We start from the raw sequence: 72,089 nt of genomic DNA on the forward strand, positions 1-72,089 counted from the left end.
TTTAGAAACTTGGCCTGGATCTTGTGACTTCTAGTGATGCTGAGACCCTAAGTAAAATGTGTGTGAACTCATCAAACTAGAGTGACCCTTGTAACTCTGTGATGAGCTGGGATCCTTAGGAATTCATCAGAGATGTTCTAAAGGAATCCTTCTGCAATGAGGAACTTCTGTGAACTTTAACTACAAGTAACAAGGACTTGACAGGTTCATTTCACCTTGTGTTCAGGTGTTGGGTGTATATTACGTATAATAATGTTCAGAACAAGACTTGGGGGAAGTCAGCAGGATACTGAACACAGACAGATCCATCTCACCATCTGGCTGTTTAGATAACAGCATATTGTTGAAACTCTGAAATGCTCATTCATCTCACATTCTCTTTTGGCAGCTTTTCTATTAAAATGGAAGGTCTGCAGAGGCATTACAGAGAAGAAATTTCCCATGAATCCAAAATACTTACCATTTTACAGGAAACATTTATTGGCCCCAATCTCACCCACTAATTCACTTTGCAAACGAGGAAACTGAATCCTAAGGAGATTAAGGGACTACACAAAGGTCACACAACGAACAAACTGAGGTTCAAGATGGTTAATATATGCTTTGAGGAAGAATAAGGATGGTTGAACCACTGACGAGCATGTTCTAATAGCAAAGTGAGCGCAAAATAAATATTTCATGAGTGGATTTAACACAGAAATAAAACCTGGTTTGACTGATTTGTTTCTCCCACTGAATAAATCAATTGTCATGTCACATAGCCGAACCAAGACTCCCGTCAGTGACATCACAACTGTATGCAGTTAGGTGGCTGTTTCCAAAAGAATAGCAAGATGTTTATCGGGCAGCCTCCTGTGTCTCAGCATTACTCAGAAGGTGAATTACGGATGGTATGTCAAGGGAGACGTTGTGGTAATTGCTGAAATCTTGAAGGTGTTAAGACTGACTAACTGTCCCCATGTTCTGCTGTGGCACCCGCTGACACTGATGAAATCTATAGAAGTAGGGCACATTTCCATAACATGAATATTCAGAGTTTGTGATGCAAGAATTATTATTAAACCACTGGGAAGGAACACATTCTCATTATTTGATTGAATACTAAATGCTGTCTTTTAAAAATAATTCAGTATGAATACTTTGATAATGAGGAAAGAGAGATGCTTGGGGAAAAAATCCTCATACATTTTATATATTATATAATCAGGAAATGAAATTATGTTTAAGCTATATAAGACATCCAGAGGAACTGTGTTTGAATCATTAAGTATATTCCACCAAACTCTGTCCTGCATATATTGAAGTATAATATGATAGAATTATAGCTAGAACTTGATTCAAATGATTTGAATAAAAATATAGTGTCTAAGGTCCAGTGAGATGGTTTAGCCCATAAAGGTGTTTCTTGCTGAGCCAGATGACCTCAGTGAGATCCCTGTGACTCACATTGTAGAAGGAGAGAATCAACTCTTGCAATTATTCCATGACCTCCACATTATAGCATGCACCTTCTCATATAATACATACATACATAACAAATAAATGTAATAAAGTTCTGTGTGTGACAAAGCATTTGAGACAAGATTTTTCTGTGTGTAGCCTTCTGGAACTCTCTCTGTAGTCCAGGCTAGCCTCAAACTCACAGAGGTCCTGCCTCTCCCTCCTGAGTGCTGGGCTTAAAGGCGTGTACCACCACCCCCAGGCCTGACAAAGCATTCTTAAACACACATATATTTCCCTGACAATACGTAAAACACCTACTACAAATAATAGTATTGTTATGATACTGGACACATTTGCCATAATTCTGAGTCAAGACAGCATTTATTTATTTATTTATTTATTTATACTGAAAAGAATTTTTCATATAATAAACTTTGATCATGTTTTCTCCTCCCCCAATTCCTGTCAGATCCCTAGCTTCCCTCCCCACCCCATTTTTTCCCCTCTCTCTTTTAAAAACAAGCATGAACAAAACAAGCAAAACAAAACAAAATCACCTAAGAGCCACACACATACCCAGAATCACACCACAGAACACACCAAAGGAAACCAGAATGAACAAGCAAAAGTGTCCAATAAGTAAGACAAAAAGCACCCAACAAAACAAAACAAGACAGAAGTCTGCAAAGATACAATTGAGTTCTTTTTGTGTTGGTCAACTACTTCTGGACAATGGGGCTTGCTCTGGAGTGTGCTTAACATGCTCAGTGAGACCCCAGAGAAGAAAACTCATCTTTCCTTTGCCAGCAGGTATCAATTGCACATAGCTTGTTGGTTAGGGTTGGGAGCCTGAGCTCTATAAATGACATATGAAACTTCTCAAGAGCTTTTGCACATCTAAGAAACCAGAACCACAGATAAATTCCCATCATGTATGAAGTATATTCAGTTCTTCATAGCAAGATTTCAAGTAGAAAATATAGAAAAGAAATTAATTTTTTTTAATAGTCAAAATAAATTGAAAGTGTGGGTACAACTCGGCCCTTTCCTGTGTTGTGTTCAATCTCCTGTACTTCAAAACAACAATAATAGCAATGACATCAAAGCATGAGAAATGGGAGTCACTCATATAAGCATTGTTCTAAAGAAATATGATCTTGGCCGGGCGGTGGTGGCGCATGCCTTTAATCCCAGCACTCGGGAGGCAGAGCCAGGCGAATCTCTGTGAGTTCGAGGCCAGCCTGAGCTACCAAGTGAGTTCCAGGAAAGGCGCAAAGCTACACAGAGAAACCCTGTCTCGAAAAACCAAAAAAAAAAAAAAAAGAAATATGATCTTATGCTGAGTTTTACCTCTGGCCAGAGGTGGCTAAGCATTTTGGCAGAAGGCTAGTAGATTTGTGGAAGGCAGTGTGTGGTATTAGCTGTGGTGGTGAGGGTAGTAAATAATGTTTCGCTGATTAAAATAAAATATCTTATACCACTCCTTAACTGGGCAGAGCCAAGGACAGAAACTAAAATAAGCAAGTGGTTTCAGTTAGCTTTTTGTTGCAGTGACAAAATGCCCAAGGGAAGCTAACTTAACAGCAGAAAGGTTTACTGTGGGCCACAGTTTCAGAGGTCTTAGTCACTGCTTGGTCTGGTTGCTCAGGGTCGTGTGGAGTAGGAGTTCATCATGCACACTTCATGGTAGCCAGGGAGCAAACAAAGAGAAGGTAGGAGTCATTGTGTTCCCAATGAAATACTTCCTGGAAACAGGTTTCAACACTTTAAGTTTTTACCACCTCCTAAGAGTGTCATTATCTGAAGACCAAGACTTCAACAAATGAGCTGTTGGGCACCTTTAATAATCAAATCATAACACAAATCTCACTCATAAAAATTGTTCTCTTTCTGTTGCCCAGTAGAAGAGTTGGGGTTTGGGTAGGTCATGGGTGTGAACACCTACTGCTTGAGGCACTGTGATGGAGAGTCTAGAAAATGGCATTGAACGTGACTTTTAGGCAACTATATCACTGTGAAAGGTTGGGTGCAGAGTATTTTTGAGACCAAGAAGACACTACCATGCCCACTGGAAAAGAAAATCCACAAAAAGGCAAGGGAAGGAACTGGAGCATGGAATGCCCAGTAATGTGGCCCAAATGGGAAGGCATGTAGACAGCAGGACCAGTGAGGGAGGCAGCAGCTGCTGGTACTGCAGGCCATTCTAGGATGGCTTCCCAAAGGCCAGAGATGTGCCAACAGCAGTCTGATGACAACTTTTATATTGTCCTAGGGCAGGTTGGTGTGTCCCCTGGTATCCTGCCTCATAGCTGTTGTTCCAGCACACATCATAGCCTCGTCTTTGGTTCTGGAGGTTCCTGGGACTGTCCTGGGAGGCGAAGAGCCCTTTCTCTGTTCCAATTGGCTTCACCAGGACATCATGGGAACTGTTTCAAAAGAGATTCTGTGCTAACTGCTGTTAGTCACATTTCTTATGTTTCAATTCCATTCAGGCAGAATTTAGGATGTATTTCTTTCTACCTAACCAAAGGACAGAATTTTTTTATTGAAAATAATTTTTTATAGTATGTTCTGATTATGGTTTCCCCTCCCTCCTCTCCTCCCAGATCCTCCCTACCTCCCATTCATCCAACTCTATGACTTTTTTCTCTCTCTGGAAGACAAACAGGACAATAGTTAAACAAATAACACCCCCCATCCCCCCAAAAAACAACAAATAAAACAGAGGGAAAAAGACACAAAGAAAAGTCAGGAGGAACATACACATGGAGAGACACATCCACATGCACACACACAAAACCCATAAAAGCACAAAATCAGAACCCATAATAGATAGGCAAAAGAAAAGTAAGGTAAAACATGCCCAAACAAAGCATTGTGAGACAAAACATCTCCAAAAATACAGTTGAGTCACTGTGTATCGGCCATCTGCTCCTGGGCACGCAGCCTCCCTTAAGTGTGGGTTGTATGCCCAGTGAGATTCCATTGGAGAAAACTGATTTTTCCTTTGGGAGCAGTTGTCAATTGGAGATAGCTTCTGGAATCTGGATGAAGGCTTGTATCCAGTTCCCTTCTCAGCACTGGAACCTCATCTGGCTTGATCCTGTGCAGGCCCTGTGCATGCTGCTAGAGTCTGTGTGAGTGAGTTCATGTGAGCATCTGTCCTGTTATGTTTGGAAGGCACTATTTCCTTGGTGTCTTTCATGCCCTCTCACTCTTAAAATCTTTCCTCCTTTTCTTCCACATTGTTTTCTGAGCCCTTAGGGGAAGGGTTTGATGGCATTCTATTTAGGATTGTGTTCCAAGGTCTCTCACTCTCTGCACATTGTCTGGTCATGGATTTCTGTGTTAGTTCACATCTACTGCAAGAAGAAACTTCTCTGATGATGGCTGAGTGAGACCCTGATCGATGGCTATAGTGGAATGCAAAGGACAGAAATCCTAATTTCAGATTTCACTGGATTATCATTTATACTAATAAATGATAATCTATTGATAATCATTATGTTAATCAATAATGACATCTATTGTAGGTTTAAAAAGTGATCATCCAGAGAATTTATTTCTCGTGCTCTACTGTAGACACCCTTACCAAAGACATCATGTCCAGAGTGTTTTCTTGTTTTATAGCATATAGAACTTTTTCTGCCTTGTGTAAAAATAAAAAAAAAAACCCTCCAAAGTTGTTGTGTGCTTTTGGTACATAACAATGTACCAAATGCAACGAAAAATTTATAGGACTTTGCACTATTGTTTTGTAAATGATGCCAAGCCAAAAAAAAAAAAAAAAAAGAAAAATGTACTGGAGTGGTTTATTGGCTACATCTAGCATTGAAAATATACCTCATTAATCTAGGGCTGGAAAATGTCAGAGATGCATCTAACTCTATTTTCCTAGGTGACCACTCTTTAAACTGTTAGGGAAAGTATGAAGGAAGATCAGGAGTTGGCTGCCACAAGACCGAAAAAAAAAAAAAAAAAAGGCTTCTGTTTTCTGTTATGTACTGCCGAGGAAATGCTAAATTTCAAAACGGACAGCGAGAAGAGTGGCGGGCTCTTCTATGGTTACTTAACATCTCCCTTAAGCTTCGTACATGTCCTGCCGCTTACTCCCATTCATCTTATGTTGGATTGCTCATTCTAAATGTTCAAAGTCCACCTAGAAAAAGAATAGTTTTAATGGGATGATTTTTCACGGGGAGTTCTTGGGTCTGTTCTGGACAGCGAGGTACCTATCATGCTTTTGAATATATTCCCAGTGACTGTGGTATAAACTGCTTTTCAGATATGTCCTTGGACTGTCCCAGGAGACAGTGTCCAGATGAATTAGATTATAGGTCCCAGTGAGCTCTTAGTTTTGTGTCTTACTTCTTGACTTCATTGGCTCATTCCACAGAAATTTATTTTCTCATATTTTAAGAAGTGGGAAGTCCCAAATCAAGGTACCTATAACTTTAACTCTTTTGAGAAATTCATACAGCTATACAATGCAATATGATCAAATCTACCCCTCCCACGTTAATGTCTTTTTTTTTTTAGCTCACTGCCCATATGCGCATGAGAATGAGGCCATCTCTTTGATTCATGAGAAACCTACCAGTGGACACATACCCACAGAGTGACTTTCCCACCCAAGCAACTACCCATTGTCAATAACTCATTTTGCTGTAGTCTGACTTCCTGATTTGCTAATGGCTGTCTTCTGGCTTCTCTTTGCCTATCATGTTCTCTATATGCAATTACTCTCTGTGTCTTCACCTCTTTTAATAAGGACACTGTTTCTCTTGGACTAAGGACCCATCCTTTGGATCTCATTTAACCTTTATCACTTTATTAAAAGCTCTGTCTCAAAAACAAAACAAAACAACCCTAAAAGCTCTGTCTTTAAGTACAGTCATGCCGCAAGCTTGCCTTTCAATAGCTGATTTTTTTTTCTTTCCCCCTTGGCTCTGCTTTGTTGACCTCAGAGCACCTTTGAACACAGTTTCAAAAATAAAACAAGCCGGGCGGTGGTGGCGCACGCCTTTAATCCCAGCACTCGGGAGGCAGAGGCAGGTGGATCTTTGTGAGTTCGAGGCCAGCCTGGTCTACAGAGCGAGATCCAGGAAAAGGCGCAAAGCTACACAGAGAAACTCTGTCTCAAAAAACCAAAATAAAATAAAATAAAATAAAAAATAAAAATAAAACAAACCACATACACAGCAGGAACTGGATCCAGTCTAGTTCTGCTTGGCTCCAATAAAATTCTAGCCACAGTATTTATGCAAAACATCAGTCTCTCTCTCCTCTGTGTGTGTGTGTGTGTGTGTGTGTGTGTGTGTGTGTGTGTGTGTGTGTGGTGTGTGTGTGTGTGGAGGGGTGAGGTAAACTGGTCCTGAGTCAAGGTCCCCAGCTGTCAGAGAATGAGTCGGAGATGGTGCAGCCTGGATATGCCTCCTTGTAAGTTCAAGCACTCACCATTTTGCTGTGGGTGATCATCAAGGTGAGTTTCTTGTCACTTAGCTCCCACATAAGAGTTGTCTCCAGTCTATCCCACTGCTGCATATGGACAAGTTTACCTCCGTCCACGGTCATGAGCAACTTCCTGTTATCTGCAGCTGTCTCACTGCACTCCACTCCAGCTGAAAGCTGACCTCTTTGTTCTTGAATACGCTGTGCATCTTTAAGATGATAGTGTCCCTGTTTTTGACAATTGTGGTAGGATTGGTCATGCTACATACCTACTTGGTGGCAAAGCTCTTATCAAGAGACTTGCTGAAGTCATGAAAATTCTTGCTGTCCACTAGTTTCCAGGTGCCAGTGAAAGCATCTGCTATGGTGTTGTGAGAGAGGAAGCTTGTAGGCACTCCAATGGTCACATCTCATGATGAGCATGGGCCACCTCAGAAGTTGAAATTTAGAAGATACAATTCAGTCCGTGACATTTCTCTTGAACCATTGGTTAATAGAGTCACCAATAGAAATGTAACACTAGTGAAAAGTAAGCCTCTTATTTATTTATTTATTTGTTTATATTTATTTGTTTATCCATTATTTATTATATAAGGCAAAGATGTTTCAGGGTTGCTTGTTAGTACATCACTCCAATCTTTAACATAAGTAATTATGGCTATAATTTTTCTGAATTGAGCAGCAACCCATCACCCTTCTTAAAGAGATAGGACATCGTTAGTTAGATCTTGCATTCTTGTATACCTCCATGCAATTGGACATGCCAGCTCTGTCTCGAAACAGTGCCTGAGAATGAGGATACTCTGATAAAAGCTATTAGCAAAAATTGCAATGATACTTCACACACAACTATTTCTTAAAAATCTGCTGTGCCAATTTCAGGAATAAGAGATAATTAAGCAAACAGACAAATTTACTTAAGCAAATATAGAGTTTGTTTCATTGTATTTTAACAAAGTGCTAATAAAATATAAAATATTATGTTTCATTTTTTCTTTTTGGTTTTGGTTACAGAAACATCAATTTTCTTTTCCTATGAAGTCAAGTGCCTTTGGAATTTCAGTAATAGTTACTACATGGGCATACACAGGGAACAGAGAGCAGAGCCCCAGCTGGTATACCTGAAATTGTATCAGCTCTTTGCAGACATACTTGAGTATCATCATCATAGTGATAGCCGGAGACTTGAGAAGGAGCCTGGAAATAAGATTATTTGAAGAACAGGTAGTAAGCTAAGTTCAATGAAAGCAGTCAAGTTGTCAGGTCAGTGAGCTGAGGAATGGATGGGAATGGAGGGGCCAGTTCTGGGGCTATGTGAATCTATTCTCAAATTTTTGTCTCTGAGGAAGAGTTGCAAGAGAAGATATTTAAGAATTAAGAGGAATTGTAAGGATAAAGTGTGATTTATGTCTGGAACAGGAGAAGCCAATATGCTTCTGACAAGTGAGGGTAGGAGAACACAAGGAGCAGATGAGGACAGCTAAGAAAACATACAGCTGAGTCCTTGGATACCTGGAGCAGAGGAAAAGACCGTTCCTAGGCAAAGGAAGACATCTCTTCTCCCACTGCAGGAGGAAAGGATGACAAGGTGGTGGAGGTGGACGGGGGGGATAGAACAGTATAGGACTCTATTGCTTATAGCTTAGTACTTATTAGTTCTGTTTATTACTTATTTTTTATTGATCCTTTAGGGAATTTTGGGGTTACACTTCCTTGCCTTCATGAAGTGGCCATGAGATTTGCTGCAGTCTTTAAACTATGAACAAAATTCACACTTACAGAGTCAATAGATGACTTGACATATTATTCCTCCTTTTCCCAGAGTGGTTAGTAGCATTCTGAATAGTTTCTACTTAATTAGCCAGTATGTGGAAAGAGGACCAGTATGTGGACAGAGCAGAACCAGGTGATCTGGAGAATGAAGGAAAAGTCAACGTTGACTTTTTCTGAACCACTGAGCTACTGCACATTTCCAGCCTGCACTGCTGGGTATTTGATGAGTGCAAAGTCTTCAAATCAATCCCAAACTTTCTCAGCACTCAGACTCTCACTGACAGTCTCTCCTCTCTGGTCAGCTTGTCTCCAAGGATCTTGATCTGTCTGCTTACAAACCATCCAGTGTCTCACTGTGAGAAAGAGGGCACCAGTAGTGCCGGACAACTACTGACACTCCCCATGTCAGTTACTTTTCTTGTTGTTATGATAAAATATTAAAAAAAAAAAACCTTTGTGGGGAGGCGGTGGTGCATGTCCCAGCACTTGGGAGGCAGAGCCAGGCAGATCTCTTTGAGTTCAAGGCCAGCCTGGTCTAAAGAGTGAGATCCAGGACAGGTACCAAAACTACCTGGAGAAATCCTGTCTCAAAAAACCAAACCAAAACAAACCAAAACAAACCAACCAAACAAACAAACAAACAAAAAAAACCCAAAAAACAAAAAACCCAAAAACAAAACAAAAAAAACCCCACAAAACCCAAAACCTTAAGGAAGGACTGGCTTATTTGGCTCAGAGTTTATCACGGTAGGGAAGGCATATGGTGGGAGCATGAAGCAACTGACCACATTGCATCCATAGTCAAGAAGCAGAGAAATGATTGCTGGCGATCCATTTTATAGTTTGAGACTGGAATACTGCAGCCTACATTCAGGAAAGGTTTTCCTTCCTTAGATAAACCTCTCTGGAAATGGCCTCACATACACACAGAGGTATGTCTCAGGCAATTCCATATGTGGTCAAGTTGACAGTGAGATTAACTACCAAACCTCACCATGCCGTTTCCCGTAAACTTACGATTTTCTTCTAACAGAATCATTGAACTGAAAATACCACAAATGAAGTGCTTAAGATTTTATTTGAGGCATACTTTTTGTCTTCATTTTGTTTTCCTATTGCTGACTAAGGTTTCCTTTTGCACAACAACTAGGTCTTGAGGTACATGTCCATGTCATTAGTGTACAGTGTTCTCAGCATGAATGGGAAGTCCATGTGAATCAGACAAGTCGTGATTTTTGTTTCATGTCTTTCTCCCCTGATTATGACTCTAGCCATAGTCACAGACATTAGTTCTGAGCTGGCCACCCTCTGTGCTGACACAGCCTGTGTCTTCAGTGTGAATTGAGCATCATTGGCTTTTTGACTCAGTGTGTCTCTGGATTCATGATGAGGATCCCTGGAGATGCCCTTGTCATTTCCATGCAGGAAGAGAACTAATGTTCCAGATAAGCAGCATTGAGATTCATTCTAAATAGTTCCTTGACAATCCTGACAGAATCTAGCATCTGTTCTCTGTCGTGCTAGTCATCTCACTAAAGCATTCTTAAGAAAAAAAGAAAGATTTCACAAAATTGAACCATATCTTGCAGAAATACTCACTAATTTTAAATGTAGATATACATGAAATTTTGTATATGAATAAACCCGTGTGGCCCCCACTGAGATGAAAATACAGGAGATCTTGAGCACCTAAGAAGGCTAGTTTGTGCTCACTCTGCTCTTGAACTGTCATAAATAGCTTCACACTGCAGATGTCACTTGAAACTTGATTTCTTGTACTCAGCACTATAATGGAGAGTGTATGCAGATCATTGCAAATGTTAGTGGTGGCTTCTTTCTTTTCCTGTGTGCAGTAGTCTGTGTTCAGTCATTCACACAGTGTTCCCATATTGGCCTTCCTGGTTTTCCCATTCACTGTTGCTGCCTTTTCATCCTCTACTGCCATTCAAAACTTACTACCTGCCTCTATTTCTTCTTTAGTCCCTCCCTCTCCCTTCCTCAGGGCCTCAAGCTCCAGTGCTATTGCTGTGAGTTTGAAGGTAGGCGCTCTCTTGTTATTGGTGCTCATTTCTTGATAACTTGACCATTGAAAGCAGTTTCCTCATGGAGGGATTTAAGTCCCCTCATCACAAAACTTGAGAAATTCTTCATAGTGTTCTCAGTTTAAATTCTGAAAATTATATAACCAATTTAAGAGAGATTGTCTAGGGAAGACAATGCCCAACAAAGAGAAATAAATGGTAGAATTTCATGCATGAGACAATGCAGGTGAAAAGTCATGGTTTTAGTTGGAGAATTGCTTCATGCCCTGAAATCTCACAACTTGAGTGGTTGTCTATCTTGTGGCTTTTCTTCAACCAAGATGGACTTATCTGATACAAAGGAGTACCTGGATAGAAAAATCAACACTTACATGTAAAGGGACTTCTAGAAAGAGGCAAGGATTTTGAATAGAAAGCAGTATATAATGTATAGGCTATAGGTCTATATCTCCCTCAGGACAGCTGAAACTCTGCCATTTCTAAGATAATTTCTGTGGCAAAATGTGTCTAAAATGGAACAAATTATATGAGGATATCTGCTGATGGAAGTCATCAGTGATGGCTGAACATACTTTCCCCTTCAGTCTATGGTATTTATTTCACACTATATCAGTGTGGAACGTTTTCTAAGTAACTACTATAAATTGCACAGCCATTATAGTAATTGATTTAATATTTCACTTGTGGATGTCACTAAGACTTGCCCTCACTCGATGACTTTGTTTCCATGGTAACTAGTGTGTTTTAAATGATAAGAAATGTGAAGAGTAGAAAGGATCAATTAGTGATATGTAACTCCAATTACATAAAATTTAGATTTTTATAGAATGAAGCAAAATCTCTCAAAAGGGAGCACAATATTCTAACAATATGGTTGGGTTTGAGCAAATAGTGCGTACACTAATTTTAAATAAATCTGCATGCTATTGTGCATAGTGTCTGACTACCCCAAACTTAAGGCTTTTATGCAAACGTGAAAATGCAGAAGAGCTAATCATGCAATCAGTCCTTACTTAATTATCTATTGTCTAAATCCCGCCTGCCTCCTTCTCTGATTTTCCATCTTTTCATTCTTTATTGGCATTTTTAACATAAGGAAGAGGAGGTAAATTAAAATGATTTTATTTTGCTTCTCAAGAGCTCTGCCTGTGAGAACACATTAATTACTTCATTTATCAAGGGTATATTGAGCACATTCCAAACACTGATGTTCAGTGCTGTTCCTCAATTAGGCAAAGCCCTTTCCTTCTGAGATGTCATGTATTCAGCGTTGCCTCTGCCTGGGAAGCTCTCTCCTAATCTACACGTGGATCACTCTACTTCTTTTATGTCTTTTCTCTTCTCTCAGCTTCAAAGTACAATCTTACTGCCGTCCTCTATAAAACAGTAACATTCACCCCCACAGAAATCCTATATGCCCTCTGCCTGGGCTGCTTTATATTCCACATTTCTTATAATGCCATCTAACATTCATTCCTTCCCTCACTCACTGTATATCTCCCCACTAACATAAAGTTAATGATGCCTAAATGCAGAGGATTTCTCTGTTGCTCTTCTCCTTCCATTGTTGTATGCCCAGCTTATAGAGCAGTTGTATGTAGTATTTAGTGGGGCATCATCACTGATTTTTTAAGGATGAAAGACACAGTGTTCCTCCTTTATTCTTGAAAGATTGTTACTAAAGAAACTTATAAACAAGACTATAATGAAAGACTATATTTTTTCTTTTATTGAAAATAGATTTTTTTCATACAGTATATTCTGATTATGTTTTCCCCTTCTTCTACTCCTTCCAGTTTCTCCCAACCTCCCATCACATCCGGATCCCTGCCCATTCTGTCTCCCACTACAAAAAAAACCAGGCATCTAAATAGTAATAATAAAATAAATTAAAAACAAATAAATAAAAACCAAACAAACCATAATATGAAAAGCAACCAATTAAGGAAAAGAACCAAAGAAAAAGCACAAGAAATGCATACAGATGCAGAGACACACACTTCACACATCCAGGAATCCCATCAAAACCCCAAACCAGAAACAAAATAAAACAAAACAAAAACAATACCCAAGTACCCTGACTTAACATTATGAAACAAAGAACCTCCAAAGATGCCATTGATTTTGTTTTGAGTCTGCTATCTACTGCTTGCAAATATGATAACATTGGAGAAAACTAAGTTTTCCTTTGTGAGCAGTTATCAATTGGAGATAACTTCTGGGTTAGGGATGTGGTCTTGTGTCCACCTTCACTCTCAGTGCTGGGTCCCCAACAGGTCCAGGCTTATACAGGCCCTGTGAACGCTGTTTAGGGTTGAATGTTCAGTGCCTCTCAGTCTCTGCATCTTGTCTGGCTATGTGTCTCTGAATTTGTCCTCATATGCTGCAGGAGGAAACTTCAGTGATGGTGGCTGAGCAAGGCCCTGATCGATGAGTACAGCACAATATCTTTAAGAGTCTTTTTATTGCTATGTTCTTTTAATAGAACAGTGGAATTTAGTTTTCCTCCTTGGTCCCTGACCTATCTAGTCTCATATTCTTGACCAACCATATTTATGTGGACATTTAGTTCTACATACTTCTTCTTTGTATGGCCCCCAGCAACATGGCATGGTGTTTTTTGGTGCATATTCTGGATCAGATTCCTAGGCTTTGATTCCCATTTCTCCATATCACTAACTCTTCTAGTGTTCCTTCTCATAAAATGTGACTATAGTAGTGCCTACTTAGTGGTTTGCTATGACTTAGCTTAATTCATCTAAAGCAGCAAGACCCATGTTTGGCATTCAGTAATGACAGAATAAGCAAGAAAATTCTGGAAAGATTTTAAACTTTTCTGGATAAAATACGTAACATCTGTTCATGTTGTCATCAAGAAGAGGGTAAATGTAGAACAATAATCTTTTCAAAGTTCTTTTATTCACACACACACACACACACACACACACACACACACACACCATGGTGTACATATACAGGTCAGAGAACAACTACAGGAATTGTTTTCTCCTTTCACACTGTGGGTTCTGAGGATTAAACTCAGGTCATCATGTTTAGTAGCAGTGTCTTTATCTGCTGAGCCATCTTGCCAGTGCAAAACAATAATATGATTGATAAACAAGAAATGATTTTAAGGCTGATGTCATTTCACTTAATAAAATTTCTATGAATTTATAGAGTTTGTTAAAAGGCATACTTAGTTTTTTAAAAAGTATACTGAAAGAGGAATTTTTACACAGGTTACCCATGTAAAGATTTCATATGTAACAACTCTGGATTAAAACAACAATAACAAAACCTTATCAACCTAAAGAATTCATCACAGAAATGACTTTTCTATAAGAGGACATATGAAATGATTGTCCTATAAGAGGACAATCCCAGAGTTGAACTATTACATTTGTGTGCAGTGCTTATGATTCTGCTTCATAAAGATTGGCTCACTGTACAATTCACTGAACTTCTGGTAACATTGAGTTGGAGCTCTGGTTATGGGGTCTCTTTTGTTTCACCCTATATATCTCAAGAACTAAAGAACAGATTGTGGGAAATGCCACTGGGCTAATTTTTCAGACAGAAACTAGTTTTGTCTTGTTCTTAAAGATAAAGTTACCTGTGAGTGAAACTAGGAATAAGGATATCAGTCTGGGAAATGGAAATAAACCCTGTTCTCTGGTATCTACCACGTTGTTCTATTTCTTTATAATTCAAGTTCAACACAGGGTCAGAGGCCAATATGTGTAAGTATGTTAATGTGTGTGTGTGTGTGTGTGTGTGTGTGTGTGTGTGTGTGTGTATGTGTTGTTCGGGGGGTTATCAAAAGCTTGGTTCATTTTGATAATTGAGAAATGGTATGTTCTATTACCTGCTCACAGACTTCTACCATTTCTGTTTCTTGCCAACATAGAAACTTTAGAGGCAAGTGTGTAGATTCATATTGTTTATAGATGCTATAAAGCATTCATAGAAGTAGCTGATCTAAAGTTTTTAGAACGGCAGCGCAATGTGTTTTGTATTCTTTACTATCATAAGCTGAGGGTGTGGCTCAATGCTTGCGTGGCATGCTCAAGGTCTTGGATTTGAGCATTAGAGTTTACAGAAAAAGAAACCACTATAATATGTAGGATGAGTTAATGTGCAATTACATTTAAGGTAGAGAGAGTTGTGATACACTTTGGTTTGTTTGTATTCCAGGATAGAGGGGGAGACATCGTTAACTCTATATCAGATTGTGTTACTGAGAGGGTACTGAGAATAGAGAGTGTTATGCAAAACACACAAGAAGAAGAAGCTTTGTCAGGATGCACACTTCAGTCTTCTCACTTCTCCAGCTTCTTTTCTTACTTGTGCTTATTTTGAAGACTGAAATACAGCTCAGACAGAGCAGAGTCTGAAATAGATTGGCTGGGGCTGAACAACACAAATCTACAATGTAATTAAGAGAAGGAATTTAAAAGCTAAATGTTCAGGTTCAAAGGACAACTACATTTCCTTTAGATTTCTGTACAGAGATTTGTCTGGAGCAAAGATTGTTGTTCAGTGTGTATAGAAAAGCAGACATAGCTAAATAAAGGAAGCACAATGGGGATTTAAAAACATGTTAGCCGGGCAGTGGTGGCGCACGCCTTTAGTCCCAGCACTTGGGAGGCAGAGCCAGGTGGATCTCTGTGAGTTCAAGGCCAGCCTGGGCTACCAAGTGAGTTCCAGGAAAGGCGCAAAGCTACACAGAGAAACCCTGTCTCGAAAAACCAAAAAAAAAAAAAAAAAACCAAAAAAAAACCAAACAAACATGTTTACTATTTGTACATATTAATTCCTAGAAGTAGGTTCTGGCCACAGGGATAAATCAAGGGAACATACATGTATTAATTTATTTCTTCTCATGGTTAACCATCACCTGGAATTTGTAAATAAGTTCTTCTTTTCACTCAGACCGTTGGCAGTATTCCAGGATAATTTCAGTTCTTTTCCCTAGGTTCATCTCTCTGTTCATTTTGGGGCATATTAAGGAGCTATGTGGAGATGGTGTCAGTCTGTGGTGATCAAGTTGAAAGAAGCCTTCTGACTGCCCACAAAGAGAGCAACAGCTAAGAGGGAGCCACAGGAGTTCACAGAGCCCCAGGTCTGAAAACACAGAGAGTTCACATGTATTTGTTGGGTCAGTCATGGAACTTTCAGTCTGTATCATGGCTAGTTCTTACTTGAGCTTTAAACTTCCTATCTAGACAATTGAAATCCCAAAGACAAACTCCAAGAAGGTGGTTTTCAGAGTAGCTTGTACAGAAGAGGATGATTAAAGCATTTTGAAAACTGAAAGCAACATGCATTTGTGGAAACTGTTCATGCCTCCAGTCTTCTACTCTGATGGAGTGCTTTCCAACTCATTCACATGCCAGGTTTTTCTAAGTATAAATGAGGACATACAATAAGCTGGTTGTCTTATTTTTCTCTAAAAATAGATTTTGTACATGCACAATTTTGTATTAATTTTTTTAGAGTTCATACAATGTGCTTTGACTATCACCTCTCTACTCACCCAACTCTTCCACAGTTCACCTCTCTTTCCCTACCCACCTTATTTTGTATCCTATTTTAATACTTCAAGACCAAGTTGTTCAAATCTTCCTAGATAGGTAGTCTTTCACTGGAGAGTGACTGACTTACCTGGGGTACACTCTTAATGAAAAACTGTCTTTTTCTCTCCCAGAAACTAATGGACACAATTGAATCTCATTACACATATTTTGGCCTCATTCCTTTTTCATTACTGTGTATACTCTATAATATGCATAATAATTCATATAGTTATCCCTATTAACACAATTCATATAATTTAAAATGTTACTGTTAGAAGCAAAGCCCAAATGAATGAGCATTTTTCTTTTTGAGGGGGTACTACTTCTCTGCAGAATATATTTCTAGGAGTTAAACTATTAGCTGAAAGATATAGTAAAGTATCATCAAAATATCTTCTAAAACACTATCCTACTTGCTCAGAAAATAGTGTCTAAAAACCATGTTCTTGTTATGCTTCTCACTGTATATTACAAAATAGAAAATGTTGTCAGAGTAGCAGGTAGTCATGGAATATTACTTTTTACAGTTATTTCTGTTACCTACTTTCGATGAACAAATATTCTTTGAATTACTAGTTTATAATTGTTTTTCTGTTTCTTTAGTCTGATACCTTTTTCTTATGGATATAAAGAAAGCACTCTTTCCTTCCTTCCTTCCTTCTTTCCTTTCTTCTTCTTCTTCTTCTTCTTCTTCTTCTTCTTCTTCTTCTTCTTCTTCTTCTTCTTCATTAAAATAAGACAGGGTCTCACTTTTGTTTGGAGTATTTATCAGAGAAGACTGATTAGACAGTGGTTTAAGCCAATGGAAAGTCTTTAGTAGCTGGCGACTACACTGGGTGTTCGGCGTTCTAGTGTAGCACTGAGTCTTTCTGAAAGTGAGCACGCATGCACACACACACACACACACACACACACACACCAAAACAAAACAAAAAATCCACCACCACCACCACCAACAACAACAACAAAAAACATGTTATGTGTTAACATACTTCAGTTAACAAAAACAGCCAGAAGTGGAACTACAGAAGCTAAAAAAAAAAAGTCAAGGTTGTACATTTGGAGACTTTCCAGAACTATGGACTTTGATGGATTAGGTCATTGCTTTAGTTTTGGCAGGTGGTACTGTCCACATGCTGAGTTTTATAGTCTGAATGGTATTCCATCATGGAATCAGTTGTGTTAAGGTCTGGTGCCTTGTTAGAACTTCGTAGTCCTGGCTGGCCTGAGACTCACTAGGTAGACAAGCATGACCTGGAAATCACAGAGCTCCACCTTCCTCTACCTCCTGAGTACTGGGATTAAAGTTGTCCTCCACCATGCCTGAGCAAAGCACATTTTAAAAATATTTTTATACACTAGGAAATAAGGGAGTATCTTTCCCCAAATATGCTGGAATAAAGGAAATCCAGCCTATAAGGTAATATTTATTTCCAGCATCATTGTCAATTTGAGGGAAACAATCCTTTGTGAAGAGTCCATAGAGTAAGGACCAGTGAGAATGTATGGGGACAGACAATTTGGCATTAGCAAGGCGATTTCTGCAAGCAGGTAAACAGCTAGCATCCAAAAACTGTGACAGTAAATTCTGAGGTGAGCAAAGAATGCTTCAGGGCTGGACCTCAAGGGAGAGTTTAATCTGAGGTTGTCAGAAAGGAAAAAGATGGAAAGACTGCAGCTTGTTTCTATTCCAATAATCTTATCAATGTTCATAGCCATCAAGCAAAGCAGAAAATTGGCCAAGCAAACCGAGGTGTGCAGATTATTTCTGGATGGGGAGCCTGCAGCATGCTCTTCTCTTGAATTCCTCTCACAACTCCAACTCTGTGCTCCTTGCTCTCAGGTTATTTGCACGTTTCACCCGGAGGAAGCATTGCTGTCAGCCCGGAGTCATAGTTGGTGCTTATAAACCAAGCATGTGGGAAGTGGAGACAGGAGCTCAAAATCATCTTCAGCTACACAGCAGGGTCAAGGCTGGTGTGGGATGCAAGAGACCCTGCTTCATAAAAACAAAACAAACAAATGAACGAAGGAGGAAGCTTGTCTGAGGTAAACAGCATATCCTGGAACACCCAGAGAGTTAGAAACAGAGCATGGGTAGATGTGGATTCTCATGTTTCTTCCTTCTAGAATGACCAAACATGGGCGTTTCCCAGGGTGGCCCCAATTTGTTCTTGTTCTCTTGTCCCCTTCTTCCTTCTCTCAGAGGCCTGGACCTAACCATTTGGGAACTGCACTCCCAGCTCTTCTGCCCCGCTGCTGCCCCGCTGCCACCCCTCTGTCCTTCCGCTGCCGCCCAGCTGCGCTTCTGGGCAGGTACACGGAGAAATTTTGTGTGGATTGGAATTCTCTCTCTCCAGGGAGACACAGGATCCAGCGAAGATGAGTAGTTTAAAGTCCCCAGGACAAAGTGACTAAGGAGTGAATGCTTAGAGCAGTGTCTCTTCCGTCCGTGTCTTCTTTGTTGGGGTTTGAGTCCAGAGCTTCATTTCACTAGCTACTTTAGTATTTCTATCGCAGAGACCTTGCTAGGAAAGAATTCTAGCCAATGACAATATTCAGTTATTTCAGAGGCCTTAAATCTCCAAAGCACCTTTACTATTCGAAATAAGACACAAGATAGGCCTTGCACATTGGAAACGAACTAAAGCTCTTACAAAGGTGCTGTGGGATGTTCTGTATGTCACATGTGTTGCTGATTTAGTCAATAAATAAAACACTGATTGGCCATTGGCTAGGCAGGAAGTGTAGGCGGGACAAGGAGGAGAATAAAGCTGGGAAGTGGAAGGCTGAGTCAGAGAGACACTGCCAGCCACCATGATGACAAAGAGTATATGAAGATGCCGGTAAGCCACGAGCTATGTGGCAAGGTATAGATTAATAGAAATGGGTTAATTTGTGATAGAAGAAGTAGATAACAAGAAGCCTGCCATGGCCATACAGTTTGTAAGCAATATAAGTCTCTGTTTACTTGGTCGGGTCTGAGTGGCTGTGGGACTGGCAGGTGAAAGAGATTTGTCCTGACTGTGGGCCAGGCAGGAAAACTTAAGCTACACAAAGGTGAAAATCAGGATATGGCTTTATGCTGGACAGCTTTATGCCAACTTGACACAAACTAAAAGTCATCTGAGAGGAGGGAATGTCAATGAGAAAATGCCTCTATAACATGGGGTTGTGTGCAAGCCTTTAGGGGATTTTCTTAATTGGTGACTGATGGGAGAACTCCCAGCTCATTGTGGGTGATGTTATCCCTGTGCTGGTAGTCCTGGGTTCTATAAGAAATCAGGCTGAGCAAGGCATGAGGAGAGACACATAAGCAGCACCCCTCCATGACCTCTCTGCTGCCTTGTCATAGGCCAAAACTTTATTTATCAACTAATCAGAGCAACACATATTCACAGCATACAGAAAGACATTCCCCCACCAAATGTCAGCAATACTCAGCCTCCTGGAAGCCTTTATCCTTCCTCCCTGAGACAATTCATCCTTCCTTCACTAACCTACATTGCCCATTCTGGTTTTTCCTTCTGCCTGGCGTGCTGTTCCCTCAGGTCTGTAAATGGGTAGTTGCTTTTCATTTTCCAGATCTTAGAGGGTGTGCTGGGGAGAACTTCTGGCAATACCCTTGTTAATATTTAGAAATTATGTGTGCATAATTATATGTATTTTTGACTTGAACAATTTGAACCTTTAGTGAAACTGAATTGTTTAGTTAAACAATTCTTCCCATGAGTGACTTTGAAGCTTTTTTTTTTCTGGACAGCTTTTCTACCAATAACTTATAAAGTTTCACTCCATTATGTAAAGATGATTATTCAAGACTGCTGTGTTTGAACTGGAATGACATGAGAACTGAAGACCTAAACTCCCATCTCCTACCTTTTTTTCCACTCCCTAGAGTAATATTCCATAGAAACCAGTATCAGTTAAAATCTATAAATACACTCAATCAATTCTGAATTAGAAAGATGACAACACAAAGATGCAATTTTCTGAAATCTTGAAAATAAGAGATATTCATTGCCTTTTCTTATAATGTCATTGCTGTGAGTTCGTCTATAATCGCATGCCACACATCTCTTTGAGATCAGGAAATGGGCACTTTTAGGCTTCTGGCACCTAGCACTTGGCCTTACACAGATGAAAGATCCTGTACATGGCTTCTGACTTAAGTTCACAGAGGCAGCCAAATGTTTATCTTTGGCTTTAAGCTCTTCAGTGGCCTTTGTAAAAGCTCCACATTATAACCTCGTTTCTCTGTTTAGTACAATTCGACAATCCAAGCATGATATCTTTATGGCACATCTGCTGAATAGCAAGAAGTACCAGGTGTCATCCTGTGTAATGGGTGCTATATTTAATCTTTGGCAAAGAAACGAAGCAAAACCAACTAACCAACAAGCAAGCAAGCAAACAAACAAGCAAACAAACAAAAACCTAAGCAAAGGTGAAGGTGACAGTCTCCCTACACTTATGTACAAGGAGAATGTAATTCAGAAAAGTTAATTAATTAGTACCTTGTTTAGTGAAAAGAGTAGGTGTTTAGTGTCTTTTCTGTTGCTATGACAAGTATTTTGACAACAAGCAACATAGAGGAAGAAAGTATTTACTTTAGCTGGCAGTTCCAAGCTACAGTCCAAGAGGAAAGTTGCAGTAGCAGATGTCTCAGACACAGTATCGTTTCATATGTACAGTCAAGAACAGAAAGTAAACACTGCATTCATGCAACCTGCTTGCTTGGAAGCTTTTTTTTTCCCCACTTTTACACAGTTCAGGACCCACACTAGGGAGTGGTATCATCCACAGTTGACCAAACAAGTTAATCCTCCACATATAAAACTTGATGTAGATATTTCTATTCCATTTCCTGATGACTTTTGGTTATGTCAAGTTGACAGCTAAAACTAACCAGCACAGTTCAATTGAAAACATGCTGTTTTGAATCTTAAATTCCCATTTTCTTTCAATTAATATGAAATCTTATGAAAATGAAGTTCCTGACCAGTACCACTGCATCCCAGAGGAATCTTCAAAGGATAACCTCAATATTTGCTGTATTTTGTTTTTAAAATATAGATTGTGTCATAATTAATAAGAAAACATTAAATTTTATTTCATTTAACTTCTGCTTCGACCTGAAAGAGAATGCTTCCCTGGAATCTGAAGTCACAAACATTGTAATAATTGAGAAGTGTCTCCATCCATAGGACAGTCAGTAACCTTGGTCTTCTGAAGCTGGGGACTGCCTATTTTTGCATACTGGTTACTGATGGTAAACAGAATGAAGTAAGTTGTGGGGAAGTTATGAAATCAAAACCATCTACTCTACTTCCCTGTATCACATCTCACGTTTTTTCATATTGTAAATTTGAGATGCAAAAAGCATTTTATATTTCTTAAGACAGTAATCTAGTAGATATTTAACCACTGGGAGAATATTAAAATGCTTATTATCAAGACAGGGATATGACAAAAGAAAATTGTTTTGATAAAGAGAAATAAAAGAAATTTAGGAGGAGGCATACTATAACTGGAGTTTTTCTATTAATATATATGGTTTAAAACATGTTTGGGATACTGCATAAATATTTACTGAAAATTAGCAGAATCAGAAATGAGCAGCAGAATGTTACAATAGACATCAAAGGAATCTAGGATATTATACAGGAATACTTCAAAAACCTGTTCTCTAATAAGTTGTAAAGTCCAAAAGAAATGCAAGAATTTCCATATTCAGTCAAACCACCACAGCTAAACCAAAATAGATCAATAACCTAAACAGACCCTGTAGTGTCTTGAATGAGAATGTCCCCAATAGGCTCAAATATTTGAATATTTGGGCCCCAGTTGGTAAAATTATTTGGAAAGGATGAGAAGTTGTGGCCTTGTTGGAAGAGATACATCATTGGCAATGAGCTTTGAGGTTTCAAAAGCCGGTTCCATTCCCACTTTGCTCTTTCTGTGTTGTGCTTGTGGATCAGGGTGTAAGCTTTTAGCTACTGCTCCGGTGGCATGTCTACCTGCCCCCTGCTGTGCTTCTCATCATGATGGTCATGGACTCTAACCCTCTGAAATTGTAAGTCACAAATTAAATGTTTCCTTTCTTAATTTGCCTTGGTCATGGTGTTTTATTATAATAGAAAAGTAACTAAGACCGACTCATAACAAATAAGGAGAGAAAAAATAGTAATAAAAGATCCTCTGACTATAAAAGAAAAAAGAGAGGAAGAAAGAAAGAAAGAAAGAAAGAAAGAAAGAAAGAAAGAAAGAAAGAAAGAAAGGAAGAAAGAAAGAAAGAAAGAAAGCCTAGTTCCAGATAGAGTCACGGACTTTCAAACAATGTTTGCACTCAATACTCCTAAATTATTTAACTATATAAAAATAGAAGGCAGTCTTCCAAACTCTATGAAGCAGTATTACTGTGATGCCCAAACCTGTGAGAGACACAACAAACTAAGAAAACTACAAGCTAAGATTATTAATGATCACAGATGTCAAAATCCTCAATAAAAAAAACTTATATACCAAATAAGGGCATATATCAAAAAGATTGTCCAGCTAGGAAGTGGTGGCACAAGCCTTTAATCCCAGCACTCAGGAGGCAGAGCCAGGTGGATTTCTGTGAGTTGGAGACCAGCCTGGTCTACAGAGCGAGATCCAGGACAGGCACCAAAACTACATAGGGAAACCCTGTGTTGAAAACAACAACAACAACAAAAAAGATTATCCACCAAGATAAGGTCAGCTTTATCTCAGAGGTCCAAGGATGGTGCAGCATACATAAATCAATGAAGAGTAAATCATGTGAATGTACTTAAAGACATATGACCATCTCAATAGATGCAGAAAAAAGCCCTTGGCAACATACAACTTTCATTCCTGATAAAATTACAAGAGAGAATAAGACTGGAAGGGAAATATGTCAATAATAACCAATAATAAAGGTTATATATAACAAACCCACAGCCAACGTCATTCTAAATGGAGAAAAGCTTAAAGCAATCTCATTAAAATTAGGACAACACAGGGCTGCCCACGACCCTCTACTTTCTTTCAAAATAGTACTTGAAGCAGAAGCAAAGCTAGAACAATAAGACAAAAAGAAATTAAAGGAATAAAATGAAAAGAGAAGTCAAATTATTCCTATTTGCAGATGCTATGAAATGATACACAAGCAATCAAACTCCAAAATTCCACCAGAAAATTTATAGAAGTGATGAATAATTTCAGCACAGTAGCAGGATAGAAAATCAATTTACACCCCCAATTAGAAGTTAAGTCCCTATTGCAAAAATAAATAGCCTTTCTACACATCACAACAATGCATTGAGAAAGAGATCATTGACACATACACATCCCCAAGAGCCTTAAAAAGTATCTATGACCAAGCCTAACCAAGAAGGCCAAAGACCTCTACAACAAAAACTTTAAATCTCTGAAGAAAGAGATTGAGGAAGAAAATGGAAATATCATCCATGCTTGTGGATTGGTAGAATTGATACTATGAAAATGGCCATTCTACCCAAAACAATTGATAGATTCAATTCAATTTTAGTCAATATACATATAACATTCTTCACAGAAATAGGAAAAATTCACATGGAGTTTGAAAGCCCAAGAATAAAGAAAGTAATCCTGAATAAGAAGAAAAATGCTGGTGTAGTTATCATTCTAGAGATGAACTCTCTTTTAGGTTTTCTAATTTCAAAAGTGGTCAGCCATGAACATATACAAGTATGAGCAAAGCTAATGCACTCAGTAGGTTATATGTATATGTGTGCATATATATGTATATACATTCATGTAACAACAATAACGAAGAGATTATGAATTTGGGAGGGGAGAGGGAGGAGTTAGGGAGGGGAGAGAAAGGAGTTTGAAAACAGAGGGTGGGATAGGAGGTAAGTAGGTAAAGTGGTTGTATATGAAATTCTTTAAAAACTATCAAAATATTGGAAAGGAAAGCATAGAGTAATATTGGTAGATTCATAGAACTGAAGGAATTTGAAATAAAAACAGCATAAACAAATTTTTCCATTTTTTAAATTGTAATTGAGTAGCATGTATTTCTAGGACTATATCATTTATACAACTGATCTATGAAAAGTATCTGTAGTTTCTAAGGCACTTAAAATATGCTTCCCTTGGTCTCTGAAAAAACTTATGATTGCCTGATTAGGAGTCATGGATAAGCTGTACTTGACTGGCATGCAGCTTGGAAGTAGGAACAACTATTAACCTTTGTCTTTTCATAAAAAAGCAAATGTCTCATTGAATGTGTGCTAATCTATCTTCAATTCACAACCAATTAACAGGGGACTTAATGTTAAATATGTCTCGCTTATGCTTTTGTCGTGAATTCATGCCAAGAGTTCAACAGAAAGCAGAGGATGCAAAGGAAGATCAGCCCATCAGGACTAGGGTGCCGCCATTATCTGTTCTTTCTGCTCTTGGGTTCTTCATCCTCCCTCTGAACCTTGACTGATAGGTTTAAAATATGTCCCCCACTATGCTGGCTTAGAACTGATTTGAACTAGGAGTTCTTCCTGTATTTTTGAGACTGCCTAAAGTCTTGTGTTCACTTTCATATCCATGTATCTTGTATTCATTCATCTTTTGCTTAATATTAAGATAAACAAAAAATTAAAAGAAAGAAACAAAAGAAAGTTGATTGTGAAGGGAGACAGTGTTCTTGTAGAGAGGACTACCAGGGGAGGGAGACAGGAAGAAAGCATACAGCACAGTTTTCAGGCTCTAAGTACAGATAACCAAGCCAAACATTACTGTCAGGAGGGAGTTTGGAGGTTAGCAGCATCTTGGAAAGGCAGGTAATGAAATCAGTTTAGACACACAGACTCTGACGGAAAAGGGAGACATTCAAGTGGCAACATGCATTTGGAAGCATGGGATTTAGCAGGACATGAGTTAGAGAAAGAAAATCACACAAAGAAATGAGATTGGACATACTGAGAGCAAAAGTCTGAGGGATGAATTTTAAAGAAAATCCTAGAGGGAGAAGGAAACAAAGAGGACCAAAAAAAAAAAAAAATAGAGAAAGAAGGTATTTTTAATACATTAACATTGAAACAAAACAATTTTGAAGAACTGATCAACATGGCTGTCACATAGCAGAAGAGAGAATTTCACAGAGGAATTGGTGTGGTGATATTGTGTTCCCCAATATACTGTGCATCCTAATAAATTTATCTGGGGTCAGAGAACAGAACAGCCACTAGATATTGAGGCCAGAAAATTGTGGCACACACACCTTTAATCTTAGCATTCCAAAGGCAGAGAACCTTCTGGATGTCTGTGAGTTCAAGGTCACACTGGAAACAGCCAGATATGGTGACTCACGCCTTTAATACCAGGAAGTGATGGCAGGAAGCAGAAAGGTATATAAGGCGTGAGGACCAAGAACTAGGCCTGATTAAGCTTTTAGGCTTTTGAGCAGCAGTTCAGCTGAGATTCATTTGGATGAGGATTTAGAGGCTTCCATTCTGAGGAAACAAGATCAGCTGAGGAACTGGCGAGGTGAGGTAGCTGTGGCTTGTTCTGCTTCTCTGATCTTCCAGCGTTCACCCCAATACCTGGCTCTGAGTTTGTTTTTATTAATAAGATTTGTGCTACAAATTGGTGAAACACAGAACAAAAAAAGTAAGTTAGCAATATTCCAGAAAGTTAGAATTATAATGAGGAGACATTAAATATATGTGGAACTGGAAAGATTTATCCCAACACCCATCAGCTAAATGACTATAAGTTTACCAGGCTTGGATGACTTTTTTGAAGATTATGACTTTAATATCAACTTATTGATGATACTGTTGCAACCATAGGTAATGCAAAATATTGGCATGCAATTAGCATGTAATTATGATAGTGGGTATATTATTGACCAATAGAAAAGCTTGCAGAATGTTTAAAATAACCTAAAGGAAACATGTGTTGGCTAAATCTTCATTGTCAATGTGACACATCTGGGAAGAAGCAACTTTGAAGAACTTCCCTCACGTGACTGGTCTGTGGGTAATTTCTTGATCACTAACTGATGTAGGAAGACCCACCCCAACAGAACGTTGGCCTGTTCTGTGTAAGAAGCCTGGTAGCAAGTCAGTAAACAGTGTTCCTCCACTGGTTTCTGCTTCAAGCTCTTGCCTTGAATATCTGCCTTTGCTTACCTCAATGATGGACTGTATCGTGTAAAGTAAAATAGACCCTTTCCTCTCCAAGCTGCTTTTGGGCATGGTATTTTATCACAGCAACAAAAAAGCAAAATAAGATGGCTAAATTTGTATTTGTTGAAAATACAATTTAACAGACAAGAGAGACCTCATGTTTTGAAGCGAAATAGTAGTAGCTGCATGCTGTGAGAGCTGCTGTGGGGATTGTTTGCTGCTTTCTACCACTTTCCTGGCCAGTCTGCATTCTGTTCATAGTCTGTAGAATATGAATGTTTCTAGTGTTTACTGACATACTGCAGGAGGAAGCTTCTCTGATGATGGTTGAATAAGGCACTCTTTTGTGATTATAGAAGTAAGTCATTAAGAGTCATTTTATCACTTTTTTTTAAAAGATCCATAGTATTTGATTTTATCCTATGTATCTGGACTATCTAGTCTCTTATTCTTGGTCACCCAGGCAGTGTTAGATATGGGTTCCATCTTGTGGACTGGGCCTTAAGTCAAATTAGACGTTGGTGGTGGATTATTCCTACAAGCTTTGTGCCACCATTATACTAGCATATCTTACTGGTAGGACACTGTTTTAGATCAAAGGTTTTGTGCCTGGGTTGGTGCTTATGTTTCTGCTTTGATAGCACGCAGAGTACCTGCCTGTACCAAATGTGAAAGCATGTAGTGGTGAAGGCTCCATGTAGTTACCAGATCAACTTCTTCAATGTTCATTGAGTTGTGTAAACATTATTTTCAGCAATGGGCCTTTCTATCAGTTTGTGGAGAGCATCCTAAAGTCTTGGCAGCAGCCTGGGTTATTGAGGATTCCCATGGGACTCCTTTGGCCAAAAAATCAATTAGATGTAACCCAATCCCAGACTGGAAGCTTCATTTGGTATCAAGAGATGACCTGCTGTGGCTGTCTTCCCCACTATTAGGCATTTTATTCAGATCATCTTCATAGATGCATATATTTTGGGAATCTTCTAATGTGTTAGATTTCTTTACTACCCCTTAAATGGCCTCTAATTTTAGCTGTCTCTCCCAGTATTCCTTTCTTTTCCCTCTCTTTCTCCCCACTTGATCTTCCCTTTCCAGCCTTCACTCATCCACAATCATCTGTTCTGTTCCCCCTTTGTAATGAGAGTTATCTGTACCCCCTGGTCCCTTACTCTGTCTAACCTCTGTGGTCCTATGGATTGTAGATTGGTCATCATTTCATCTTTTCAGTCCTCACAGGCCACTCCTGTCAGGGAACCAGGTAGAGTAACTGCAGATCTTCATCTTTCTGTTCTTCTAGATGCAGTTCCCCATCCTCCTTCCCGCTCTGCAGCATGGGAAGCCCATGGCAGCCTCCCCAATCCCAACTCTAATGGATCCCATAGATATTCCCCTCATAACCCTCCTCCCTCCACTCATTGCTTCAGCACAGACCCCAACTGCTACAGTCACTGCCTGCTAGCCCAAAGGCCGCTCCTGCCTGGGAAGCAGGTAAGCTAACTGAAGGTCTTCACTTCCCCTTCTGCTCCTCCAGATACAATCCTCCAGTCTCATTCCAGCTCTGTAGCAGAAAACCTGCTTCAGTCTCCCAGTCCCCTCTAACCCCATCTCCACTGGATCATGAAGACCATCTCCTCCAACCTTCAGTCACCCATCTCATTCTTTTTCTTTATTTTTTTTTGTTGCAACTTTTAAAAAAGCACTTTCTCTAAAGTATGGTATCATTGAAAAGTACATACTAGGATCTAGTGTTGAAATGGAGAGTTCCCTCAAGCTGTAAAGCCTACAAATATTAGAAATCACCATATTTCTCATTCAGAAGATTTACAATACACAGCAGCACTCTTGTGAGTGTACTTTGGCATCTAAGAGTGCCCCTTACATGTCATTGTAAAACTATAATTTCAATTATATTTTATTTGCCAGTGATTGGTTAGTTCAGGAGGAGATGTGTGATCTAATCTACACTGTTGAGGGTAGGAAGAATGTTTTTTTTTCTCCACATTTATAACTTTAATTTTTTAAAAAAATTTGTCTATTTGTTGTTGTTGTTTTTACATACTAATCAAAGTTTTCCCTTCCTTCCATGTTCCCAGTCTCCCTCCTCAACCCACTCTTCCTCCGCTGTTGCTCTTCAGATACAGGCAAGCCTCTCATGGATATCAGACAGCCATGCAGTGAGACTAGGTACCTACTCTTCTATTAAGACTGGATGAAGAAATACAGCAGGAAGAATGGGCCGCCAAAGCAGGCAACACAGTCAGAGATAGAACCTGCACTAATGGTTAGGAGTCTCACAGGAAGACCAAGTTGTACAATTGTAACATATATGCAGAGTGCCTAGGTCAGTCTCATGCAGGCTCCCTAGTTGTTGGTTCAGTCTCTGTGAGCCCCTGTGATCCCAAGTTAGTTGGTTCTGTGGGTTTTCTTGTGGTGCCCTTGACCCCACTGGGTCTTACAATCCTTCCTCCCCCTCTTCTACAGGATTTCTTGAGGTCTGCCTGATGTTTGGCTGTGGGTCTCTGTATCTGTTTCCATCAGATGCTGGGTGAAGCCCTTCTGATGACAGTTGGGCTAGGCATCAATCTATGAGTATAGCAGAATATCATTGGAAGCATTTCATTGACTATTTTTTCCCCATTTGTGTTTGGTTCTATCCTAGGTCTCTGGACTATCCAGCCTCTGGGTCCTGGCCCTCCAGGCAGTGTCAGAGGTAAGCTCCCTCTCAGGGTATGGGTCTCCAGCTGTATCAGGAAGGACTTCTTCGTTTTCAATGTATACCTCCTTGATCTCTTTAAGTTATCTTATTGTTCTGGCTAGAACTTCGAGTACTATATTGAATATATATGGAGAGAATGGACAGCCTAATTTTGTTCCTGATTTTAGTGGAATCACTTTGAGTTTCTTTCCATTTATTTTGATATTGGCTATCAGCTTGCTATATACTGCTTTTATTATGTTTAGGTATGTCCCTTGTATCCTTGAGCTCTTCAAGAAAGAAGGGTGCTGGATTTTGTCAAAGGGTTTTTCAGTATCTAGTGACATGGTCACAAACAAACTTCTTTTAGTTTGTTTATACGGTAGATTGTATTGACAGATTTTCATATCTTGAACCATTCCTGCATCTCTGGGATGAAGCCTACTTGATCATGGTGGATGATTTTTTTTGATGTGTTCTTAGATTTAGTTGGTGAGTATTTTATTGAGTATTTTTGCATTAATGTTCATGAGCCAAACTAGTTTGTAATTCTTTTTCTTTGGTGAGTCTTTGTGTGGTTCGGGTATCAAGGTGACTGCAGCCTCATAAGATGAATTTGGCAATGTTCCTTCTGTTTCTATTTTGTGGAATAATTTGAGGAATATTGGTATTAGCTCTTTTTTGAAGGCCTAAGAGAATTCTGCACTAAAACCATCTGGCCCTGGGAATTTTTTGGTTGGGAGATTTTTAATGACTGATTCTATTTCCTTGGGGGTTATGGGTCTATTTAAATTGTTTATAAGTGGTGTCTACGGAGAAAACTGTCCATTTTTTAGGTTTTCCAATTTTTTGGAGTATAGGTTTTTGAAGTATGACTTAATGATGCTTTTTATTTCCTCAGTGTCTGTTGTTATATTCCTCATTTCTAATGATAGTGTTAATTTGGATATTTTCTCTCTGCTTTTTTGTTAGGTTGAATAAGGGTTTATCTATCTTGTTGGTTTCCTCAAAGAACCAACTCTTTCTTTCGTTGACTCTTTGCATTGTTCACTTTGTTTCTATTTTATTGATCGTAGTCCTTGGCTTGATTATTTCCTTCTGTCCACTCCTCTGGGTCATATCTGCTTCTTTTTGTTCCAGAGCTTTCAGGTGTTCTGTTAAGTCTCTGGTATGAGAATTCTTTAATTTATTTATGCAGGCACTTGGTGCTATGAAATGAACTTTCCCCTTAGCTTTCCTTGTGTCACAAAAGTTTGGGTATGTTGTGCATTCATTTTCATTGAATTCTAGGAAATCTTCAATTTCTTTCTTTCTTTCTTTCTTTCTTTCTTTCTTTCTTTCTTTCTTTCTTTCTTTCTTTCTTTCTTTCTTTCTTTCTTTCTTTCTTTCTTTCTTTCATCCTTGACCCAATGGTAATTCACTTGAGAGCTGTTTAGCTTCCATGAGTTTATAGGCTTTTTGTAGTTTGCATTGTTGTTGAACCTCAACTTTAATCTATGGTAGTCTCATAGGATACAGGGGGTTATTTCAATTTTTTGTGTCTGTTGAGATTTTCTTTGTGACTGAATATATGGTCAGTTTTTGAGAGGGTTCCGTGAGGTGCTAGGAAGAAGGTGTATTCTTTTGTGTTTGGGTGAAATGTTCTGTAGATATCTGTTAGGTCCATTTGAGTCATCATGTCAGTTAATTTCATTATTTCTTTGTTTAGTTTCTTTTTGGGTGACCTATGCATTGGCCAGAGTGGGGTGTTGAAGTCTTCCATTATTAATGTGTGGGATTCAATTTGTAATTTAAGCTTTAGTAATGTTTCTTTTACAAATGTGGGTGCCCTTGCATTTGGGGCATAGATGTTCTGAATTGAGACACCATTCTGGTGGATTTTTCTTTTAATGCATATTAAATGTCCTTATTCATCTCTTTTGATTAATTTTGGTTTAATTCTGTTTTGTTAGATATTAGTATAACTACATCAGCTTGCTTCTTAGGTCCATTTGATTGGAAAATCTTTTTCCAACCCTTTAATCTGAGGTAATACCTATCTTTGATGTTAAGGTGTGTTTCTTCTATGCTTAAAAGGATGGATCCTGGTTTTGTACCCATTCTGTTTACATGCGTCTTTTTATTGGTGAATTGAGCCCATTGATATTGACAGATATCAATGATCACTGATTGTTAATTACTGTTAATATATTAGTGTTGTTGTTGGTTTTGTGTGTGTGTGTGTGTATTTGTGTGTGTGTTTTCCTTTTTTGAATTTTGCTGGTGTGAAATTATCTATTGCCTGTGTTTTCATGGGTAGGAATTTTCCTTCTAGTACCTTCTGTAGGGATGGCTCTGTAGATAGATAGTATTTAAATTTGACTTTGTTGTGAAATAACTCATTTTCTCCATCTATGGTGATTGAAAATTTTTCTAGGTATATTCTGGGTATAGAAGTCTGGGCTGACATCCATGGTCTGTTAGACTCTGCAAGACATATATCCATGCCCTTCTTGATTTTAGAGCCTCCACTGAGAAGTCAGGTATAATTCTGATAGGTCTGCATTGTATGTTACTTGGCCTTTTCCCTTTGCAGCTTTTAATATTCTTTTTTTATTCTGTATGTTTAGTTTTTTGATTGTTATATGTTGAGGGAACTTTATTCTGGCCTAATCTATTTGGTGTATTGTAAGCTTCTTCTACCTTTATAGGCATGTTCTTCTTTAGGTTTGGAAAATTTTATGATTTTTTGAATATATTTTCTGGGACTTTGAGCTGGGATTCTTCTTCTTTTCCTATTATTCTTTGATCTGGTCTTCTCATGGTGTCCCAGATTTCCTGGATGTTTTGTGTTAGGAGTTTTTTAGATTTAACATTTTCTTTGACTGATGCATCTACTTCTTCTATCATATCTTCAGTGCCTGAGATTCTCTCTTCCATCTCTTGTGTTATGTTGGTGATGCTTACAACTGTAGTTCCTTTTTGCTTACCTAGATTTCTCATTTCCTGAATTCTCTCAGTTTGTGTTTTCTTTATTGCTTGTATCTTGATTTTCATGCCATGAATAGTTTCCTTCACCTGTTTGCTTGTTTGTTTTCTGCATTGGCTTTCTTGGCATTCTTTAAGAGATTTGTTGACTGCTTCTAATTTTTTGGTTGTCTTTTTCTTAATTTCTTCTGTTTTCCAATTTAACTTTTTTATTGATTCTCTTTGGATTGCACACCATGCATCTCATTTGCACTCATTTCCCTGTTCTCTGCTCATTCCCCTTGCTCTCTATTCTTGCAACCTCCTCACCCAGGATAAAACAAAAAAAAATACAAAAAAGAAAAGAAAAATCTCATGGTGGAAGCTGTAGTGTTACACAGTGAGTCACACAGTATACTTTTTAGTTCATATATCATTACTTGCCACAGGCCACAAAGGGTTTGGAGGGGCTTTCTGTCCCTTGCCCATGCCACCATATGGCAGATGAGAGGTGGGGACAGATCTCTCATACTTATGTTCTTGGACCCGGGTCACCTGCTTCCCAGTCAGTGGGGTCAGCTCTACTGTGTTGCCCAGGTGAGGTGCAGGGCCCACTCTCCCAAGTGCTGCATCTGGTGAGGGGCAGGACCAGCTCTCTCACCTGCCACAGGTGGGAAGGGGTGAGGGCCGAGGGCATCTTTCCATTGTATTTACCACCACATGGTGGATGAGAGGTGAGGGGCCATTTCTTCCACTCCCATGATCTCAGGGCAGGCTCACCAGTGCCATTGCCAGCAGGGGGAGCTCTACTGTGTTGTCCAGGCAAGGTGTAGAGCCTGTTCTCCCTAGTGCTGCAGCCGGTGAGATGCTGGGCCAGGTCACTAGTTCCCATGACCTGAGCGCTAGCTCTCCCACATGCTATAGGTAGTAAGGGGAAGGGTGGGAGATGACATCTCTCTCTTGTCCATGCTATCACATGACAGATGAGAGGTGGGGCCAGATCTCCCATGCTCTTATTCTTGGAACTAGCTCACCAATGTCTCTGTCAACATGATCAGCTCCACTGTACTGTTCCGTTGAGGTGCAGGGCCTGCTCTCCCTAGTGCAGCAGTTGGTGAGAGGCTGGGTTACCTCTCCTGCCCACCACATGTGTCAAGGGGGGAGGAGGGAAGAACATCTTTCCCTCACCTAGGCCACTACATGACAGATGGGGGATAGGAGCAGGTCTCCCATTCTCCCACTCTCAGGCCCAGCTCACCTGCAAGCCCACCAACAGTCAGCTCTGCCATGCTGCCCAGGTGAGGTGCAGGGAGCCACTCTCTCCAGTTCTGCAGCCAGTGTGGGGCAGAACCAGTTCTCTCTAGTGTTACAGCTGGTGAGGGGTGGGTCTAACTCTGTGTAGCCCTATCCTTGCAGCCTTTGGTGATAATAGGAGCTACAGACACCAACACAGACCACAGCTGTGGCAGGGACAGGGGTGCAGACATGGCAGCAGCTCAGGCCCTGCTATCACAGGGTACTGCATGGCAATCAGGCCACCGACCTCAACCCACTCCTCACTGCCTTCACCTCTTCAGACCTGCCTCTCTCCACAGGACATTAACCATTCTGTCCTTCTCTCTCTTTCACACTCCACCATATATTTGATCACCATAATAGAGCCCATCTGCTTGGTGCCTCATGGCCCATGTTTTCTCCTCTAGGCCCAGGGCATAGGGCCCTGGACCAGCATGTGGATTTTTGTCTACCGCTCAGTCTTACCCAATTTGCCTATTTTTAAGTTAAGGCAGCATTTTTGTTTCTTTTGAGATTTATTCCCTTAGTTTTGCCCACTATCTGATTGGACAACTTGTTTCTTTCCTAATTGATTTCTATGTTCAGCCTTACAGAGAAAGGAAACAATGAATTTTTTTCCTTGATTTCTTTAAGGAGATTTTTCATTTCCTCTTTTAGGACCTCTATTATCTTCATAAAGTTGTTCTTAAGATTGTTTTCTTGTGCATTGGCTGCATTGGAATATTCAAGTATTGCTGTTGTAAGACAGCTGGGCTCTGGTGGAGCCATATTTGCCCTGGCTGTTGTTGATTATATTTTTACACTGGCATTTTGGCATTTGAGTTTTTATTGATTAGTTCTGGTCCCTGATTCCTGAGTTTGTCTTTGTTGGATGGGTGTTTTGTTCCTTGGTTTCTGTTTCCTCTTTCGTTTTCTAGTCTTTTTGGCCTGGATTTCTGATGGCTGACCTGACCGCTGGTCTTGTTGAGAATTTCTATCCAAGTTGGGAGGTGGCCTTCTGGCAGTTAGCTTGGCCTTTGGTGTAGTAGGGGGTCTCTGTTCATCTAATTGATGTGGCCTACATCTGTTCTGACCAGCGTGTCCTGTACCTGAGCAGGTTAAGTCTGTTCAGGCTGGTGTGGCTTGCCCCTATTCTAAATGGTGTGGCTTGCTCCTGAGTGGTTGGGGGCAGAGTCCAACACTGGGATAGCAAGGAGCTGGGATAGTGTGAGCCATGCGAAGGGTCTTGGATACAGAATCTAGGAGTGGGTATTCCACTGGCAGGTGGGTCACTCACCAGTTCTGACTTATATAGCCTGCTCCTGAGTGGTGGAAGTCCATTGGGGTTGGGGACAGGACCCAGCAGTGGGGCCAGTGAAAAGCTGGGATGGTATGGGCCTGGAGAAGGATCCCATGGGACAGAATCCAGAGAAGGGGCGGCACTACTCAGAAGAATATTTTTCATTGTAGATTTTATTATTATTCAGTTATGGCTGGGCCAACAAATCAGGAGATTACCATTACAATGGTGTTTGTTTCTCACAGATGAAGAGACTTGGAAGACTATGTAGGAAAGGACTAGACTGGTCAAGATACAGAAAACAAGGGGAAAAATGGACAGAAACCTTTAATATAGTTTCCAGAGATGGAAAGAGCACAGCAGAGTAGACTGAAAGGTTCACCAGGCCCTGGGGACAAGGGAGCAACTGTCCCTAGTTGTCTGACTCCTGACTCCTGTCCCCTGGGTGGTTAGAGTAGGTGTCTGGAGGCCTGGTGCTGGTTGTGGATGCCAGCTGTGGATGTGCTGATGTGTATGAAATATGCTCTTGGAGGACTTGGCTGTTTCTCGGAATGGGAAGCCTTAGAAGCTTTGGTCTCTTCAGGGGAGGTGAAGCCCTAAACTTTCAGAGCATCAGAAATACAGTTAGTTTATTGTTCAGTGTATGGAAGGTTTTTCCTGAAGCCTCTTAGATTGCTATGGAAGTTTTCCTTGGTTGTCTGTGAGGCAGAGAACTGATACTGTCTTGAGGATGAAACTAAGGCAGGGAAGTGAGTGGACAGAAGACTGCCAAACCCAGGCAGCCATTGAGTGCGCTATGAGCTTTGCAGAACTTTGCGCTTTTAATTAGCAAACTATGTTCTTTTATTAATTTTAGATCAGTTTGTTATTGCTTATTTGTTATTCATGTTCTTTTTAGATTTCCTATTGTTTGTACCCATGCAATTTTAACATTTACAAATTCCTGGCACAGAAATCTATACTATCTGTTTTGAAGGGATTAATTTTCTACAGGAATGGACAGCTTTTTCAAGTCTTCCTTTGACTAGCATCCAGTGTGTGATAGGTTAAGTGTTTGCCCTCATAGCAGATAGAGAACACAAGACTTTTAATTGCATTTGCATTTTATACATGACTTGGTTTGCTGACCTAAGTATAACTTTTTCATTCAGAAGCCGTTCTGAAATATCCAACCTCTACTGAATGAGAGAAAAATCACGTAGGGTTCCTATAATAATCTCCCATTTCAATATTTCACACTAAGGGGTAATGGAAACTCATATGGAGATTTAAAAGAATGGCTTGCAGGTTTTTAGTGCAAGAAAGCATTATTATTTTCTTCTGATGAGATGGTGATTATTAGGGGGAAAATTTGAATTAAATCCATCTGTTCAGTTAATGCTCTGTATATGGTAGACTTAGCAATGCCACTCTACCAAGATGCAGGATTTACACTAATAACGCTAATAACTTACATAGATAGCACACCTCTATCTATATGCAGAGCAAGAATTAGCGTATGTATGAACATATACATATCTTATTTTTAATACTGGGTACTTTATATATCAAACACTACCCTGAAGTAATAAATATGAGAGATGTGATTTCTTAACAGCTGATTCATAACAATTGTACTAAATTAATGCATGCAGATGGTTTAAAACCAATAAATAGCCAAAAATGATGATAATAAAGACCAATGTATTCCATAACTGTCAATCTAATCTTTTCTCCAGGGTAGATAGTTTTTATCTCTTTCTGTGTGTGTGTGTGTGTGTGTGTGTGTGTGTGATGTTTTATTGGGATTCCTTTACTTATTAGCTTTGATTATTATATACTGAATACTTTATGACTTGTGTATTTAGTTATTTTGTATTTGCAATACATGTTTTCCTAGGCCCTTTTTAAGAAAGGGTTGTTTATTTTTATTTTATGTGCATGAATGTTTGCTTGAATGTATATATGTGTACCATGTACATGTCTGGTATCCATGGAGAACAGAATAGAATTTCTGATTTCCTGAAACTGGAGTTACAAATGGTTGTGATCTATATGTAGACTTTGGGAACAGAATTCCAGTCCACCGCAGGAATAGCAAAGGTGCTTAACTCTGGAGCCATCTTTCTATCTTCCTTCTTAGGAATGGATAAACAAAATGTGGTACATATACACAATGGAATACTACTCAGCAGAGAAAAACAATGACATCATGAGGTTTGCAGACAAATGGATGGATCTAGAAAAAATCATCCTGAGTGAGGTATCCCAGACTCAGAAAGACAAACATGGTATGTACTCACTCATAACAGGATACTAGATGTGGAACAAGGATGACTGGACTGCTACTCACAACACCAGGCAGGCTACCTGGAAAACAGGACCCCAAGAAAGACACAGGGATCGCCCAATGACAGAGAAATGGAATTAGCATCCTTTAAAAAGTATTTGGTCTGTAGTTTTCCTTCTTTGTTGTATCCTTGTTTGGTTTAGGAATCAAGGTAATTGTAGCCTCATAGAAGGAGTTTGGTAATGCTCCTTCTGTTTCTATTGTGTGGAACAATTTAGAGAGTATTGGTATTAACTCTTCTTTGAAGATCTGGTAGAATTCTGCACTGAAACCATCTGGTCCTGGGCTTTTTTTTGGTTGGGAGACTTTTAATGACTGTTTCTATTTCCTTAGGGGTTATTGGACTACCTGGAAAACAGGACCCCAAGAAAGACATGGGGATCGCCCAATGATGGAGAAATGAATGAGATCTACATGAACAGCCTGGACATGAGTGGGGGAAATGAAGGGCGAGGGTCGAGGGAAAAAGAGCTTGGGGGAGCAGGAGATCCCAGCTGGATCAACAACAGAGAGGGAGAACAAGGAATAGGAGACCATGGTAAATGAAGACCACATGAGAATAGGAAGAAGCAAAGTGCTAGAGAGGCCCACAGAATTCCACAAAAATAGTCCCACAATAGACTGCTGGCAATGGTCAAGAGACAACCCGAACTGACCTACTCTGGTGATGGGATGGCCAAACATCCTAATTGTCGTGCTAGAAACCCCATCCAATGACTGAGGGATCTGGATGCAGAGATCCACAGCTAGGCTCCGGGTGGAGCTCCAGGAGTCCAATTAGTGAGAAAGAGGAGGGTTTATATGAGCGAGAATTGTTGAGACCAAGGTTGGATAAAGCACAGGGACAAATAGCCAAACGAATGGAAACACATGAACTATGAACCAATGGCTGAGGGGTCCCCAACTGGATCGGGCCCTCTGAATGGGTGAGACAGTTGATTGACTTGATCTGTTTGGGAGGCATCCAGGCAGTGGCACCGGGTCCTGTGCTCATTGCATAAGTTGGCTGTTTTTAACCTGGGGCTTATGCAGGGTCGCTTGGCTCGGCCTGGGAGGAGGGGACTGGACCTGCCTGGACTGAGTCTACCAGATTGATCTCAGTCTGCGGGGAAGGCTTTGCCCTGGAGGAGGTGGGAATGGGGGGTGGGCTGGGGAGAAGGTGAGGGGGGTGGGAGGGGGGAGAACAAGGGAATCCGTGGCTGATATGTAGAACTGAATTGTATTGTAAAATAAAATAAAATAAAATAAAAAAGTATTTGTTTTTTTTAATGGCAAATTGAATTGTTGATATAATATGATATAAATAAATATGAAATAATCACGTATTGTGGAAAGGCTAAATCAAGCTAGGTAACCTCACATATGGTTGTTGAGTAAGTTCATAGATTGTTTATACATGGTGACTATAATTGATACAATGGAATAATATATATTCTGAAGTTGCTGAGAAACTATTAAGTATTTCTATACCACACTCAATGCATACTTAGCACTAATTTTAGTAAAATAATATGTTTACATCATGACAATGTAAAATGCATAATATTATTGAAGTAAATAGTTGTCCCACTTGCAATTACCCAACTTGTTTGACACATGTACCACTATCCTTGCAGCCTACATACTCCTGCTGGAGTTCTAGCCCCGTGCTTTCTGCCTATTGCACTGATCTCCTTTATACCCCTCCCCATTCAGCCACCGTTTCTAGAAGCACATGCTTTCTACTGTCTAGACTGAACTCTTTCAATTGAAAGGCTAGAGAGCATTCTGCAATGGTTTTCTCAGACAGATTGCAAGTCACTTCTGGCATTCTAAGGATCTTTTATTCTTTTTTTTTTTGTTTTGATTTTGTTTTTTGAGACAGGGTTTTTCTGTGTAGCTTTGTGCCTGTCCTGGAACTCACTCTGTAGACCAGGCTGGCCTTGAACTCACAGAGATCCTCCTGCCTCTGCCTCCCGAGTGCTGGGATAGAATCTTTTATTCTTCATTGGCATTGCTTAAAGAAACTAGTTTGAAAACAAATCAAAATTTTCCAGAATTTGAAGGCATTCCTCCATTTTATTTTAGTAGTTATCTACTATATACTCCTAAGAAATCTAATGCTATTCTGACTTTCTGATGTTTACTCTTCTCTCAGAGCTTATTAGTCTTTAAAATTCCTATTAATTTGACGTGTGTGTGTGTGTGTGTGTGTGTGTGTGTGTATAATTTGTGTGTGCTTGTGTATGTATGTGGAAGCTAAAGGGCATCAGTTGTCTTCTGTCTTCCTCAATCTCTTTTCACTTATTTTGAGACAGGGTCTCTCATTTAACCTGCAGCTTTCCAGTTCAGCTAGACAGGCTGGCCAGCAAGCCCCTCGGTATTGCTTGTCTCTGCTTCTCCAGTGGTTCCTGGGAACTGTACTCGGGTTTTCATGCTAGTGTGACAAACCCTTTATCAACAAGCCACCTCCCAACCCTTTCATTAATTTTCAGTAATCCTTTAAAACTTTTATCCAGGTTTCACCTGCTCTTGAGCTCAGAATGATCCCAACCATTCTTGTATGCAAAAAGAGCCATACTCCTGATCTCTCTATTTCACTACTGACTGTGTTTAAGCTGGTATCCAGAAGACTGATTTTAAAGCTCATAATTCAAGTCTTATCATGGTGCTTCTCTCTTCAGTCTTCCACTGCTTTTTCAACTTGTGGTAGATCTCATGTGACCTGCCTCTCTTGTTTCTTGGTTTGCAATTGAGAATCATTTTCCACATTTGATGTACCTGTATTAGTTCCCATAGAGAAATAGAAACTGCACACACACACACACACACACACACACACACACACACACAGGAGTACATATTAGTATATACACATCTGTATATAAGACAAAACACATGCAAATTTTTTGTACAGAAATACTATTTATAAAGATTTATAATGATTTGGTTTACACAGTTATAGAAGCTGACAGGTCCTGTGATCTATGATCATCCAGGCAGAGACTCAGGAGAGCTGATGGCATAAGTTTGAGTCTGAATTCTCTTCCAAAACAAAAGCTGGAAATGTCAGAAGTAGAAGACAGTCAGAGGAGAGACAAAATTCTCCCTCAGTCATGTACTTTTTTTTCTGCCTCTCGTCTGCCTAACATTTAAAAACACTTAGCAAAGCGCCTGTGTTTAAGGCACCTTAATTTTTGTCTTGTTTTCTGTAAGTGGAGCCATTCAAGTGAAGTTTAGATAAAGCTTAGCTTGACAATACATAGATTGATTTTAAAAATACAATTTTTACTTTTACATTCTATGACTCATATAATATTAAAAGTTCATTTAATTTTCAAATGGCTTTAGCTTCATGGGACAATTGTTATTGCTTACATGGATCCTGTGTGAGAACTAGACAAAACTTTAGTGTTATTTTATGTAGAAATATGTTACTATACCTCTTTCATTGTTATCAGTATTTGGTTTCCTATTGCTGATAAAATAAAGTTCTGTATCTTCAGCGGCTTAAGTGATACATGTTTTTCATCTCATGGTCCTGTAGGTCTATGCATAATCTGGCAGAGGTCTCAGGCTGTGTTTTTTTTTTTTTCTTTCCAACAGGACTAGATATTGTCCTTAATCTTCAAAGCCAATAGTGCATTATCTTCTCTAACCCTAAACTTTCAGAACGTTTCATTTATAAGGACCCATGTGAAGTATGGGTCCCAGCCAGATAATCCAAGAGTTTCCTATATTGAGCCTCACCTGTACGCCTTAATGTTCTCTGCAACTGTGGTTCTCTTTTGCTGTGTAACCTGATATACATGGTTACTGCACAGTCACTATGTGGCCATTAGTCAGCTGAGCACACATAGAGCAGAGGGAAACCAGTATTGCTGGTGGATTTTATCGGCCTACACTAAAGTAACCAGACCTGTCTTTGTGGCTCTCTTGAGTATTTTCTTGAATAACCAAAGAAGGGGTAATGCTAGGGGAAGGCAGAGTCCAGCTTTTGAAGGTTTTCTGGCAGGCTGATTTTGAATATCTCTAAGTAGAGCGACAAAAGTAGCATTTTTCTGTGGTGGTCACTAATTCTATGTATATTCCTGAAAAGAATTTCAAATAACAGGCTTTCACAGTACTCTGAGCTATCGTCTCTATGCCTTATTATTCCTGAATGTGTTCAGAGATCATGATAATGCTTCCCAGTGGAGAGAAAAACCAAATGCTGAAAAATCAAGCAAACCCAGGGTTCCTTTGTCACAGCTCTCTAAACCTGATTTGGCTTGAAGCTTTGAGTCCACGTATCCTAACACTGACCTTAATATTCAATACTTGGCATAAATTTAAAGCCAGGGTTATTGTGCATTCTAGTTTCTTTGTGAAATAGCAGTCATTTTCCTATCTATTGTTGACTACTACAGGCTTTGTATCAAGTTTGAAATGAAAGGGTTACTAATAAATGTTTGATGTGAACTACAGAACTGTTTCATTAGAAAAATCAATTATTTCTCTTTTTTTATGTTTAGCTATGTTTATTTTAAGAAAAATGTTTTATTCATTTTACATACCAATCATAGTTTCCTGCTCATCCCTGCTCCTGCTCCTCCCCAGACTTACCCCCCACCCATGCCCCATCCCCTTCTTCAAAAGGGTAAGACCTCCTATGGGGAATCAGCAAAGCCTGATACACTGATACACTCAGTTGAGGCAGGACCAAGCCCCCCCCCCCCCCCCCCCCCCCCCCCCCCCCCCCCCCCCCCCCCCCCCCACCCCCCCCCCCCCCCCCCCCCACCCGACACACACACACATCAAGGCTGAGCAAGGCATTCCACCATAGCGAATGGGCTCCAAAAAGCCAGCTCATATATCAGGGATAGATCCTGATCCCACTGCCAGGATCCCCTTAAACAGACAAAGCTACACAACTGTCTCCCACATGCAGAGGGCCTAGTCTGGTCCCATGCAGGCTCCATAGCTGTCTGTCTAAAGTTCTTAAGTTCCTACAAGCTTGGTTCAGTTGTCTCTGTAGATTTCCCCATCATGATCTGGACACCATCGCCCCCCTCCTCCCCATGCCCCTCATATAATCCCTCTTCCCTCTCTTTAACTGAACTCCCCAGAGCTCAGCCTGGTGCTTGGCTGTGGATCTCTGCATCTGCTTCCATCAGTTACTGGCTCTATGCTGGCAGTTATGGTATTCACCAATCTGATTACTGGGGTGGGTCAGTTCAGACATCCTCTCCGCTATTGCTAGTAGTCTAATCTGGAGTCATCCTTGTAGATTCCTGGGAATTTCCCTAGCACCAGGTTTCTCCCTAACCCCATAATCTTTCTCTCTATCAAGATATCTCTTTCACTGGTCTCCCACTCTGTTCCATCTATACTATTTTTTTTTTTTTTGAGACAAGGTTTCTCTATGTAGTTTTGTTGCCTGTCTTGGATCTTGCTCTGTAGACCAGGGCTGGCCTCCAACTCACAGAGATCCGTCTGCCTCTGCCTCCCGAGTGCTGGGATTAAAGGCGTGCGCCACACCTTTATACTTTATACTATTAACCTTTACTCCTCTCATAGGAATTTTTTGTGAGCGTTAGAATGAGATTTTCTAGATATGACTTATCCACTTTAAGTTCTTGTTCTTTAAATGTCTTCACTGGCATCTATATATGTTTCTAGACACCAAATTATTTGACCATATTATGGCTCCTGGCTGACAAAATGTGTGAGATGTCTTCAATTTGATCTCAATTGTAGTAGATTAATTTTAGTTTGAAGAGAAGATGGCATTTAAACAATATCTAAGTCAGATCTACAGTGTTTTGTAAAAGTGATGTAGCTTGTGGAGAGTGTGTCCAGCTTCTGTCTCCTCTCATCCCATGTGTTTCATTGTTGTTCTTCTCTACCTTACGTTCTATTTCACTACAGATCTTCAGCTATTGAGATATTGTGATATTGTACATTTCCTCCTACTGGTGCTGTGTGATAATAACTATAGTATTAAATACTACATTTTCTGCAGGATATTTTATTGTAAACTTTTAGCTAGGTCATTTAAAAGTAAAACTTTGGCCGGGCAGTGGTGGCACACGCCTTTAATCCCAGCACTCGGGAGGCAGAGCCAGGCGGATCTCTGTGAGTTCGAGGCCAGCCTGGGCTACCAAGTGAGTTCCAGGAGAGGCGCAAAGCTACACAGAGAAACCCTGTCTCGAAAAACCAAAAAAAAAAAAAAAAAAAAAAAGTAAAACTTTGAATGTTTAACAAATAACCACTGTTGTCAGGTTGTTTCTGATTTTTGACGTCTTAAATAATGATGAAAGAACATTTAAAGCTTCGTATTACATGTGAAGGCATGTCTGAAAGCCTATCATATGATTTGATAAATGGTGATTTGGTCGATATAACTTTTAAAATAATCTATTATAGTTTTGCGTTAAACAAATCTTCCTTGAAAGGATATTTGAGTTTTAAACCACAAAAATATTATTTTCACCATTAAATGTTAAAATTTACAAGTTCTTTATAGTAAAGTTTTAATAAATTTAAAATAAAATAAAAATAACATTTGTGCTGATCTTCAGTGGATGATGGTTAGAAAATGTGGCCTGTGTGGGTTCTGCTTTTGGGATTGACTCTGTGATTTCTCTAGAATTGTATTCACTCAATATTTGTAATGACATGGAATGGATGGTGCAGAACATACCAAATAAGATGGTATAGAAGATTTTTTTATGAATAGTAGGTATTTTTGATAGATTTTTAATCTTCCATTCTGCTAAAAAGACTCACAAGAACTTGGTTCTCCAGTAAATGGACATTGCGGACTCCAGAAACTAATTAACTAAACACTGACTACTTTTAAGAAAATAGACCAATGTACCTTTAATTGCGCTTTTTTAAAAAATTTTGAAATTAAAAAATTAAAATATAATTAAATAATCAAAAAACAATTAAAATACACAGACTGCAATGCAAATCAGATCATCTAGTTCGTCACTAGAAGAAGGAAGAAAATCAGTTTGTAACAACAGAGTGTGAACATAGAAAATATATTCTAGATTCAAAGATGCATTCTGAAACTTGAAATAACTTCTTTGTTTATTAGTTTATCATTAGGGACCTGGCATAGTGAACAGGACAATACTCAAGCCAATCTCTCCCTGGAAACACACTGGTAGTACTAGCCAGGAAATCAGGCAGGTGATCTTCACTCTCCTTCCTGTTCTCCATGTCCAAATCCCCAGGCTCATTCCCAGCCCTGGAGCAAACCACTTGCAAGGGTCTGTCTTCCTTCTCTTCTTCCATTCCTTGAAGAACCCACAGATCCTCCTGGCAGACCCAAGTTACCTCCTGTGGACTCTTTCAGAACCCCCTTCTAGCCCATCCCCATTTTAGTGTGTCAGCTCTCAATACCTAAAAACATTTTCTACTCTAGACACTAAGTGGTCACACATGGCAGAGATGCATTAAACACTCTCTACTAAGCAACCCACAGACACTACATGCTCCTAAGATCTAGAAAGGGCAACAGAAACCAAGGAGAGGAAAGCCCATCCAACAAAGACAGGAGAAGACATCAACACCTAGTATTAAAATCTTTCAAAACCCCGATGCCTATATGCCAGTGTAAAAATAAAATCAATAACAGCCAGGACAACATGTCTACCCTAGAGCTCAGCAATCCTTCTAAAGTAGGCCTTCAGAGATATAATACAGGCAAATCAAAGACAATGACTTCAAAATAGATATTAGGAATATTCTCAAGGAATTTAAGGATGGTATGAATAAATCTATTAATAAAATCTATGAAAATGCAAGGAGTGGAATGAAATGAAGAAAACTGTTCAACATGAAAGTGGAAATACAATCAATAAAACAAAACCCAAACTGAGATAAAACTGGAAATGAAAAATGTAGGAACTCAACAAAGAACCTATAGGCAAGACTCACCCACAGAATACAAAATATGGAAGAGACAATTTTAGGCATTGATGACAGTATAGAAGAAATGGTTATCTCAGTCAAAGAAAATGTTAAATCTAAGGATCCAAGCACAAAACATCCAAGAATTCTGGGACACTGTGAAAAGACCAAATTTATGAATAATAGGAAGAGAGGAAGGTGGAAAAAAACAGATAAAAAGCATAGAAGATATTTTCCACAAAATCATACAAGAAAAATTTCCTAACCAAAGAAAGAGAACCTATCAAGGCACAAGAAACATACAGAGCACCAATTAGACTGAGCCAGAAAAGAAAGTACTCCCAGGAGATATTAATCAAAACACTAATTGTAAAGAATAGCAAAAGCTTCAAAATAGGAAACACAAATGACTAAAAAATTAAAGAAATGTTTAACATCCTTATTCATAAAGGAAATGTAAATCAAATCTACTTTGAGATTTCATTTTACATGGGTAAGAATGCCAAGATCAATAAAATGAACAATAGCCCATGCTAGTGAGGATATTGACTAATAAGAACACTCATTCATTGCTGGTAGGAATGCAAACTTGTACAGCTACTGTGGAAATCAATTTTGCAGTTTCTTGGGAAGCTGGTAATCAATCTACCTCAAGATCCAGCTATATGAGTCTTGGGATTATACTTAAAGGATGCTTCATCCTACCACAGAGACACCTGATGCTCTATTAATAACAGTCAGGTTCAAAGCAACCTTAATATTCATCAAGAAATGAATGAATAAAGAAAACATGGTACATTTACACAATGAAATATTACTCAGCTGTTTAAAAGAATGAAATGGTGAAAATTTCAGGCAATGGATGAACCTAGGGGGAAAAATCATCCTGAGTGACGTAACTCAAGACCCCAAAACACAAATATGATATATATTTGGTTATATGTGGATGTTAGCTGTTAAGTCTTCAACAATCATGTTACAATCCCATATAGTCACAGAAGTATAGAATAAGTATAAATAAAGTATGCATGTATAAATATGTATAGAATAAGTGATTGGGAGTAGGATTGTATCCCCAAAGGAAGTGGAAATAGAATAGTCATGGATGGATGGGAGGGGTGAAATTGGGGGATCTCAGGCAGACAGAGAGGGAAGAGGTAGGTGAGGGAGGGAGAAAGGGGAGGGAAAGCTAATACCAAGGGCCATTTGAGGGACTATATAGAAATCTAATACAGTAGATGCTTTCTATTTATATATACATATGAAAATGATCTAAATGGAATTGCCAAATAATGGAGGAGATGGAGTCCAGACTATCCCTTGTCACTAAATGAAGCTTTCAGTTCCAAGAATGGCTTACACCTAATGGAGTTGTTGGGAACAAAGGAATCCCATAGGAACTCCCAAACAACGCAGGCTATTGCCAAGGCTATTGGTTGCTCTCCATAAACTTGTGATAAGACCCTACTGCTGAAGACAACACCTACACAACTCACCGAATATGGAGAAGTCAAGCTGGTGCCTACCCAGAGCCTTCAGTGTTCATGTCCTGGAAAGTATTCTGCATGGGACTAAAGGGGAAATGTGAACACCAAGCCAGTTATAAACCTTTCAATCCACAATGGTGGCCTACATGCAAGATGAGCTAACTTACGGGAGTAACCAATAGATACCTGATTACTCTTAAGGCCTACTTCATGAAATGTAACCCATCTCCAATGCTGCTTTGGTGGCCAAGAACATGAGACTAGATTGGCCATGTACCTAGGAGAAAACCAAATACTACTGTTCTGCTAAAGGAATGTAGCTACAAAATGATTCTTATGGACATTCTGCTGTACTCAAAGATTAGTGTCTTCCTTAGCCAACATCAGAGAAGCTTCCTCTGCAGTAGATGGGAATAAATACAGAGACACACAGCTGGACAATGTGCAGCAGTGGTGGTGGGGGGTGTCAGGGGAGGGAGGGACGGATGGAGGGAGGGAGAGTGTGTGTGTGTGTGAGTGTGTGTGTATGTGTATGTGTATGTGTGAGAGAGAAGGGGGACAGAGGAGAGATACAGAGAGAGACAGAGAGACACAGAGTGAGAGAGAGAGAGCCCTTGGAACTCTTGGTCCTAAATGGGATGTCTCCATTAATCACTCCTCCCCACATCCCACCCCAACTCTCCACCTCCCACTCATACCTCAGGACTCAGGGAACCTTGCAGAAGAGGAGACAGAAAAGTTTGAAGATTCAGAGGGGACTGAGAACACCAAGGAAACAAAGCTTTCTAAACACATCAGGACTAACACACATATGAGCTTACAGAGATGCTGGTAGCCTGCATAGGGTCTGCAAAGGTCTGGGCCTGAAGGGGTTCCCAGTGCTGAGAGTGTAAGTGGACACAAGCCCATATCCTTAACCCAGAAGATATCTCCAATTGATAACAACTTGCAAATGAAAAAATAGTTTTCTTTAAGGGAGTCTCACTGGGGATACTAATCTCTCTTAAGGCCAACCATACATCATGCCCAACAGTAGATGGCCAGCACAAAACAAGCTTGATGGTATGTCTGTTTTTTTTTTTTTTTTTTTTTTCGAGACAGGGTTTCTCTGTGTAGCTTTGTGCCTTTCCTGGAACTCACTTGGTAGCCCAGGCTGGCCTCGAACTCACAGAGATCCGCCTGGCTCTGCCTCCCGAGTGCTGGGATTAAAGGCATGCACCACTACTGCCCGGCTTTTTTTCTTTCTTATTCTACAGAGCTTTTGCTTTTATAGTATGGTTTCTTGTGTTGTATTTTAAGGAGATTTCTGTATGTGCTAATGTGTGTGTTTCTCCTTGTTTCTTTTTTTTCTCTCACTCTTTGTTTTTCTGTTCATTTGTTTGTTTTGTCTTATTCCGGTTTGTTATCTTCTTTTACTGCTATTTTCTTCTTCTTCTTCTTCTTCTTCTTCTTCTTCTTCTTCTTCTTCTTCTTCTTCTTTTTATAAAAAAGATGTCTTTGTTTCCTAATGAGAGAGAGCAAAAAGGATATGGATTTAGGTTTGTGGAAGGTGGGGAGGAGTCAGAGTTGAGGAAGCCATAATCAGAATATGTTGTATAGAAAAATATATTTTCCATAAAACAATTCTCTTCAAAAATTGTTAGCTAAGAGGTAATAATTTTCCTTCTCCATTTTAATATTCACCTATCTGTTTATTTGGAACAATCTAGGCCTAACTTACAGAAAACCATGTTTGGATAAGCATTGACCAAATACACTAACTTGGGTAAGACCAGTGATATAATGGCACCTCTGTAACTCCAGGTCACATGTCCCTATGTATGTGTTTATACACATAAAACATTTTATTTTCCCCAAACCCTTTCGTTTTTTACATCACTTTCATATAGATGTCCAAAATGAAGTCTTTAAGTATAAATTTTAGTTCTTGACTTTTACATAAGTCCACATTTTACTTAATAGAAAATACAGATATTAGTAAGTCTAACACAAAACATTGGACAGATACATAGGACTTTATCTTTATTTTCTGTTTTGGTATTTTTTCTGTTTGTTTTTGAGATAGGTTTTCTCTTTCTGAAGTCCAGAGTGACTCAAAACTACTGGACCTCAAATCACACCAATCTTCTTGCCTCAGTATCCCAAACCTCAGAATTACAGGCAGGCACTATCATCTCCAGCAACGTTCCTTTGTTCATTTTTCAGTAAACTCATAGAAAAGCCCCACCTGCAAACCCCCTTCAAGAGGAAATTGTACATATGATGTAGCACAGATCATACAAGAGCTAAAATCAATATCCCAACCTTGTAGATGGTATTTATTTTAAATGCCCACATTTATATTAAAAACTGTTGTGCTCACAATCTAGAAAAGATTGTAACAGAGCAATTGTATTACATAGATTCAACATAACCAATTTCATTATCTATCTGAATAATAAATGTCAGCTTTCCTCCCCATCACTGGTCTCATTTCTTTACTAGCCTTTCCTCCTCATTCCTGATTTTGTATTCATAATGAGAAATGTTGGCAATAATAGCTTTAATAATGGCAACACTGACTTGAATTTTTATAGCGCATTTCCTCTGAGAGGTTTAAAGTGGTTCAAATGAATTTCCTCATTTCACTGGGGTTTTCTAGTGAGTTAGAGTGTCTGATAGGACACAACCCCAGCTTTTCTATGACCTTTTCTATAACTGGTTATTTGTTTCCATCTTACCTGAACTTGATCTCTTCCTTGTATGTCTCTGGAATTATAGGAGCCTATTATTTCCTGAGAGTGGTGTGTGTGTGTGTGTGTGTGTGTGTGTGTGTGTGTGTGTGTGTGGTGTGTATGCGTGTTGCATTAAACTATCCTCTCTTCTCACATCTGTAGGCTTAGCAGTTCTCTAAAGAGTATAAAATGGAAATGCAAGGAGCTCGCTGGAAGCAATACTTAACAGAAGTGCCAATTCTGTTTATCAGAAATGGGACTATTTAACCTTAGGTTATATGCAAAATGGCAATTTTCATATCTAGGCAAGAAGAGGAAAGAATAAGATTCAAGAAAATACAGCTTATAAAATATTCAATTTTGGAGAGTTGGAAGCAGGAAGCAAAGGTTGAGAGATAGAGAATAGCACTCTTTGCATGCTAAGAACATTTGATTAACTAACATCTCTGTGATATTCCCGTGATTAGCCACTCACTGCTGCCGGTGCTGCATGCAAAATCAGGGAATGGTGAAATTATTTTTGAGCAATAAAGGCTAAAAGAAGAAGGTTTCATAGCTTAAGTTTTTGGGTGATTTTTGTTTGTTTGCTAGTTTTTGGTTCTAACCACTTAGAAACATAGAAGCATAAATGAAAATATCAAGTCACAAAATCTTAAAGTTATACTGAAAAATGACACTCAAAGTAGCATATAAAATCATGAAAATGGTCATATTTTAGCCAAAATCACATGGAAGGTTTGTAATGTGGTTGAGAAATGGTGCTTAAGTAACTTACTATTATTGGAGTATACATTTTTAAACATCTATATTTGAAATGTTCATTAATTTTGCAAACTGTTCTGAAGTAAAATATGGAGATCATTTCTTTAGTATCATTCTTCATTTTGTAACAAGCTTGTGGTTTAAGTGTTATTCTATATTTTTTATAGTTCAAGTATAGCATAAAATGTAAAATTCGGGGGCTGGAGAGACAGCTGCAAAGCAAAGTTCCGTACAAGCATGAGGACCTGAGTTTGATCCCTGGAACCCTTGTAAAAATGTTATACATGATTATGTTTGTGTGCAACCCAAGGGCTGGTGTTGTTTATTTTTTTACTCTTTTGGGGAGTCTGCTACCCAGCTTCCAAGTAAATTAATATACAAAAACATATTTAATTGTACCTGTCCAGCCTTAGCTTGTTTTGTTTTTTTGCCAGCTTTCCTTAACTTATTCTGTCTACCTTTTGCCTCTGGGCTTTTCTCATTCTCTTACTTCTGTAAATGTTACTCTTAATCCATGGCTTGCTGTGTAGCTGGGTGGCTGGCCCCTGGAGTCCTCCTCCTTCTCTGGTTCCTACCTTTTTCCCCATAGTTTTCTCCTTCTATATATACTCTCTGCCTGCCACCCCCACTTCTCCTTTCTCCTGTCTGGTTATTGGCTGTTCAGTTCTTTATCAGATCATCAGATGTTTTAGACAAGCACAGTAACACAGCTTCACAAAGTTAAACAAATGCAACATAAACAAAAATAACACACCTTAAAATAATACTCTACAACAGGCTGGAGAGATAGAGATAAGAGAATTCTTGGGGTTTTCTGGTTAGAAAGCTGTAGCATGAATCTTAAAAGGTCTTATTAATAAAAACAAACCTGAAGCCAGGTATTAGGGTGAATGCTGGAAGATCAGAGAATCAGAACAAGCCACAGCTACCTCACCTTGCCAGTTCCTCAGCTGATCCTGTTTCCTCAGACTGGAAGCCTCTGAGTCCTCATCCAAATGGATCTCAGCTGAACTGCAGTTCAAAAGCCTGAAAGCTTAACCAGGCTCTAGTTCCTGGTTTTCACACCTTATATATCTTTCTGCTTTCTGCCATTACTTCCTGGGATTAAAGGTGTGAGTCACCATGCCTGGCTGTTTCCAGTATGGCTTTGAACTCACAGAGATCCGGATGGATCTCTGCCTCCAGAAGGTTAGGATTAAAGGTATGAGTGCCACCATTTTCTGGCCTCTATGTCTGTCTAGTAGCTGTTCTATTTTCTGACCCCAGATAAGTTTATTAGGGTGCACAATATTTTGAGGGAACACAATATCACCATAGAAAGCCTCACCTAGATAAGCTCAAGTCAGTGAGAGACACTGTCTCATGATATAAGGTGGACAGCGTCTGAGGAATGCTACACCAACCAAATCAGTTTTGTGTATTTGTGGATTATTGCTGTTGTATGCAAGTGCTTCGTTTGTGTGTTGCCATCTTACAAGTAGTTCTGCCACATTTTTCATCCTAAGGACCAAAACGGCCTTTGTCCTGTCCCATCTTAGCCTGACTAAACTTTAGAGTTTAATCGGCCTTGGGTTTTCATTAGTTTCTCTTTTCTTGCAGCATTTACCTTAGATAACATGCATCTGTAAGTTTGTTGCTCCTTTTAGATGTATATATTTCCTTAGTTACTTCCAGTTTTAGAACCCTGGAGTACATTTTTAAGAAGATGCCTTTGGAACATAGCGGTTGAAGAGGAGAGACCCACTCTCCAAGTGTCTAGGGAAGGCAGAAGTCTAGCTCAATACCACTAAGTAGCCAGCACTGCTGTCCTAACCACACTGACAACCTTTGCATTTAATATCCTCCAGTACCTTTCACTATCTAATCTCAGTGCTTAAAGTTCCGCTGCCTTTGGTTTTAGAGGATCAGAATTCAGCCTTTTCCTCACTGCAGTATAGTTGACCCCCCTGTTGCAATCATCTTGAATAAAGTCTCCTGCCTGTTTAACTCTCCAGTGAAAGATTTTTTTTTTAATGCTATAGAGTATCATGAGATTCAAATGTATGTTTTTTAGTGATTCAGGAGTTTGAGAAGTATGAATTAATTTAAATAAGATTTTGTGTTATATTTATACTGAGCTTATTTTACATTCTATTTATCAAAATGTATTTTTGGAATTATATGCAAAGTTTTGCATATATACGAACAACTGTTTAAGGCTGGGGGGATGGCCCAACTGGGTAAAGTGATTGTGATTGTGATTGCTGTACAAGCATAAGGACCCGAGTTTGGATCTCTGACACTTATATAAAAGCCATATGTGGTAGTCTATGTCTATAACCCCAGGGGTAGGAGAGTGGAGGTAGGCTTGTTTCTAGGGCTGCTGCCCAGCCAGTCCACCCCAAATGGTGAGCTCCAGTTTCAGGAGTGACCTTGTCTCAAAAATAAAGGTGAAGATAATAAAGGATGATGTTGGCCAGTGCAACTGGCCCCAAGCCCTTACAAACAAAACTCCTCAGAACCATTATGAATTATCATTAAAAAAACCCAACTATCCATTAGTGAGAAGTTTATGTGGTAGCATGCTGATCATAATACTTACATAGCATTGCCTTGCTAGCAGTCATCAGCATTTCCATTTAGTGCTCTTCCCAACCCCTAACCTGAAAAAGTAAGAATACAATAAAATAGTGACTCTTACGATTTTTGTGAAGTTATTCATTTTTTCTTTTGTCTCAAACTGAAGTCATTTTATTTCAGCATCCTAACAAGAGTCCAAATGCTTCAGCTATTGGAAACAGCTTGAACAGAAAGTTGTGAAAAGCCATAGAGAGAAGTTCAGTTTGGAGTGCCTGTGTTTGTAAAGCTTCCAACAATTCCCCCTCTCACTTCAGCCTCTGCCCAGCACAATCATTTCTCTGGAAACTAACAAACAAGAAGGCTTTGTCATTCCAAATACTGACTGCAGAGTTACCCAAACAAGAGCGACTGCAGCTCAAAATAAGCAGATTTCTATCCACACGAATATTAGCAGGACCCCAGGATCCAGCTCTAAACCTCTTTAACCGATATAACTTGTCAGACATAGAGTTGGTTTTCTCTCCTCCTCCTCCTCCTCCTCCTCCTCCTCCTCCTTCTCCCTCTCCTTCTCTCTCTCTCTCCATCTCCTTCTTCTCTTCTTCCTCCTCCCCTTCTTCTTCCTCTAATTCCTTCTCAACTTCTCTTTCTTTTCCTCCACCCTCCATTCTCCTCTCCTCCTTCGTTTTCTTGTTCTGGCTTATTTGCTTTAAAATGTAAGAATATAATCATTTTACACAAAAATCTACACATCAGTTTCTGCATCATGGGTTGGCTTGTGTGAGAACATAACAACCAATATTGCAAATAATTTATATTTATGATTCAACACACATTGGGTACTATTTTCAACTTCCACATCATTGTAAGTTCTCACCAATTTCTTTTGGGGGGAATATTTTAAAATACGTTTTTTTTTTCAAGAAGTTCTACAATCTCATTCAGTTATGATCCAAAGTAAGAATAAGAAAGAATATTCTGGTTTTATTGGCCAAAAGGCTATTTAAAATATTGTGAATGCACCACAATATCTAACTATAAAATCCTAAGATAAAATAACAAAAGAAAACAAACAAAGCTAAACCAGCTTGTAAGTTTAGGCTGGATTTACCTTGACATACAGATGTCCTAATTGAAGTTGTCTTGAAAGTACAAATCCTGATTTTGTTCTGTAGACTGTAGTTTTTTATTATGATGATCATTGATTTTTATTAATAAGAAATTTATCTATATCACATCAAGAATAAGTGATGAATCAATGCAAGATAGCTATGTTTGTAAGACGAACATGCACAGTTGAGTTGAACATAGTTTCATTTATTCACCTGAAATTAAGCTAAAATGTTTAATTATTCATTTAAGTATTTAATATAAACTACAAATAATAGAGATTATAACTAAGAACAGAGAGACCCCAAATTTATTATTAGCAACAAATAATTACCAAATCAAGGCATTATTATTATAAGCAATCTTCGTGAATAGCATTCTTCTTGTGTACTTTCTTACTTCTTATTACATCCTAGTCTAGCTGTGTCTACACAGGCAATGGCTTCAGTGACTCTTGTATCAGCTGAAAGTGAATGGCGATGAAGACATCTCAAGGCTAAGCAAGCACCCCACTGACATACTGTCTAATAAGTGCAGTGGACAGCTCTTCCCTTTACTTGTGCTTTTCTGCATTTAGCAATAATTTTTGCAGTTCTACTCAGCATCTAACTTTTAGACATTAGGTAGCAATAAAGAGACACACAATTCCTGGCCTTGTTTCATAGACTGTCAATGGATTGAAAGGTAGTAGCACATATAACTGTATGATAGCCATCAAATAAAGTACTGTAAAAGAAAAGTAGAGGACCTGCATTTATAGAACTCTATATTTATTTATTTATTTATTTATTTATTTATTATTTATTATTTATTTATTTATTTATTTATTAATTTATGTTTTGCTTTGAGACAGGATTTCTCTGTATCACAGCCCTGGCTGTCCTGGCACTTGATTTTTGGAGAGGCTGACTTTGAACTCACAGAAATCCTCTTGCCTCTGCCTCCTGAGTGGAGTGTTGAGATTAAAGGTGCGCACCACCATGCCTAGCTAAAACTCTTAATTCATTTATCTTAAAATATTTTGGCAATATGTTTCCTCTCATCTCTTTAAACCAGTTCCCACCAGTCAGATAGCATCAAGGGTGGCTTGAGTATGAGTATAGAGATATGGAAGTCTCTTTAAACACATCCTGGAAGATGGCAGAGTGGAGGATGGGAACCGGTGACTTTGCTGCAGAGGTAGACTGGTGGGTGTGCTCAGGGCTACCAGCTGGGATGGGAGATGCTCCCGGCTCATTAACTTTCCAGAGTGGGAGCTTCTTAAGGCCTTAGACACCATGGGTTTCCATAAGAACAAATGTTGGTAAATTTATAACATGTTTGAAGGGCAAGGTGGTTATCAAAACTAAGGAGAGAATGGAGAACTCCATAACACTGTAAAGGCGGGAAACTAAAGGATCTGGTAATAGTAAAGAAGAAAAGAACCCAGAGGGCGTTGCAAATAAGATGTGTTCAAATTAGAAGACAACTACATGATAAAATTAGAAAATGAGGGAAATGTACCTTTAAGGGGTCTTAATAAAACACAGGTGATTTTAACATATTTGATGACATTTTAGTGTAAAAAGCCCAACTTAATATGTAATTTTAAAACTCTAAACCGCTAAGCAAATTTGTGATTCATAAAATTAAAAGCCAAGAAAATGATAAAGAGCAAAAGGACTGGCTATATAGACCTATCAATATAGTTAGTTGTTTTTGTGGTAGAGAAGGAGGCAAAGAAGGAGGCCAAGGCAGGCCTCTCACAAGACTAAGGGTCGTGGTTGCATCCCAGAGTATCTGTTTGTTGATTTCCTGTGCATAAACCCAGAATCCTTGGACAGCGCTTAGTCCCACTCTCTGGGATTCTCTCAGCAGATCCCGCCTGCTGTGGGGTATTGGAGGGAAGGGGTAGGATGCTGCGCTTGTTTGGTGCTAATCTGATAGGGGCCCACAGTAGCTGGAAGACATAGCCAAATTATCTCCATCTGTATGTAAATGTAATGCATCTGCAGTGAGAACTAAGCCCCAAATGTCTTGCATTTTTACCCAGCTTTATAAATTGTATGCCATATAATAAAAGGAGATTTATAAACAGCACAGAAAGTAACAGAGCATATTTGCACTATAGGAAGACTCCCTAAAGCATTCAGACAACTGCTTTCCTGTGATTCGAGTTTGACAAACACTATCTTCAGCAAATTTACATAGAGTCCCCTGAGTGTGCTATTGCTCTGCATCTATTAACTGCTTCATAGACTCTCTTTAACATTACCCCAGATTTGCTTAATTTCAAAATATTAAAAAGTAAGTCCCTGACATGCTGACAGCAGTATCAATAATAATAAAATAGTTTCTTGGCTTTTCGCAAAAACCTTAGGTAACTCTTCCTACCTGCCAAAGATTTGACAGAAAACAAAGTTTTTTATAGCCTTATCAGGCTTCCACAAGGGAATCTGAGTCTTCCTAGAGCTACAGAGAGAACCCTGTTGTCAACGGAAAAGCTGTGTTGTTCTCTATTATGGAGCAGATTCCTGGCATGAGACTGCAATGGGGAACTGTGGGTAGGATTCCTTGGGAGAGCCTGGGAATGGAGTCCCTCAAGGAACAAAGGAGGCAAGGTGTGCAGTGGGGAAGAATTGCAGTGTGGACACAGTTGGACAGACAGCAGTCTCCGCCACCCTTCAGGAGCTGTACCCTAGAAGTCCTCCAGAGATTCACAGAGAGATTTTTTTCCCCCAGCCTCACACAAGCAACCTGACTTAGCTGCCTGTGGAGGCTTTGCAGCCAATATTATGCAGGCACAGAAAATACCCAGACAGGTTTCTCAATAATTGCTTAATTTGAAAGGGTGTGCTTTTTTTTTTTTTCCTCCCTAAAAAGACACATTTAATGGTCAGCATGGCTAAGCGCTAGAAATCTAAGTTATAGCATTCCATGTTTTATTCTGGATTAGCTCAATTCTGATGAAACAAAATTTCACCTGGAAAGCATCAATTTCTCTATCTAGTGATATCTTTTGAAACTGAGTTGATATATCAGCAGGAAGGTTCTATTTTTTCTGAATTCTTGGCATCAGTTTCTGTACACAGTGAGAGAATAACAAGGCTATCTTTGGATTCACTGTAGTTCTCTATCTTGTTTGAGATGCTTTTTTATTATGGACAACCATGAGAGGAGAAACACGGAAAAAGAACAGTTTCTTGAGATACTTAAAAACTACTTATGTCTTTCTTCTTAAATATTAAATAACCTTTTGTTACATGTGTTTAAAAGCATATAAATATAAGTGATAAAGGGTGTGATAAACAACATTATTTTAAACCAGCTCAAGGTTGGTTCAGAGTGCAAATTCATTTCAGATTTGTATGGGTGGTACACACCTTTCATCCGAGGTTTCAGGAGGCAGAAGCTGGTGGATCTAAGTGAGTCTGAGGTCAGCTTGTGCAACACAGCAAGTTCCAGGCTAGCCAGGGCTGTACAGTCAGATCCTGTTTCAAAACAACAACAAAACAAAAATAAAAACAAAAAATTGATTGCAAATTTCAAAATGTTTAGAAGACTGTAGGTTAGAAGAAATTTTTTTCTGCATTATTAATTTAGGAATTCTTTTTTTTTTCAATTAATTACTAAGAATCAAATAAGATGCTAGGCCAGGGACTAAGACTGTCTTCTCAAAAATGCCATAGCATAGTGGCTATGATGGATGAGGGGAATTCATGATACAATAAGTGTTTGGGTAGACTTATTTCATGTATTTTCTTATATTATGGCTATTGCAAGAATTAAAAGTAATGCGGCTCTAGGAAAAAGGCAGTAAATTTTTTGTTTGATTCTGATATTAATTTTCCTGTTAATTAGTAAAAAAAATAAGTTGGACACATTAGGTTTGTGAGGTGAGGATGACAACATTCACCTACGGTGGCATACATTCAATGGACCGGAAACAACACATCTTGATACAGGCAAGTGATGCTAAAAGTCATAGGTGAAATATTTGAAAAATGCCTTTCAAATAGTTTACAGACCACAATGCAGGCACTAAACACTTGATATATATTTATACAAATCAATTATAAATGTTTGTGTGGCACAATACTTTCTGAACAGTGATTTGTAATTAATTGCAGTTTAAAGCACTCAACAAATGTTGGAATCTATCAACAATCTTCAGGCCTGCTGAGTGCTTCTGAAGTCTCCAGCAGTTTTATACAAATGAAATAGAAAATTAAAGATGAAAGAGACCTGTCTCCACATTGAGGTTAGCTCAGAATATAACCTTGGCTTCATCTACTCTAGGTCACACAGACTCACACAATTATTTCTAATCTTTCTGTATTGATGGGAGGAGGGGCACAGGGTGGATGTTCACTACTGGGTTAGGATCATTTCAAGGTCTTCTGCATCCTCTTGCCCTATCACAGGCATCTTTCTTAAAGGTAAGGACCCAGCAGCCCATTACTATCTTTTCTTGGCTTCCTCTTTTAGCCTGCTGGCATTGGATTGTGACTCTGTGAGTGGTCTCTTCGATTTTGGGTCCCATCTGAAAGGTTCCTGAAATTCATTCATAAAATACTACTTTGTGTTTTCACACAGGATTTTAGGGTTGGCAAAATTGCTCTCATCCTTTATTTAGGGGATGGTGGCAGAAATAATTTAGAAACAAATAAATCAGTACTAATGTAACTACATAGGTTATAGTCTCTCAATTTCAGACTCCTGTAAAAAAAAAAAAAAGTAAATACTTCTCATTCCAAGTGTGTGTTTGGGGGGTGGGTGGAGGGGGGAAACAAGGACCTGGCTACAATCAAATCTAAGTAAACCAGACTTCAACAGTGTGAATGACTTAGTGTCTGAAATCAAAGATTCCCTCACGATATCCTGGGCTTCAAAGGGCTTGGACAGCTCCATTTCTCCAGCTCTACCACATAGAATTTGTCTCTTAGACTCAGATTGACTCACTGCAAACCTGCTGCTGTTTTTGGTGGTCATCCCACAGTCTCAGCACCTACAATCCACAGCACTGTAACTCAGATTGCATCACCGCCCGTGTCCTCCACTCGCCTCTCCATGGACGTTCTGACTCTAACACCTGGTGCCTAATCTGAGCTCCTCTCCTTGAATCTCTCAATTCTTGGCTTTTCCTCTGCAACTGAGGCTGCCTCTTCACCTGTGGCATGCACCAGGCTCTCAGGGTGCTAAAATTCAGCCTCTTTCCATGACACCATCAATCTTCAGCCTCCGTGCCACCAAAACCAGTTCCACACAAGTGACTCTTACATATTACCAAGTTCAGCTGCCAGCGTGAAGGTGCCTGCTTGGCCCTCTGTGGACCCAGCTTTTCTGTGCTGAGCCTGAGGAAATAATCCCCAAAAGAGTTTACCTCAATGACGTTGTTAATCACAGATGATTTTTCAGCCCCAGCATCGATTGTACCTGTAAAGCAAAGGTTTCACTTCAATGACAGGAGTCTCTTCTTAATCACAATTTTAGCTCACCAGAAACCACGTATTATTAATCAAAATATCACATAAACTGCCTTTTATAGAATTGTTGCTTCCCTCAGAAACTTCAGCGAAAGCGAGGCTTCCTTTGTCTGCATGTCTTTCAAGTTCATACAGGACAGGCCATTAAACTTTGAGCTTTTAACTTTTTGCCTTGAGTTTTTCAATTCCTGTGGAAATTTCAATGTCTGTGGGAAATCAGTGCTGTAAAACTCACAAATCTTGTCAGTAAAATTTTGGGGCTTCCCAGCCCAAAGCACCAAACACCTTCACAACCCTTCCCTAAACAACATGGTCAAGTCTGTCACAGCAATACCTCATGATCCTGGTACCAAGATTTGTCATACTTGTTTTTTTGTTTTTGTTTTTTTCTGTGACAAAATACCATGACCAAAAATAAACTGGAGAAAAAACGGTTTGTAATTGTCTCAATCCCACATAATGATGAAGAGAAGTCAGAGGAGGAACTCAAGCAGGAACCTGGAGGCAGGGACTAAAACAGAGGCCATGGAGGAACATTGTCTGCTGGGTTGCTTGCCCTGACTTGCTCAGCCATCTTTCTCATACAATTCATAACTACCTTTCCAGGGGTGGCACAGCCCACAGTGGGTTGGGTCCTCCCACATCAATCCTAATCACAAAAATGCCACACAGATTTGCCTTCCCTTCAGAACAGTCTGACGAAGGCGATTCTTCAGTTGGTATTCCTTCTTCCCAGATGACTTGATCTTGTGTTAAGTTGGTGAAAAATCTCACCAGAGCAGAAGCTTTTACAAACATGTATCAAGATTGCAGAAGTAAATTTGGAGAATCGCACTGAGATAGAAAACAAAAGGGAGAAAAGGAAAGTTTCTATCTAGAGTTTATAATGAGTGTAAAAACTATCAGGGGGTGGAGATGAGCCAGCTTATTAGAGAAGTTTCTCGCAACTGCTCAGGCATGGAACTTGATGCTGATGAGAGCCTTTTTGCCATATGATGTCTGTGGAAAATCAACGCTGTAGGTCACAAACCCTGTCAGTAAATTTTTTTGTAGTGCAATGAGGAACATGTAGAAGTGCCAACTGGAACAGATGTCATTCCTAACTTCATTTCCCCAAATGCTTGAGGATTTAAAATTGGAACATAATTTTCACATAAGCAATCATGAATTGCCAGAATTAGGGATTTGGAGAGAAGGCCTAGAAAAATCTTGAAAAATAAAGAAAAATGAATGTTTGGAAAGCCAATTTTCATAGGACTATGAAAGTATAGGACTGACTTTCTATCCATTTTAAAACATCCCTGCAAAACTTTAGGCACAGATGCCTTTTATCCCAGGCCCTTACGTGACTAACATCCTACATTCATTATACTGGGATAGGGAGCACTTCTGAGCTATTTGATAGGAATTAGAATGGATCATGTCCTTGGCATCTACTATGGTCTTTGTATAACTGCGTTTCTAAGAGATTTTATGGTCTACTTTAATGTTACCATCAGCTTTAAGGGAGATACCTGATTCTGAGCTAGCAGGTCTCCTCATTTTTAATTGTACCATACATGTACTTCTTGATGGTTGCTATTGAAATGAGGCCCATTTACTTTACCCTCTAAAGTTGGTGGAGCTCTAACTCAAAAAGAACTTTTCAAAACTAAAGTTGTTAATCAGTATTGACTATGTACTATTGATTTGTATCTCTAGCCTCACATCCAGACAATATCCTATGCTGATTTTAGAAGTGAGCAGGAATCACTTTTAGTTTCTCTCAATTTAATTTTATGTTGACTGTCGGCTTGCTGTAAATTGCCTTTGTTATGTTTAGGTATGTTCCTTGTATTCCTGATCTCTCTAAGTAAGACCTTTATCATGAAGGGGTGTTGAATTTTGTCAAAGGCTTTTTCAGCATCTAATGAGGTAAGATGATCATGTGCTTTTTTTCCTTTCAGTTTGTTTATATGATGGATCACATTGACAGATTTTCATATGTTGAACCATCCCTGCATCTAGGCCAAGCTCCAGGAGTCCAGTTGAAGAGAGGGAAGAGGGATTACATGAGAAGGAGGGGTCAAGATCATGATGGGGAAATTTACAGAGACAACTGAAACAAGCTCATAGAAACTCATGAACTTTAGACCGACAGCTATGGAACCTGCATGGGACCAGACTAGGCCTTCTACATACAGGAGACAGTTGTGTAGCTTGGTCTGTTTGAGGGGCTCCTGGCAGTGGGATCAGGATCTATCCCTGGTGCGTGAGCTGGTTTTCTGGAGCCCATTACCTATGGCGGGACACCTTGATCACCCTTGATGGAGGGGGAGGGGCTTGGTCCTACCTCAGCTGAATGTACTAGGCTTTGCTGACTCCCCATGGGAGGCCTTACCCACTTGGAGGAGGGATGGGGGGATTTTGACAGGGGAGGGGAGGCGGGCGTGGGAGCTGAAGAAGGGATGAGAGGGGGTGTGTGTGGTTGGTATGTAAAATCAATAAAAAAATTTTTAAAAGAAAAAAAAGTAAGCAAGAATGTGTTGTGACTTTTTAGATAACCAGGGTAAGGGATCTGCTATGGAGTTATCCTTCTGTACACTGTGAAAATGTGTTGCTTTCACTGTTAGTAAAAAGCTGATTGGCTAATAGCTAGGCAAGATTTTGAGGGCAGAGAGAATGCTGGGAAGAAGGAGGGTGGAGTCTGAGGAGTCTCAAGCCAGAATTGAAAGAAGCAACATGGGAAGTTCGTAGATGAGGTAAATGAGTCTCGGGGAAGCACACAAATGAATAGAAATGGGCAAATTCATGTTGTAAGAGCTGGTTAGAGACAAGCCTAAGCTATTGACCAAGAATCTAAAATTAATAATAGGTCTGTGAATGGTTATTCGGGAGCAGCTGCTGAGACACAGAGAAACTCTGCCTACAGGGGTCAAATTCATGCTAGATAGTTCTCAGAACTAATCATTCCACTCAACCTGCTTGGTAGAGATCCCAGCTCTTATCAGCTTACTTACACTACTTACTGTGTAGTTCTCATGAGACAGAATTACAGTAGGGCTAAAAATTCTGTGAAATCATACTAATAATATTATAAAAATACAGTATTCTAGTGGAAGAAGTTAGAAGTGTTTTAGCAGAGATCAAATTACACTTAAAAAACATCTGAAATAGGTACTAGTCTCCTCAGTCAAGAATATGACATGAAACATTATGAAGTCTAAACACCTCCATGAGAAAAAAATGACAACCTACATAGTTAAAACAGACTTCAGATTTCCAGAATTTAAAGAAGGAAAGCTGAACTATATATATATATATATGCAATCTCATTGGTTATTCTAATTACTTACTACAGTTTTCCTTTCTACAGCACAAACTGATCATGTTTCCATACCTTGAGTTTTTACAGCTTTAGGAATTCTTTCCTTGTAACTGAGCCCTCCTTACCAGAAGATAGGGAATGTCTTTTATCCTGAACAAGTGAAAAATGGTCAAAAAAATCTTTTACAACAGTAATGATTTTCAGTGCTTATAATGATCAATATTTCCAGCAGGAACCCAATCTATAATCTAAATTAGCTAAAACCAGGCTCTAAACCTCAGAGCAAATGAAATGTACCATCATCCAGAAGAACTAATAGGTATTTTCTAATTATGAGAACTCCGCTCACATCTGCAGAGCTGGGTCTCCAGGAACACTGTTACTTCTGCTATACTGAGTCATGGCAAATGCCTAGGATGGAGAGGTCAAAATATATATAACTATAAAGGCAATGTTTTTGAGTTACTAATAATTCACTGGTTGGCTTTCATTTGGCTGCTCACAAGTTGGGTTTTTTAGTTAGCAGTTTCTTGGATATCTGGCTGTCAGTGGGAAATCCTTTCCCTAGAAGGGACCGACACCCAAGCACAATTTCTTAGCATTGTCTTGAAGAACATATAATGAACACATAAGGATTATTACTATTATTATAATAATTACTATTATTGTTATTGCCAGAGACTCTGTTTTGTAAGCATTTGTAAGCATTAACCACATAATTCTTACTTTGACAGGTTTCTGGTTTTTAGAATCTTAAAATAACACTTTTCATGTGATTAACAAGATTGAAGAAATTGAGGTAAGAAAGATCCTAAAACAAAGTTGTAAAACAGACAGAATTTACATTTCTAATAAATTGAAATAACACATGTCCATTGAATTAATCAATACCTATGATTAGTAGAATGAAATAAAGAAATCATTTACATAATAAACATCACAATATTCTAAGTTTGTATATTTTGAACTGGAGATACCAGCTAAGGGAAGAATACTGAAAAGGTAAATAAACACTGTAAAATATTCTCCAGAGCTAAGAAATTAATAAAAATAAAACATCTCTACCAATGTCTGAATAGTAATCAGGTAACAATATTTTCAATAAAAAGATCAGTAAGCAAAGACATCCAGTGAACATCATAGATTTTGTATTAAATGTCAGAAATAATAGGACTTCTTGGTGAATATCACAGAAACTAGTATTGCTAGCTGGTTCAGCTTGATCAAGATGACTTCTTTAGGTTATAGTACTTGTTTATAAAGGAGGAGGAGAGGGAGGGGAGGAAGAAGAGGAGGAATGATATGAGAATTTTATAATGAAATAGTTAATACAACTTTTGATTTTTATTTCATGTCATTTTGTTTCAAAGTATTTGTAGAAATCAGGCTAACTCTTAACTGATAATCTATAATGGAAAGTAGGCAAAAATCTCTTTCTTCTTTCTGTTTCTTGTAATTCTGCAACTGATGGATCAACAGGGTGTGTTTAGTTTCTCTTACGTCCATCACTTCTTAATTGCTAATCCTCCCTTGCTTTGGTGCTTGTAGTCTTTGCTAGCAAATGCAATATCATACCTCTAGTTGGCCTTTTTGCTTCCTGCCTGTCCTCTTTTCAGGCCATCTTTCATACTGCCATTGAACTATCTTCATAAGAAAGAAATATGATCCAATTGCACCCATTAAAAGCAAGCAGGACCTGAACAAAGTTTGCTGCACTCCTTTCAACAGGCTGTCGGTCCCGTGCCGTGCTCAGGATTGATAGTCTGTGCTCTTATTTCACCTTCTCCCTGCAATGCATTGATATTAATATATGTTGATAGTCCTGATTTCTGATTTAATTATTGGCTGATGATGGCTGAGGTATCAGTCTTATTTCAAGTTGTATTGTATCATCAGTACCTATCAAACACGAAGGTTAAGGTTAGCAACAATTCGGCTATAGTTAAGGTTAGTTTTCCACTCTGTGAAAAAACCCAAGTATACACTCCTTTATCATCACCTTTGTGGTCTTTATCACTTGGTATACTCACTGTCACCTCCCTTCTTTACATAGCAAAGTCTTACTTTCCTTAAAGTCAGTCCTCTAATTCAACACGTTCTTGGAAGCTGTCTCTCGTATCACTGGACTCATCATTTCCGCCTTTGCATTATATTGAATGCTATTTAGAATTCTATTACAATGTCAAAATCTTTCTCCCTCGGAATACAGTTAGCTTCCAATATCCTGTTTTTCTATATGCCTTTGAGAGGTTCTTGAGGACACAGGCAGTGCCCACTTCATTCCACCATGACGTAGATAAAAGCACTAACTTCATGAGGAAGAAGCTTACTGAGTTAACATACTAAATAGCAGTTTGATGGGTCAATATCTACATATGTATCTTCTGAAGAACTACTTTCTGTGGGCGGTCAGCCAGTTTTTTTGTAAGATGGAGAACCCTGGTCAACATAGCTTGGGAAATTTGAACTGAAATAAATTTTAAACAAACTTTTATTTTTCTGAGATGGTTAACAGAGTCTAAAATGTTAAAGTTTATTGTTCTCTGTTATGGAGTATTGTACCTAGCATTTCCCATCTTTAGTGACTACAGAATGTATTTTTCATAGGTTGTCCTACTGCACTAGCTTAGAAGATCAGACTGACTCCTGTATTAGAGATGAGGACAGTTGCTATCTGCCAAATAATAAGCCTTAGAAGGACTGAGTTAGGAACCAGCTCTTTAACTGCATTTGGCATATGGAGATGCTCTGAGCTGCATGCAGCTGCAGTCGTTGGCTCAGTCTGCAGAGAATTCTCAGTATACCTTAATGATGTTTGTTAGACGATTTCTTTTCTTTTTTCTCAAGAGAAATTACTTTTTATTTTCCTCTTCCAGACTTCTTCTTCTTATTATTATTAAGTTTTTTCTTTTAATTAATTAACTGATTAATTAATTACTTCCCCCCCAGCCTGATCACAGTTTCCCCTCCCTCCCTCCTCTTCTGTCCTCCAAGTCCCTTCCCTCAACATTCCCTATTCCCCCATCTACCCTTCTTTCTCTTCAGAAAAGGGCAGGTCTCCCATATATATCAGCCAGCTATGGTATATCAAGTTGCAGCAAGACTAGGCACCTCTTCTTCTATTAAGGGTGGATAAGGCAACCTAGTAGGAAGAAAGGGTCCTGGAAGCAAGTAACAGAGTCAGAGATAGCCCCTGCTCCCACTGTTAGGAATCCCACAAGAAGACCAAGCTACATAACTGTAACATATGTGTAGAGGGTCTAGGTCAGTCCTATGCAAGGTCTCTGGTTGGTGGTTCGGTCTCTATGAACCCCTGTGAGCCCAGGACAGTTGATTCTATGGGTTTTCTCGTGGTGTCCTTGACTACTTTGGCTCCCATCATCCTTCTCCTCCTCTTCCACAGGATTCTGCAGCTTGGCCTAATGTTTGGCTGTGAGTCTGCATCTGCTGATCCTGACGGCAGTTGATCTAGGCACTCATCTAAGGGTATTGCAGAATATCATCAGGATCATTTCAGTGGCTTTTTTGCCAGTCCTGTTTGGTTCTATCCTAGGTCTCTGGGCCTTCCAGGCGGTGTCAGGTATGGGCTCCCTCTCATAGCATGGGTCTCAAACTGGACCAGCCATTGGTTGGCCACTCCCTTAACCTCCCGCCACATTTGTCCCAGCATATCCTGTAGGCTGGGCAAACTGTAGGTCAGAGGTTATGTGGCTGAGTTGGGTTTTCAGTCTCTATATTGGAAGTTTTGCCTATTTACAGGAGATGGCAGTTTCAGGCTCCATATCTCCCGTTGCTAGGAGTCTTAGCTAGGGTCACCCTTATAGATTACTGGGAGTTTCCATTGCACTAGGTATCTAGCTCATCTCCGAAGTGCCCCTGGTTCCAGTTATCTTTCTTAGTACTCTCATTCTCCATCCTCTTCCAACCTGATCCCTCCTATTCCCATACCCAACTTGCCATTCAGACATCTTCCCACCATCCACCTGTGATGTCTGTTCTGTTTCCCCTTCTCAGTAAGATTCTAGTTCTCCTGGAGCCTTCTTTGTTATTTAGCTTCTTTGGGTCTGTGGATTCTAGTATTATGGTTATCCTTTACCTTATGGCTAATAAGAAGGTTTCTAATTAAAAATGTTTAGAACGTCAATATTGTAAAGTTAGGGACCACTCACAATTCTGTAATTTGTCCTAGTACTGTAATGAAATTTGCATAATCCAATTTTGTTACTTTGTTTCTCTTACCTTAATTGACTTTGCTGACAAATTTTGCATATTTTCTGTGGCATTTGAGAATTTTTAAGAGTATTTTTATAGATGTGCAATTGTATGAGTTCTTTACAAGAACTGTAAGTCATTGCTGAGTGACAAAATAAAGTATGACTTGATAAGTAGTTCTTTTTTTATAAAAGGAGTTTGTCCTACCCTAATTTCAACATGCTTGTCAGTGATAGACAAGACCAGTGGTACAGTTCATATATGATTCCATCAATTTATTAACATTTAATGTAAACCAGTTTTCTCCTGAAATCTGCACTTGCAAATAATAGCAGGAATTACTTTGGGAAAATATGCCTCAGTTTCTATCATTGTCTTCATCTCTAACACAGTACTTTAAAGAGCTGAGCCTTTGTAGTTTCTTTTAACTTGAGTGCTATGATGTGAACACAGCAGGTCCTCTGAAGACATTATTAGGCTGCCTCCCAAAGAAGTAAGCACCTTCATTAAGTTTTATAGGAAAGAACATATTGATGATAAGGTAGGGTGGAGTGCAGGGGTGGTGGGCAGAAGCGCCAACCCCCTGGAGACTTTGAACAGAATTCAAAAGATCTTGATGATCAAGAAATAAATATAAGGACATTCACTGGTACAGGACAATTAAAAAAAGTCACTTTGTAAAGTGCATAATGAGTAATGAGGAGCTAGACCCAAGTACCTCAGAAAAAACAGTGAAAAGTCATAATGAATTACAAAAGCTCCTGTGAGTCAGCAACATGGTGTTTTTAAAAAGCACACTTTCTCCAAGATATGTTAAAGAGGACTATAAGAGGCAACATTTATGCTTGCAGGCCATTTCATATAAAGTTGGGCAACTAGTGAGATAAATAACTCTAATTTAGTTGATAGGCATATTGATAAGTGACTGTAACTCAAATACTCAGTAGACTGAGGAAAGAGGAGCATGGTGTGAGTTCAAGACCAGTCTGGGCTACAAAGTGAGATCCTATCATAACAAGAAAAACAAGACAAAATAGAGCAAAATGAAAATACAAACAACAACAGACAAACATACATACAATTATTCAGACCTCGTGATAAATATTTCAGTGGTGTGGATCTTCTCCTGCAACATTTTTGAAAACTTCTGTGCCCAGTAAGTTTCTTCAACTATTGGAAGAAACCCCACCCAAACAGAGATCTCAGATTCCCTGTTTTAATATTGGGTATAATGAACACTAAGAATCCTTTGTGTTTTGAACCATAATAAAATGACATTTACAAATTTCAGGGGGTCTTTCCAGATGATGAAGAGTGACTGCATTCCTGTTCATATTATACCTCTTCTCGTATAGAGAGCAGAAGGCCCATTTTGTCAACCTAGATATGTCTCTGCTGGTGAATATTCACTGGGTTTTGAGTGCATATGTTTTGAGATTTCAAAGGTCTATAACAAATCAATAAATTTATGTTACTATTTTGGAAAACTTTGAATATTAAATAATTAAAATTCTTTGTTTCATCATTAAGTAAAAACAGCTGTTTAATGCAAATATGAAATTGAAATAAAATATGTAATTGTAGAAAACTGAAGCAAATGGAGTTTTACTATATCTTTTTGACAGTTTTGTGAAAGGACCCTTTCACAAAACTATTTCCTTGATGGTGTGTGTACGTATTGAAAAATTCTAAAACTGAAAAGTAGAAATACCTTATTTTATATAAGGCAATCAAAACATAAGCAACTACAGATTTGGCAAGAGTATAATTGATACTAAGATGAGACTAATTCAGCTTCACAAATTTAAAACAATGATACTTTTTATAAAAACCAGCCACTCTGCTGTGAAGAAGTTCATCTTATAGGAGAACCACATCAGTTGAAAACAGAACCTGAGTGCTCACCTCCAGCTTCTCTCAAATTATGCTCCAACTCACTAACCCTAGGAGTATGCCATCTTGAAAAAGAACCTCCTACCACCTACTTGGATTGCTTGCTTTCTGTGTGGTCCTCTGGAAGCAAACACTTGAACACTTCGTGATACAAGTGGATAGGAGAAACTTGGCTGTAAGAACTGGGAAAGTAGAATTGGTCATAGGAAGGAACTAGCCATTGTGAAGGTCTGAAAAGTCTTTAGCAACCACTGGATACTCTATGTTGATGTTGCCTATCAAAATTATTAAACTGTAAGAGTGAAAATGGCTGGTCTATTTACATATCTGCATTGCTCAGCCATCAGAAATGAGCCTTCCTGGAAGGATATACCTTCAGATTAAATCAATCTTTGTAACTTAGACAGACCCTAAAGAAGCTAACCACTTGAGTGTCTGCAGTCACCAAGCCATGTTGAACAGCAAGACCTCTCTCTACACTTCGATGGTGCATCTTACCTGTCCCACTGATCCCTAGAGCAGAGGTAAGTTGTCTTGGAACAATGATGTCATACAGCAACAGTGACTGTGATATACCATTTTTTTTCAGAGAGATTAAACTAGAAAGTAAAAAAGAAAAATTATTAAGTAAAACCTCTATTTTCCTATGTAATTGTTACTTAACAATTTATTCATTCAGTTTCTCTACATAAGGGAAATAATTTTTAGAAAGAAAAAAAAATCAAAGAATAAAACAGCTGTGTGTGTGTTTTTGTGTGCTTATAAATTTGTATCCCGAAGGACTGAGAACAGGGTCTTGATGAAATGTTTGTGCATCCATGATTTTAGTAGTATTATTAGCAATAACTAAGACAGGACCAACCTAATAATTTCAATGTATTAATGGATGAGGGAAGTCTGTTCTGTACTGATGATTGGGTTATCTTCAACATTAACAGTGGGAAGAATGCCCTGTTTAATGTGCTAACGTGGAAGAACTTTGAGGACATTATACTAAGCCCATGACAGAAAGACAAACTGTATGAGCATCTTTATGTAAGACAGACAAAGTAGTCAAATTCTTGGAAGAAGGAAGCAGGATGGTGGCTCCCATAGCTGGTGGAGCTAAGAGGGAAAGGAACTGTTTAACAGACAGAGTTCTACATTTGCAAAATGCAAAACTCTTGGAGATTTGCTCCCCAAAATGACACCTTGAACTATACACTTCAAAATGGCTAAAGTGTACTTTGCCTCTGGGATTATACTTGGAATGAGACAAAGAAAGAATTCTTGCCTAGAGCTCCTGGAAGAAGGCCTCTCTGTGAATGCCTTGAGTTAAACCCCTGAATCTCAGTTTGAACTTCTCATTTCCTGAAGTCAGGGGAAGAGAAAGTGATAAATTAATCTTGTTTGAAGCCAGTATCTCTGTGATAATTTGTTATCAGTAGGAAACCATTGCAGTGTAGGAAAGCTTTGAGGAAGGCCTTGATAATGAGTCCTTGGTGATTCTAGTTAACAGAAGGGAGGCATGATGTTCTTTGATGTACCCACAGAAAAAGGCTGATTCAAAGTGCGGTAATAACTTACTGATTTTTCTCTGAAAGAATAAAGGTTGGTTTAGAACACATTGGATTCCTCAGTGACCATAATAAAACTGTTGCCCACCAGCTTCTGTGCACGTCTGTTAGGATTTCCAAATACAGCACAATTCTAAAACCTTGACATTTTAATTGAAAGAATCAAATTCTTTCCATCAGTATGATCACCTAGATGGCTTGAAAGATGATTAAATAATGTTAACCCAAATTTAGGGTGATTTTGCATAACTCTGTTTATGCTGATAGTCTGAAAGTTACACTTGTACTCTGCTTTCTTTCAAATGATAAATATACCCCAAAGAGGACCATGTTAGCTTCAAGTTTTCTCACTTGTCCAACCATGTTCTTTCACAGGAACAAATTACCTTTCTCTGTATATTTTTCAAACTGAGAAGCATTATGAGGAGCTGAGTACAGTTAGATTTGCAGCACTCTTGTTAACGCTAAATTGTATCTAATATCATTGGGAAATAGATTGTATATATCTGTTGGATTGTTGCTTAGCAACCATTGTGTTAAGATAGATTCTTTCTCTTTTGAAAATGTAAATGTCTTATTTTATGATGGCAATTAACATTCATAGTCTAATAAATACAGTAGCATGACAGGAAAGAGAAAAGCTAAATAAACATGTTGCACAGGTCTTTATGCTTGTACATGTGATTGTTTTGTAAGTATTAATGAAAATTAATTAATTAATTAACCCAACCCAATAGATCTTTTCAATTCTACTTTATTTTTATTATATACTGACAATGCCTTCTTTTCTCCATCTTTGAGGAATAGTAACCCTCAACCCATTGTTATAAATCTGAACAGATGAGGCAAATCATTTCTAAGATCTTTTATAACGAAAGATGAAGTATGTTAGGTAATGATAGAAAAAGATAGAAATGCCATCTTTAAATGGGGGCTTTTTGCTCCATAAATGTGTGATTGGAGGTATTTTCTCTTCATTTGTTATATAATAATTCTGTTGCTATCTAGATTTATAGATATATTCCTTATATTTCTCTCTTGCCCTGTTTAGATCCATTAGAAAGTATATATTTATCAGTTTTTAGGTAATATAAAATACAGAGTTTACATGCCTCCTATTAAGATGTAAAAGGCAAAATGTAAGACTTTGACTTTCTTGGCACAACATCACACATGAATATGTAGCCTTCTAAAGCAACGGTTTCATTGGAACACCTCTAAGTGTTGCATTTATTGAAGATCTTTGAATAAATTTTCAGTTTTATATTGGGATTGTAATTTACTTTTACTAGTGTTATCTAAAATAAGCTTATCACCATCTCTTTAAAAAATAAGATTTCCCAATAATATAACAAGCTACTCTGAAGCACAGAGGAGGGGGTATGTGATGTGAGCACACAAGCCTCTTCTTACAATATGACTCCAAAATATGATTTTCAATATGTAAATTTTCTGGATAAACTTTTATGCAGTTTAGTTTAATGAAAATGGGAAGTTGATTTTTGATTGTCTATATCAAGTTCTACACTGTCAGAATTCTGTAGCTATTACAGAATATAGTATATAATGGTTCTAGTATTAGAATTAGAAATTAATGCTTCCTACCTCTATTTAAGAACCACAGTTCACAAAGGCTAATCTTAATTATCAGTTTTACTGGATTGAAAGTGCCTCATAACATAGTCAAGTATCCCTGTGTGTGTCTGTGACAGTATTTCTAAAGACTGTATAAGGAGAGAAGGCCCACCCTGAATGTGTGCATCCCACAGGCTGTAGCAATGAATGGAATAAAATGGGGTAAAGGAGACAGTGTAGTAGCATAGAAAATTCTCCCTATCTATCTATCTATCTATCTATCTATCTATCTATCTATCTATCCTCTCACCACCCTCCCCATTTTCTCATTGCCTATATGTGAGCTGTTTTTCTCTGTAGTGCTTTTTCCTCCATGGTCGAGAAAATCTTAAAAACTGTGAGCCAAAATAAACATATCTTTCTTTAACTTTTCATTTTATTTGCTTTTAAAGAATCTCTTTGTGTATCCCTGGCTAGACTCAAGCTATGGATTCCATTTCCTCCACTACCACTACCCACATGCTAGAATTGTACAATGGTTGCTTATGCCAGATATATTG

The 72,089-nt window shown here is 38.9% G+C and overlaps 1 pseudogene; it reads right to left on the reverse strand.

The window, feature by feature from the left end:
• Window positions 1-6,822: 6,822 nt before the first annotated feature.
• On the reverse strand, window positions 6,823-32,996 carry LOC131905609 (fatty acid-binding protein, heart-like; annotated as a pseudogene).
• Between the last annotated feature and the right edge of the window lie 39,093 nt (window positions 32,997-72,089).

The sequence above is a fragment of the Peromyscus eremicus genome, chromosome 3 (assembly GCF_949786415.1).
Source record: "Peromyscus eremicus chromosome 3, PerEre_H2_v1, whole genome shotgun sequence".
NCBI lineage: Eukaryota > Metazoa > Chordata > Mammalia > Rodentia > Cricetidae > Peromyscus > Peromyscus eremicus.